Source organism: Alnus glutinosa, chromosome 6 (genome assembly GCF_958979055.1).
Source record: "Alnus glutinosa chromosome 6, dhAlnGlut1.1, whole genome shotgun sequence".
NCBI lineage: Eukaryota > Viridiplantae > Streptophyta > Magnoliopsida > Fagales > Betulaceae > Alnus > Alnus glutinosa.
The window spans coordinates 9,249,985-9,322,073 of NC_084891.1; the positions used below are offsets into that span (position 1 = coordinate 9,249,985).

Consider the following 72,089-nt stretch of genomic DNA (forward strand, 5'->3'; position numbering starts at 1 on the left):
TGTTACATCATGCATGAAATTTACTCTTTATTAATAAGACTAATAAATTTAAACATTAATAAATAAAATTCTCCGTACCTGTGGGCCTAAGAGAAACTTTACCTTTAATGCTAAATTTGTTATCTTATTCAAATTAAGTCATAAAAATAAAAACGTTCCTATGGGGATAAGTAATTAAATTTATGAATTAATTACAATACAATGTTAATTTTTCTATATGAAGTTCAAGTGTATGATCTTTATGCAATTATTATAAAATCAAGATGCCGTGACTCTCCCAAAAATTATAATAATCACAATGCAATTCATGAACATCTAAAATTCTTTATGAAGTTCATGCGTGTAATCCTAATGCAATTGTCATTCTAAAATTGGGAAGTTGTGGCTCTCCCAAAAATATTATGATAATTACGTGTGTGTGTGTAATCTTGATGCAATTATCATTCAAAATTAGGAAGCTGTGGCTCTCCCAAAATTATTATGATAATTGCAACTTTATTAACATCTAACAACTATATAGATGCCCATAAATAGTCACAGGAATAAAACAAACCAATATTAGAGTGGGGTAAACAACATTCTCCAAGGTACAACCAAGTGAATTCTCAGGAAAGTGAAGGGGGTCACTTGGACACACTTAAATCCTAAGACTTTCCTAGCCAAAACTTTTCTAGACATTGCATCTTGGATAGCGCCATAAACCCACACCAACATATATGGTATTGTTAATTATTCTTTAGGTCTAGGTCAAAATTAGGAAGTTGTGGCTCTCCCAAAATTATTATGATAATTGCGACTTTATTAACATCTAACAACTGTATAGATACCATAAATAGTCACAGGAATAAAACAAACCAATATTAGAGTGGGGTAAACAACATTCTCCAAGGTACAACCAAGTGAATTCTCAGGAAAGTGAGGGGGGTCACTTGGACACACTTAAATCCCAAGACTTTCCCAGCCAAAACTTTTCTAGACATTGCATCATGGATAGCGCCATAAATCCACACCAGCATATATGGTATTGTTAATTATTCTTTAGGTCTAGGCATCAAACAATTTATATTTAAACAGTATAAATTAAACCACAAAAATTATATTCCTAAGTTCATATATTAAAGAAACAATAATTTTAATATTGAACAATGTAAATAATAAATGGAATAAAACCTTAATATGAAAACATATAATATGGCATGGCATAATGGACTTAGTAAATAGCCTTAGGCCTTTTATACTTGGAAGACCTAAGTTCTAAGCCCCACAAGAACCCAAGTGTTTTTAATTCTAGATGGGCTGCTTTTAATGGGTTGGGCTTTTGGGTCGGCCCACTTAATGACCTAGTTTTTTTTTTTTTTTAACTGGATCAGGCTTGTGCTGGATTTACCTCATAGGCTGGCCCATTCGGGTCAGCCCATTTATAGAGCCAAAATTTGCATGAGTCGGGCTGGGTCAAGTTTCATTATTGGGCTGGCCCATTTGGGTTAGCCCCTTTAATGACTCAAAACTGCATGGGTTTTAAAAAACCCTACTTGAATTTCCAACCCATTAACCCGGAAAAATATCCCTTTGACTCGATTTTCTTGAGCTCTTGCGCCATCACCTTCTTCTTTAGTTTTCTCCTTTCTTCTTTCACCATGGATGCCAGCCTCCAAGCTTCCACACTGCCACCTTATGTAGCGGTCACGAAGGGCCATTGCTCAGCAGTCACGGCGACCCACGTCGCCGTGTGTCCAGATTGCATTGGGCTGCCATACACGGAACGATGCCAACCACGAAGAGGGCCAACGCCCAATGCATGTAGCGAAAAAAAAAATGCCCTTTGGCCGGGGCTGAGGAGATTGGCCGATGGTGGGTTTCACCCAAAAGCAGCACTACATGTTTCAGGTCACTGCTATTGTTCACAATTGCACTAAAACATGTTTTGCTGTGAAGCTCTCTGAGCAAATGCACTAAATCAGGTTTCACCAACATTGTACAATCTTTCAATTTCATTTTTTACTGCTAAAGCATTTCAATTTTAAGAAAAGATTTTCCTTACTGCCATTTTCAACAGAAATCTTAGGCACAGATGTGAAAACAGTACGTGCAATGAACAATAAACAGAGGCAATCTTTATTTACAGAAAATCTACTCGATTCAACCAACGGAAAATTAACCAAAACTAAATGCTGAGCAAATTGGCATAGAGGCAGGCTTTGATACCACGTGTTAGCATAACTTAAATAAAATGCTATTTTTGCTTAAATATACGAAGAAGCTTTAGCGATAAACATAAATTCTGCAAAAGAAAATTTAAAGAGAAGATCTTTTGATCTATGCCTACCGGTGCCAATAGATGGATACATATGGCTCTTTATATAGGTAGGTCAAGGACCCCTCATATTCATTAGTTAGTTGATTTTCCTCCTTCCATTAAGGAATTAAATCAGAAATACATAAATTTAAAAACCGTTATTATCATGAATCATAATGTGGAATAAATTATATTAAATCCATTTATTAAATAATTACTGTTACTTTAATTATTTAACCGTTACCGTTACAGCAAATTAAATTTGACATAGGGACACTTATGTAATTTCTTACACATTCATCATACCTAACTTGCAAATGAGATTGTGGAATTGTGCTGAACCAAGTTCTTTAGTGAATAAGTTTGCCGATTGTTGACTTGTGGACACATGGAACGTTTGAATCATGCTAAAAGTGAAGCTTTTCGCAAATGAGGTGACAATCAATCTTGATGTGTTTTGTTCATTCATGAAACACAAGATTTGAGGCTATGTGGATGGCTGCCTTATTGTCACAGTATAATCTGACTAGCTATGTATGTGGTATACCAAGATTTGACAAAAGGTGTTTCAACCAAGTTGATTTCGCAACAAGTGGAAACCATGGCTCTATATTCAGCTTCAGCTGAGAATTGTGAGGTTGTGGTTTGCTTCTTTCTCTTTCAAGAAATATGTGATTCTCAAAGTAGAATGCAATATCGTGATTGATCATCGAGTGTCTCTATAGTGTGCCCAATTTGCATCGCAAAATGCATGTAGTTGGGTATTGTTGGCGGCTGACAGAAAGATTCCTAGTCCTAGAGATTGTTTGAGATATCACAATACTTTATGTGTTGCGTCCAAGTGTGACTTCTTTTGGCTTGTCCATGAATTGGCTCAACAATGTACTGCATATGTCAAATATGGTATAGTGATTGTTAAGTAGATGAGCTTACCAGCAAGTCATTAGTTTTAAAAGGGATCTGTAATGAGTTCTTCATCTTGCGTATTAAGTGTCAAGTTTTGTTCCATGGGTAATGTGCTTGGCTTGGCTCTAAGAAACCTTGTTTCTTCAAGTATTTCAAGTGCATATGTACTTTGGGATATGAAAATACATTTTGCCGACTGAGCCACCTTTAATCTCAAGAAGTACTTTAGAACACCAAGATCCTTGATTTTGAAGTGATCTCTTAGATACTTTTTGAGGTTTTGGATTTGGTCCAAATTGTTTCTTGCTAAGATGATGTCGTCTACATACACAAGTATCGCCGTGAAACTTTATGGGATTGGATGAACAATGAATAATCTGCCTTGGATTGAGTATATCATGCATTAATTAGAGTAGAGAGAGTTTTGCATGCCATTGTCTTGGTGCTTGTTTGAGGCTGTTAGGTTACGATTGGCTACATTCTGTTTGGACAAAATCACTTGTATGTAAAGATGCTTTTTAACAGGGATTCTACTATTCAGAGTACTTTCAGAAGACTCTGCACTACTTGCAAGTCAGAAGATTTTCGGTTCCCTGACAGCCGTCCGGACGACGTGTCATCCTGTCCGGACGCTCATCTGTCCACTGTTCCATCCGTTCGGACGACGTACCATACCGTCCGGACGCCCGACAGACCAAGCATCATTCGTCCGAATGACGTGGTATTCCGTCCGGACCCTACACTATGTCGAGAAGCTTCTGTTCCAGCTTGCATCCGTCCGGACGTCTCAGTAGCCCGTCCGGATGCCTCTCAGTATTCGATCAAGCTTCAGATTCTTTCCAAGTTCAAATATGGGAAGATTGCTGCAACCGTTCGGACGATGTGGATTCCCATCCGGACGCGCTCATTTATAAGGCAAGAATCGCAATTCAAATTCAACTGTTCGGACGTCTGTCAGCATGGTTCGGACGTACGTTCAACAGATATGGAAATTGCGTATTCAACTTCAACCGTCCGGACGCCTACCTCTCATGGTCCGGACGCGCGCTTATCAGATATGGAAATTGCGGGTTGAAGATTAATCGTTCGGACGGACATCCCCCATGGTCCGGGCGCACGAAGCCTTATATGGAAATTACTTGCAACGGACGTGCGACCGTTCGGACGAAAGTGTCTCACCGTCCGGACGCGGTTCTTAAACAGGAAAGATTTTCAACGAAAATCTCGAAAATTTTGGTCGCACAGTTGTCTGTCCGGACGGCCCATGTCCACTGTCCGGACGACACCCGTATAATTCACAACAGTCGCCCATTTGAACCTCAGCCTATAAATAGAGGCCTCTAGGCATTGAGAACTGTAAGAATTCGGTACTGAATTCCACTAGAGCTTAGAGGGTATTTTGTGAGATTATTGGAGCTGATCTATTCTCTCTCAAGCCATTGCAAGTGTGCTGTTGCTGCGCTATAACTGAAGTCTATCTTAGGGGTCGGCCCTAAGGTAAAGGATTCCATTGAAGACCCCTTCAGGTAGGAGACATGGTTGGGAGGCGTTCGTGTTGGGTTACACGTTAGAGAGCAAGGTACGACCACTGCATCAGGGGTATGTGAGTGTTACTACTTTGTATCTAGCTTTGTCTTCTGAATAGTGGATATTCTAGGTTTGGCTGCCCCGAAGTGGTTTTTCTCTTAATTGAGTTTCCACTTCGTTAACAAAAATCCTTGTGTTGTTTATTTTCCGCATTGTTATTTTTGTTAACACTTTAAGCACACACTGGTATTTATTTTTAGAAGTCAATTTCATTTTTTCAATTGGTATCAGAGCTTGGTACACTCTGGTTAGATTCATTTCTTGAGTGTTATTTTTGACTTCTATAATGTCTAATTTGAGTATGGATAAAGTTGCTTATATTTCTCATGATATGTCTGTTCATAGAACCATGTTCATTAAGCCTATCATGTCTCATAATCATACTCAATCTATTTGTGGGGATAAATGAGGAAATCAGTCTATACCTACATGTCACCATTGTGGTGTAACTGGTCATATTCGCCCAAATTGTTTCCAGATTAGGTCTCAAAAACCTTGGAACAAAACTCTTGTCCCTAGAAAAGATGAATCAGGCTTTGAAGAACAAGTTAAAATGTTAAGTGATCAAGTTAAGCTCATTAGTAAGAAGTTAGCATACCTCACCCCTAATGAGCAAAGATCTGTCCTGGTTAATAATCATAAGAAAGCTTCCAAACAAGTCTGGGTCAAAAAGGAAGATAATCTGTGTTTAGTTTCTCATACTACACTAAAAATTCTTGATACTTGTTTGTGGTATTTGGATAGTGGCTGTTCTAAACACATGACAGGTGACAAGACCTTACTAAAAGAAGTTTAGATGGGCAAAGGTGGACGGATCACCTATGGAGATGGGAGCCAATCCAAAGTCATTGGAAAAGGAATCATCGACATTCCAGGCTTCGGAACATCTCAGGAAGCTTTGTATGTAGAGGGGCTCAAGGCAAATCTCCTCAGCATCAGCCAATTTTGTGACAATGATTTGGTGGTGCAATTCTCCAAGAAGGAATGTAACATATTTGACAGCAGTGGCAAATGGCTTATGGGGGGGGTGAAAGAACTGCTGACAACTGCTATGGTCTTCCTGGTCTCACTACAGATCCTCAGATCTTCTGCAATAAAGCAACCATAGATGATAGTAAACGGTGGCATCGAAGGTTAGGGTATCTCAATTTCTCCGATATGTTAAAAATTGCAGGCAAAGACATTGTTAAAGATCTGCCCAAAATGGAGAAGACTGGGAAAGGAATCTGTGGTTCTTGCCAGCTGGGGAAACAAACTCGAGCAGCCCATAAGAAGACCTTAGGTATTCAAACTTCTAGAAATTTAGAATTGCTGCACATGGATCTCATGGGTCCCACTAGAACTGCTAGTCTAGGTGGGAAAAGATATATTCTGGTTATTGTGGATGATTTCTCTCGATATACTTGGGTTATTCCTCTTCAGGAAAAATCTTATGCTTTTGATGCAGCTCAGCATTTATTCAAGAAGATTCAGGTTGAGCAAAACTGCCAGATTATGAGAATCTGCAGTGATCATGGAAGAGAATTCAAAAATTCCAAGTTTGAAGAATTCTGTCTCTCATACGGAATCAAGCAAGAATTTTCTTCTCCTATCACTCCTCAGCAAAATGGAGTTGTTGAAAGAAAGAACAGGGTTATTCAGGAGATGGGTCGTGTGATGATCCACTCAAGGAATCTTGCTCAACACTTCTAGGGAGAAGCAGTAAACACTGCATGCCATATTATCAACAAAGTCTACTTGATGCCTGAAACAAACAAGACTCCCTATGAAATTTGGCGAGGTAAAAAACCCACGGTAAAGTACTTCAAGACTATTGGAAGTAAATGCTATATCCTTCGTGACAGGGAGAATCTTGGGAAGTTTGATTCCAAGAGTGACGAAGGTATATTCTTGGGGTACTCCATAAACAGTCGTGCCTACAGGGTCTTCAATAAAAGGACAGAGACTGTGATGGAATCTATAAATGTGGTTATTGATGATGAAGAAGTTGAGAGACCAAGCAGCAGAGAGGAAAATCAGCTCGATTCAGATGATCCAGCTCCAACTGATATTATTAAGTCTTCTCCGAACATGTCTCCAGATGAATCTCCTTCTTCTCCCACAACTTCGGATACCGCTCCCACTACTTCCGAAGATGAGGATACTCCTGCTAATCCTCCTAAGCAATCATGGGTGAAGCACAATCATCCTTCTCAGCAGCTTCTTGGGACCATAGATGAAGGGCGTAGGCTAGGAAGCAGAGTCATTCAGCCTACCAGTGAAGTAGCTAATCAAGTCTCCTACAACTGCTATCTTGCTCAGACAGAACCCAAGAAAGTTGATGAAGCGCTACAGGATGAAGGCTGGGTGAGTGCAATGCATGATGAGCTCCATCAATTCACCAGAAATGATGTCTGGACCTTGGTTCCCTGTCCTGCAGAACAGAATATCATTGGTACCAAGTGGATCTTCAAGAATAAAACTGACAAGCGTGGTACTGTTATTCGGAATAAAGCCCGTCTTGTTGCACAAGGATATACTTAGATAGAGGGTGTAGACTTTGATGAAACCTTTGCCCCGGTTGCCAGGTTAGAATCCATCAGAATTCTTCTCTCTATTGCTTGTCATCTTGGTTTCAAACTATATCAAATGGATGTAAAGAGTGCATTTCTTAACGTTGTTCTTCAAGAAGAAGTTTATGTAGAACAGTCGAAGGGTTTTCAAGATCCTTATCATCCCCATCATGTGTACAAGCTGAAAAAGGCTTTATATGAGCTTAAGCAGGCTCCTCGGGCATGGTATGAGCGCCTTACCACGTATCTCCTAGCTAAGGGATTCACAAGGGGACAAGCTGATCGAACCCTATTCATCAGAAATCAAGGTATTCACAAACTCATTGCTTAGATCTATGTGGATGACATCATTTTTGGAGCTACCTTAGACTCTTTTGCCCATGAGTTTTCTGAAAAAATGAAGCAGGAATTTGAGATGAGCATGATTGGTGAGCTGAACTACTTTCTTGGTCTTCAAGTCAAGCAAACTGTTGAAGGTATCTTCATTTCTCAGTCCAAGTATGCTAAAGATCTGGTCAAACGGTTTGGTTTGGATGGAAAGAGTCGTGCCCGAACTCCCATGAGCACCAGTGTCAAGATTAGTAGTGATCTTGCAGGAAAATCCGTTGATTCATCCCTCTACATGAGTATGATAGGGAGTCTCCTGTATCTTACTGGCAGCCGACTAGACATTGCCTTCAGTGTGGGAGTTTATGCTCGCTTTCAAGCAAATCCAAAGGAATCTCATCTCACTGCAGTCAAGCGTATCATCATGTATGTCAATGATACCCTTCTTTATGGCATTTGGTATTCTAGAGAAACAAATCTTGTTGTTGCAGGATACTCTGATGCAGACTGGGCTGGAAATGTTGATGATAGAAAGAGCACCTCGGGAGGATGTTTCTATTTGGGAAACAATCTTGTAGCTTGGATGAGCAAGAAACAAGCCTCTATATATCTCTCCACTGCTGAGGCTGAATATATTGCTGCGGGCAGTTGTTGCACGTTGTTGTGAGTTTTAAAGAGTACTCGCAAGCGCACGAATCGTTTGCAATATATCGTTATGCAAGTGCGAGGTCGAATCCACAGGAAAATGGTCAAAAGTTAGTGTTTTGCTTAATCAACCTCATTCTAACCTAGTTCCAAGAGTTTGAGGGTTAAACATGCACCACAAATGCTAAGTTAAAGAGGAAGAAATGAAATATGTAAAAAGAGACTAAGGCTAAGGAATTCACCAAACCAAATCCAACAACTCACACTCTTGGTTTCCACTTGAACACCTAAAGAACATTAAGCTTAGGGTGTCATTCAAGTTTCTTAACCATAAACCTTAGAACCATTAAATGAATCCAACTCAAAGATAAATCACAGAGAGTACCCATTTGAAATCAAATCATCCATTGTATCCATTCAAAGAATAAATCAAAATAGATATCATCTTTCAAACCGATAAAACAATGTATCCATCGGGTGAAACACATTAAATGTCTTATTTCTACCACCAACCACATTCATTGCAAAAGATAAAGCATTAAATGAATGGAACTTGAACAACATAATGATATAGCATTAAATGTGCAAGTAGTACTACAAGAGTGTGAATGTCATCAATGGGGAGGTTTCATCCTCATCCTTAGTTGAGAGTTCTAGCCTCCCATGGCTAAAAACACCACAAAAACATGAAGAACAAACATGAAAACAGAAGAAAAGCTTTACAGAGACAAATGTCTAAAGAAAAGAGCTATTGAAATAAACTACAAAATGCACGAAATTAAACCTAGCTACTGCTATGAGAATTGCTCTCCAACAAGGAGGCATGTCTATGGCTTTATAGAATGAAATTAAGGTTAGAAACCATGTAAAATGAATCCTCTACCCTCTATAGGGTTCCTCTCTTGTTAGAGACAACCAAGTTCATGAAACCAGCGTGTTCTCCTGCGAAAATCAGAGGGAGAAATGCTTTTTGTCATGGAAAAACCCCTGATTGGGTGTTCTGGTGTGTGTCTGCAAAAGTCAGTTCTGGGAAATTTTGATCGATCGACTTCGGGCAAAATTTCGATTGATCGACTTTTAAGTTCGATCGATCGACTTTTCAGGACTTCCGAATTTCCAAGCATTTCCACATGAAATTTTGTCATTCCTCTATTGACCTACAAAACACAAAAACTAACAAAAACATCAGAAAATAGTAAGGCTAAAGGTCTAACTAATGTAAATCAAGGGGTCCAAATATACAATATTTGGCACTCATCACACGTAATTATTGTGGATGAAGGCACTACTAGGCGACTACGGATTCTCTCAAGATACTATGATTATCAACTGTGATAATACTAGTGCTATCAACATCTCCAAGAATCCAGTTCAGCACTCTTGGACCAAGCACATCGATATCCGGCATCACTTCTTACGTGATCTTGTGGAATCCAAGGTAGTCTCGCTCTCTTTCATCCCCATTGACAACCAATTGGCTGATATTCTTACCAAACCTCTAGATGGTAGCAGGTTTGAGTCCCTCCAGAAAGCCATTGGTGTTTGTGCCATGTCCTAGACATGTGCTTCCATGCTAGGATTTTTGTTTTATCCTTTGATAGCATAATGTTGTTAAAAATAAAAATAAAAATGGGAGTTTTGTAGCAGGTTGGTTCCTTCTAAGGTATGTCAGCTATCTCATGTATTTTACTTGGGTTTTTTAGTTCATTATGCATTGATGAATTATCCTTACATATGGTTGAGAACATAAGTCTGACATATGCAAAGTTTTCCTACTCACCTGTTATGATTGATAGCTTCTTTCCTCATGCGATGAAAATGTGCACTATCCAAAGACTCCCCTAAAGGTACATCTTTCATTCTCTGACTCTTTGTTTCTAAAGATTCTGGATAAGAGAATAAGTTTTTGATAAGATGTCCGAATTGACCTCATGCTAGTTGAACCTAAAACCTAAAAACTCTGGCATTCTCTCTAGGTTGCAGCACCATACGAATCAAACAGTAAATCATATGAATTATGTGCTTCTAATTGTATATTCACTGCTTATGTGCTGAATTTGTTATATGTCTTACCCCCTACGTGCAAGTAAAAATTTACCTTGTCCTTCATGGTATAAGTAAAACAAATTGTGTGCTGCACCTTAGGGGGAGTGTATCAGATGAGGGTGACTAGGCCCTAGCAAGTTATAAAGTTTGACTTTTGGCTTGTCTTCCACTTATTTTCTCTTCTGTTTAGGAAATCTGGTTGCTATTTGTCAAAATATTGAAAATCATACCTTATGGGTGAAGTCTTCACACACCCACACATTGCATGAGCTGATAACGCTATTCTATTACTCTGTTTGCAGGGGAATCTTTGCCTATCTTCTCCTTGTCTATTGACTATATGTTTGCATAATTTTGACATGCTTTGTGACTATCTTCTCAAGACAGGGGTACATGTGTGTGCTATTATACTTGTGAAGGACCTAACTATGTTGCTCTTCTTTCTACAGTTCAGCTGGATGTTTTCTTATTTCGTCCTTTCTTTTTGTTTGTAAAACTTGTGGACTTATATTACTCTGTTTCCCGGGTCCTTCTGAAACCGTTAGGGGTAGTAATTTTTATTGCAGTTGGTTTTTATTACTCTGTTTTACTCTTTGTCGCAAAAAGAGGGAGTAATTTTTATTTTTGGACCGGGAATGTATTTCCAAACCGGTCAAGTGATTTTTATCCCAGAATGGCCAAATGGGGAGTTTGTTAGGTTATGATTGGCTACATTCTGTTTGGACAAAATCACTTGTATGTAAAGATGTTTTTTAACAAGGATTCCACTATTTAGATTACTTTCAGAAGACTCTGCACTGCTTGCAAGTCAGAAGATTTTCGGTTCCTTGTCAGTCGTCCGGACGACGTGTCATCCCATTCGGACGCTCATCTGTCCACTGTTGAATCCGTCCGGAAAACGTGCCATATCGTCCGAACGCCCGACAGACCAAGCATCATTCGTCCGGACGACGTGGTATTCCGTCCGGACCCTACACTGTGTCGAGAAGCTTCTGTTCCAGCTTGCATCCGTCTGGACGTCTCAGCATCCCGTCCGGACGCCTCTCAGTATTCGATCAAGCTTCAGATTCTTTCCAAGTTCAAATATGGGAAGATTGCTGCAACCGTCCGGACGACGTGGATTCCCGTCCGGACACGCTCATTTATAAGGCAAGAATCACAATTCAAATTCAACCGTCCGGACGTCTATCAGCGTGGTCCGGACACGCGTTCAACAGATATGGAAATTGCGTATTCAACTTCAACCGTCCGGACGCCTGCCTCTCATGGTTCGGATGCACGCTTATCAGATATGGAAATTGCGTGTTGAAGATTAATCATCCGGACGGCCATCCCCCATGGTCCGGACGCTCGAAGCCTTATATGGAAATTACTTGCAGTAGACGTGCGACCGTTCGGACTACAGTGTCTTACCGTTTGGATGCGGTTCTTAAACAGGAAAGATTTTTAGCGAAAATCTCAGAAATTCTGGTCTCACAGTTGTCCGTCCGGACGGCCCATGTCCACCGTCCGGACGACACCCGTATAATTCACAGGAGTTGCCCATTTGAACCTCGGCCCCTAGGCATTGAGAACTGCAAGAATTCTGTATTGAATTCCACTAGAGCTTAGAGAGTATTTTGTGAGATTATTGGAGCTGATCTATTCTCTCTCAAGCCATAACTGGTGTGATGTTGCTGCGCTATAACTGAAGTCTATCTTAGGGGTCAGCCCTAAGGTAAAGGATTCCATTGGAGACCCCTTCAGGTAGGAGACCTGGTTGGGAGGCGTTCGTGTTGGGTTACACGTTAGAGAGCAAGGTACGACCACTGCATCAGGGGTATGTGAGTGTTACTACTTTGTATCTAGCTTTGTCTTCTGAATGGTGGATATCCTGGGTTTGGTTGCCCCGGAGTAGTAACACTCCCAAAATAATCGCTCACAACCCAAATCGTCGCTCCGGTAGAGCTCCAGTGGCCGTCTTCGCTACAAGCATCACCGGTGTGTCCAACAAAACCAGCTAGCGCCATAGCCATGATTTTCAAATAGCCTCAGATACAAAGTTTGCACCGGCCTCGCTCTATACCCCGTTGTCTTTCTCGCAAACACAATTGGGTACAGGTAACTCAAGAAAAAAACAAAAAGGTGTGAATAAGTCGAATGTATGGTCGCACTTTACAAAAGTGAAACCAATTGACAAGGAAAACCTTAAGACAACATGCAATTATTGCAATAGGATCTTAGTGATGATCTTAGGGTATCACTGGAGATATGACACTTTAGCTATGAGGTACACCTTTTCTCTAACTATCCAACCTCCCCACTTAGAAAATCGAATATACCCAAAGGTCAAATTCTGTTGCAATAGTCATTTAAGAAAATGTCAGAGGGCGCTAGTAGTAATACCAACCAACATGGATTTGTGAAGTATGATCCGATTAAAGTAAGGAAGTTGATTGTTTAATATTTCATCAAGGAGGAGTTGCCTTTTAGGCATGTGGAGAGTCATGGGTTTGGAGAATTGATTAATGGAATTGAACCAAAGTTCAATTTACCATATCGCATTACTCTACAAAAGGATTGCATGAAACTATATGAGGAAGAAAAATTTAATTTGAAGGTTTTTTTTAGGGGAAAAATAATTTGCATCACTATTGATATATGGACATTTTTTCAAAATTTGAACTACATGGTTGTTACTGCTAGCTTCATAGATTCTGATTGAAGAATGCATAAGAAAAAAATCAAGTTTAATTTAATTTCAAGTCATAAGGGTGAAAATATTGGAAGAATGTTGGAGAATACATTGATAGAATGAGAGATTGAATTAGTGTTCACTATTACAGCTGATAATACTACAGTCAATGATGTAGCAATTGATTATATGAGAAGGAAGTTTAAGGACAAGAGAGCTACTATTTTGGAAGGTGAATTCCTTCACATGCGGTGTGCCGCTCATATATTAAATCCTGTTGTAAATGAAGGCTTGAAAAGATTGGGTGATTGTGTTTCTAATATTATGAACACAGTGAAATTTGTAAGGTCTTCACCGCAGAGAATGACAAGGTTTAAAGAATGCATAAAGTGTGAAAAAAATTCAATGAACGAAGACGGTGTCTCTAGATGTTCAAACAAGATGGAATTTTACGTACTTAATATTGAGTGGGCTGAGAAGTACCAAAAAGCTTTTACTCGACTTGGAAAGGAAGATGGTAATCTTTTTGTTGTTACTAGCTATGATGAGTGGGAAAATACTAGGGAATTTTTTAAGTTTTTGAAACCTTTTTATGAAGCCACATTGAAGTTTTCTAGCTCAATTCATGTCACCTCCAACTCATATTTTATTCAATTTTGTATTATTATAAAGACATTGTCTAATGGGTGTATGAGTTCTAATCCTTTTCTTAGTGAAGTGAGTTGGGATATGAAAAAGAAGTATGAAAAGTATTGGGGGACTATGGATAAGATTAACCTATTGTTGTATGTCGCTAATGTTCTTGACCCGCGTACCAAGTTTAAGGCATTACAATATTACTTGGTAAAATGCAGTGGCCCTGAGTAGATAAAAGAAATCAAGACAAATGTGAGAGACCTCTTGAACCGTTTGTGGGAGCAATACAATAAGTTATATGGGGGCGTTTGTCTAACTTTGATGTGGGTGTGGAAAGTTCAACTGTTACTTCCATAAATGTTAGTGGTGATGACATTGATGATACACTTACAGAGATAGAATATATGAAGGAGTTCACCCAACATCTTGAGGAAGCGAACAACTTGGAGTGTATGATGGAGGTAATCGTTATTTTTTGGATGGGTGTGAAGCAACAACAAAAGATTTTGATATCTTACTTTAGTGGAAGGTTAATGCACCCAAATATCATATCCTTGCAGAGATAGCCCATGATATATTGGTCATTCCTATTTCCACAGTTGCATTCAAGTCCACATTCAGCAACGGAGGACGTATATTGGATCATTTTAGGAGTTCATTATCTCCAATGACAGTTGAGGCCTTGATTTGCACTCAAGACTGGATAAAGAGCAATCAAGACTTGAAGCATGAGAAGATTATTGAAATATTTGATAAGCATGGTAAATGGTTATAAATTCATTTTATTTTTCATTATTATTAATTCATTTTAGTTATTTATTCATTTAACTCATTTTTTTTTTTCTTCTATTGTAGTTATAGATGATTGAAAGTAGAGTTGCAGAAAGCCAGAAACCGGACCATGCTTGGATATGTTTAATGTTTATGAACTTTTGCTTATGAACTTTTTTAATATGTTTATGTCTTTATGAACTTTTGGGTTTGAACTTTTTTAATTTTTAATATGTTTATGAATTTTTGGTTGCTGGTTTGTTTAAAAATGGTGGTTGAACTTTAGTAGACTTGTTGGTTTGTTTGCTCTTAGTAGACATTTTGTTATCTATGTAATATTTATTTTATTTCTAAGGATTTTTCGATTGTAGGCTCTTAGTAGACATTTTGTTATATGTGTATGTAATATTCATTTTATTTATGAAGAAATATGGACTATAGGTTTGTTTGTTTGCTATTAGTAGACATTTTGTTATCTATGTAAAGTGTAAACTCTAGACATTTTGATTTCATGTGGATTCTTATTATGGGTTTATGTTATTAGGCTTTTATGTGTGGATTTAATAACTGAATATAACTGGATTTCATTACAGTTGGGCTAGAATTTTATAACTGAAAATATAAAGCCCAAAAAAATTTAAATGAAGTCTAAAAAAATAGGCCCAATGCCTAAAATACTAAAAATAGGCCCAAATGTGTGTATATATATATTTTAAAAATAATACTTGGTCTGGATACCCAGTTTTACCCGAGGTAACCGGGTATCCCCTAGGTGATCGGTTTCCCGATTAACCGGGGTACCCGGATCCGAATCAGGTTATTGAAATCCAATAACCGGAGACCCCGGTTTCAATTCCCAGTTTTGACCAATAATCGGGAATTGCCAAAATTGGAAACTGGAACTGAATTTACACCAATAATAGTAAATAAGAACTCACACATGGTTACCTTAATACTCTTATGAAATTCCTTGCTTGGGCTCACCATATTATTTTTGGAGAAAAGTGCAAGTATTTTCTCAAATTATTTGGCAATTTGTAACGTCTTTTTAAACTTTTAATTAAAGTAATGTCTATCAGAAAATTGCAAAGAACTCTCTAGGTATAAAAAATGACAAAAATAAAAGAAATAAAAAAATTTAGAAAAAATACAAAAATAAAATAAAATCATAAAAACATAAAAAAAATTGGTGACCCACGACGACAGCCGTGGGTCTTCCGCAGACCCACCCACGATCATGGCTTTCATTTTATTTTATTACTTTTCCTTCAAATTTGTAAAATTATTTGTCTTTTTAAGAATTTTTAAGAAATATTTTTACTCTTTTTTTTTTTTTTTTTTTTTTTTTTTTTTTTTTTTTTTTTTTAGGATAAAAAGGGCATAAAAGTTTTGGAATATATTCTTTGGGTTTTATTACAGCTAAGGCCCATTTCGACGTTTTACCTATTGACGCTAAAGAGAGAACGAATTTTGCGTTAGATCTAAGAGAGGAAACCCATCACGCAGTCGGATTTCGTTTTTTCTTAAGACAAAAGCAATTGGCACCAAACTGGAACCACCATTATTCACGAAGACGACTGCCGAAAGATCGAACCGAGCCAAATCGAGGTGCGCTTTCTTTTCATTTATTGAATCACACTGTTTTCGTCATTTCGTCAATCAATCTGGTTTCGGTGTTCCGTGAATCAAACTGTTTTCAATTGCTTTTTCTGTTTTGGAGTTTTCGTTTGGTTCGGTGTGTAACTAGAGTCCGAATTTAGGGTTTTGGATGGTAGGAAATTGGAGTCGGACTTTTTTCTAATGTTCTGTTCGGTATGCACGAAACTGGGGTTTTTGAATCTTAGGCTATCGTTAGTATCCACTGCTGATTGAGCCGAATAAGGCAGCTATTTGTTTTACTTAATGGAGGTGAATTTCTCAATTTCTGAAAACAACACGAAACTTGAGTTTTAGATTTTTCTTTTATTTTCTCTGCGACCAAATGAGGACATTATTTCAATTCGATAAGCTTATTTCTTCACTTATTTAGTGATTATTTGTGGTCTTATTTATTTTATTGAATATTCATTATTATTTTTTTTTTTCCTGGGCATGGTAAAGGGGTAGTGTCTCTAATGGTGATTGGGCCTTGTGGGTGGTTGTGATTCGTGTGGAGGGTCAGTGGGGAACAAGGACGGAGTGGATCAGATGGACAAGAACAAGAGCCGTACCGATCTGCTTGCCGCTGGCCGCAAAAAGGTCTTTTTTGGTTTGCTTTGTTTAATTATTCTACATACTTTTGAATTTCCAGAATTGAAACTGTCGATAGTTGTTACTTTCTGTTTGGTTGCGGAGTAATTGTTGGAAAAGAAAAGAGATAGGTTTGAATCCTTTTGTTCTACGATATTGCGTTCCTAATCGAATTGTACTTAACTTTCAGTTGGATAACTGTATGAGGATGACTGAGCTGGTTACTTAGTTTGGGGGACTTGAACAAAAGAAAATTAGGGTTTTACTTTTCATTTTCTATAATTTCTTTTGGTACTTAAGTAAGAAAATAGAGCACTTGGGTTTTTGATGATTTTATGTCTGGTCTGATTAGACGTGGGTTCTTGAGTCATTGTTTGTTTGTTAGGATAATAGAGTTGAGCGTAAGCAAATAAAAGTTTGAATGGTACGCATTTTGTTTATGCTTCTTAGAACTGGGTAAATAAAGTTGCTTGTATTGAACTTTTTGTTCACTCCCTAGGAGTGGGAATTTGTGCTTGTTTCTGTTTCCCTGGCGTCTTAGCAGCCAAACAATAGTGAATATGAGTGATTAGAGATTTTTATTATGAGTTTTAATTTTCTATGATCAGCTTCAACAATTTCGTCAGAAAAAGGACACTAAGGGCAGTGCCAGCCATGGAAAGTCCTCAAAAAGAGCTGGTAAATCTGAGCAGCATGAAGCTGATGTTGATGCATCGTCCACTACTCCTATACCAACAGCATTGTCTCAGGTTACTGAAAGGGAAATTCCACCTCATGATGCTCCAGATCTGGCAGTTATTGATTCATCAGTACCGCTTGGTGAGCCTAATACGTCCTTGATGCATTTGAGGGAATATCAGGTAACAGATGTAGGTTGTGCCCTCCTCTTGATACTTATCACTTAATATAATTTAGGAATTATTTGAGAAATAGTTTGAGCAGGCTAGGAAAGATGGCGTGTGGATCTGATTTATTGTTATATTCTCATTGGTTGCTGGGTAGGGGCAATGCAGGAAGCTGATGGTTTGGACTTGCGGCAAATTAATCGAAGCAGTGGAACAGAGCTTGAAGGAGACGGGCAGCTTCCTTTGTCTGAGCATGGTGAAAGTGTTGAAACTCTTTCAAGGATAGCTTCAGTAGAGACTAGTGTGGAGGAGGCATCCTGTGAAGCGGAGCAAACTGGCAAGTCAGGAGAAGTGTCTGCATCTGATGGTGCAACCTTGTCAGATGGATTTTCAGCTTCTGTTTTGGCTTTACACGGGGTAGATCGAAGCAGTGAAATAGATCTTGAAGGTGACAGGAAGCTTCCTTTTTCTGAGCATGGTGAAATTGCTGAAACTCTTTCAAGAATAGCTTCTCTAGAGACTAGTATGGAGGAGGCATCCCATGAAATGGTGCAAACTGGTGAGTCAGGAGAGGTATCTGCATCTGATGGTGGGACCTTGTCAGCTGGATTTTCAGCTTCTGTTTTGGCTTTGAACGAGGCAGATCGAAGCAGTGAGGTAGAGCTTGAAGGATACAGGCAGCTTCCTTTGTCTGAGCATGATGAAAGTGCTGAAACTCTTTCAAGGATAGCTTCAGTAGAGACTAGTGTGGAGGAGGCATCCTGTGAAGCGGAGCAAACTGGCAAGTCAGGAGAAGTGTCTGCATCTGATGGTGCAACCTTGTCAGATGGATTTTCAGCTTCTGTTTTGGCTTTACACGGGACAGATCAAAGCAGTGAAATAGATCTTGAAGGTGACAGGAAGCTTCCTTTGTCTGAGCATGGTGAAATTGCTGAAACTCTTTCAAGAATAGCTTCTCTAGAGACTAGTATGGAGGAGGCATCCCATGAAATGGTGCAAACTGGTGAGTCAGGAGAGGTATCTGCATCTGATGGTGGGACCTTGTCAGCTGGATTTTCAGCTTCTGTTTTGGCTTTGAACGAGGCAGATCGAAGCAGTGAGGTAGAGCTTGAAGGATACAGGCAGCTTCCTTTGTCTGAGCATGATGAAAGTGCTGAAACTCTTTCAAGGATAGCTTCGGTAGAGATTAGTGTGGAGGCGGCATCTATTGAGGCAGAGCAAATGGGTGAGTCAGGAGAAGTATCTGCATCTGATGGTGTGACCTTGTCAGCTGGACTTTCAGCCTCTGTTTTGGCTTTGAACGAGACAGATCAAAGCAGTGAAATAGAGGTTGAAGGAGACGAGGAGCTTCCTTTTTCTGAGCATGGTGCAAGTGCTCTAACTCTTCCAAAGATTGCTTCAGTAGAGACTAGTATGGAGGAGGCATCTAATGAAGCAGAGCAAATTAGTGAATCAGTAGAAGTACCTGCATCTGGTGGTGCGACCCTGTCAGATGGATTTTCAGCTTCTGTTTTTGCTTTGCACGAGGCAGATGGGATTTCAGCTATTAATTCTGCCATTACAAATCGGCAAAGAGAAGAAATAGTGCCAGGTTCATCTTACAAAGAAAACTCTGACATGCTTTTTCAGTCTGGTGACTATGGAGAAGGCGGGGAAGAAAAGACTCAGGCTGTTGCTGACGGCAGGACAGCTGCAGAAGGATATAATCTACAATATTTGCCAGATGGGTCGATTAAACGTGAGAGTAAAAGCTTTGAAAGACCTTTTGAAACTAAAATGTCAAATTCGGCTGGAGCACAGATGTCTCCTGTTGCAGATGCGAGCTCAATTGGTCTCTCTCAGCTCAAGGAAGTGATAAGCGGGCTTAATGAGGAAGAATTTAGGTTTTTGCTCAAGTCAAGAGAATCAGTTTCTAATGCAGATTTGGGGACCTGTAGCATGATTTTTGCAGAATATGGCTTTATGGATTTACTGCAGAGACTCAAAGAAGAATTATTTCTGACACATTTTACAAAAGATATCTTTCACTTGCAACTTGCTGAACAGTCTGAGCAACAAATGGAGTTAGATCATCAGTGTCATCAGTTGGTTGATGATATATCTCTGCTGAATGCTTCACTCAATGAATTTCGTGAGAAGAATCAATTCCTTGCTGAAGAGCTTGCACAGAGCAGATCTGAACTTCAGGCTGTTACTAGCGGGAGGGTGAAGCTCGAAGACCAATTTCATATAGCAAAGGCAGAGGTTGAGGAATTATCTTCTAGAGCATGTAATTTGCAGAGTAGTTTGGAAAGGTCAGAAAGGGAGTTGTTGAGCCTATCAACAGAGTTGGCTGACTGCAAGAGTTTGGTGGCAGATTTACAGGTGAAAAATAAGAAATTGGATGGGACTGTTGTGTCTGTGACTGAAGAAAGAAAGAAATTTGTGGAGGAAAAAGAGTTTTTATTCCATGAGAATGTGAAGCTCTCAAAAGAGTTGGCTGACATCAAGAATGTTGTAGCAGCTCTACAGTTTGAAAACTCCAACTTACTTGGGAGTCTGTCTTCAGTGATGGTAGAGAGAAAGAAGCTTGAAGAGGAAAAGGAGCATCATTCCCTTGAGAATGAGAAACTATCAATGGAATTGGCCGACTGTAAGGGTTTGGTGGCAGATTTGCAGGTAGAAAACACCAACTTAAATGGGAATCTTGCCTTGGTAACTCAGCAAAAAAGCAAACTCGAAGAGGATAAGGAATATCTGAATCTTGAAAATGAGAGACTTACATCCAAGCTTCTTGCTCTTCAAGAGCGGTCATCTGTAGAACATGGGGAACGAAAGAAGGTTGAAGTTGACCTGAAGGAAGTGACAATGCACCTTGAACAACTCACTGAGGAAAATTTTCATCTTCATAGTAGTCTGGACATTTTCAAAGCTACAATAAGAGAGATAGCTAGCTGGCAAACCCAAATACCCTGTCAAGCTGGGGAAGCTGGTAACGAAATAAGTTTGGAAGTACGAAGTAGAGGCCATGAAAGTGGAGCAGATTATGATTCTTGCCAGATTCTTGGGAAGCAAGATGGTGAAGTTTATTCTCCTGTGTTGGAGAAGCCTGTATCTGACGTCCTTGCAGTAGAACCACCACTCGAGCGGTTTGAACAGGAAGTCTCTGATGATTCTTATAGCTTTGTTGCCTTAAAGAGACATGTGGAGGAGGCAGAGAAAATATTGCACAAACTTGAAAAGGCAGTAGAGGGGGTGCATTCTCATGCAGCCTCCGTTAGCAGGTCAGCTGGTAAAGTTTCCGCACCTGGGATATCGAAACTGATTCAAGCCTTTGAGTCGAAGGTGCATGTTGATGAACATGAGGCAGAGGAAAGAGCTTTGACTGAAAATCAAACACTGGCAGATCCATTCATGGTAACAAAAGAGCAAACTGGAATTTTGAGAGCATTGCTTAAGCAGTTAGTACTGGAAGCTGAGCATGCCACTGTACTGCTTAAGGGGGAGCGCGATCAGAGGAATATTGCTGATGTCATATTCAGGGAGCTTAGGGATGAACATGAAGCTTTGAAGGAACACACAGACAATTTGGAAGAGGCCAATATTGAGCTTGGGGTTGTATATGAAGCTTTAAAGCAACATTTTGGCTGCATTGAAGCAAGGAATGGTGAGCTTGAGGTTCTCTACGAATTCTTAAAGCAACAAGACATTAATCTCAAAGCAGAAAACAGTGAGCTTTGTGAAAAGTTACGAGGGTTCCAATTGAGAATCAGTGAATTGCAGAGTCAATTGTATGATTTACAGCATGGTTCAAATGAGGTGACTTCTGTCATCAGCAATCATTTAGAAAATTTGCAGAAAGAAGTGGCTGAGAGGGGATTGTTACTTGAGCAAGATTGGAATTCTACTGTTGCTCAGATTCTTGAAATTGTTGGGAAGCTTGATGATTCAATTGGGGAATCTTTCTCCTCGACCATCTCAATTGGCACTCATGGTGGCTCGAATATAAGCAGCCGTGTCGCTGCTTCTGTTAATGCTGCCACCAAAGTGATTGAGGCTCTGCAGGGGAAAGTCCAAGCTGCTCAGACAGACCATGAAGCAATCTGTACTTTATACAAAGAAGTGAATGAGAAATGTGATGATTTGCTTGGAAATAAGGAATTGGCAATTGGTATATTGCATAAGATGCACGGTAAACTGATGGAACTTGTTGTCAGTTCATGTGGATCAGTGGAGGAAAGTGAGAGAAACAAACAAATTGAGAAAGTGCTTGATCCTTTAGATTATAGTAATTACAAGACCCTCTTGGAACAGATGGAGAATTTTTTAGATGAGAAGCTGCAACTTGAGTCTGTTAACAATAAACTCACTGCTGAGCTGATTAATAGAGTAGAAGAATTTGAGGAACTGAAGAGAAGATGCCTTGATCCTATTACTGTTCATAAGTTAATTGAAGATGTTGAAAGTGTGCTAAAACTGGAAGAAACTGATATTAACTTGGATAGAACACCTGCTTTGCATTTGGAGTTGTTGGTGTCTCTTCTTGTTCGGAAATTTAAAGCAGCCGATGTGCTGGTTGGCTCGTCCAGAGAAGAGTTGGCATCTAAGGTGATGGAAATGACTGAATTGCAGGATAAGATCCATCAGTTAGAAGCCTTGACCTTTGAGCATGAAAACGAAATCCCTATTCTCAAGGACAGTTTGCGTCTGTTGGAGGAAGCCCTAATTGCTGCACGTTCTGAGTTACGAGACAAAATAAGTGAACTTGAACAGACAGACCAGCGAGTATCTTCTATTAGAGAGAAACTTAGCATAGCTGTTGCCAAGGGGAAAGGCCTGGTTGTGCAGCGAGATGGTCTCAAGCAGTCCCTGGCTGAGACTTCTAGCGAACTGGAGAGATGCTTACAAGAGCTACAGTTGAAAGAATCTAGAATCCAAGAAGTTGAAACGAAGCTTAAGACTTACTCAGAAGCAGGTGAGCGCGTGGAAGCTCTGGAATCTGAGCTTTCATACATTCGCAACTCAGCCACTGCATTAAGAGAATCATTCCTTCTTAAAGATTCTGTCCTTCAGAGAATAGAAGAGATTTTAGAGGACCTAGATCTGCCAGAGCATTTTCATTCAAGAGATATAATTGAAAAGATTGATTGGTTGGCAAGGTCAGCTGCTGGAAACTCTCTGCCTCTGACTGATTGGGATCAGAAGAGTTCTGCAGGAGGCGGTTCATTTTCTGATGCTTGGAAAGACGATGTACAGCCAAGCTCAAATTCAGGGGATGATTTGAGAAGAAAGTTTGAGGAGCTTCAAAATAGGTTATATGGGTTGGCTGAACAAAATGAAATGCTCGAACAATCATTAATGGAAAGGAACAACTTGGTGCAGAGGTTGGAAGAACTTCTGGACAGGATTGATATGCCTTCGCCATTCCGGTCTTTGGAACCAGAGGATAGAATTGAGTGGTTAGGAAAAGCACTTTCGGAAGCTCAACATGATAGAAATTCTCTCCAGCAGAAGATTGATAATTTTGAAAACTATTGTGGATCGTTAAGTGCTGATTTGGAAGACTCACAAAGGAGAGTATCCGACCTTGAGGCAGACCTCGAAGCAGTTACCCAAGAGAGAGAGCACCTGTCTGAAAGATTGGAGATTGTGACTAATGAACATGAAAAACTTTCATCTAAGACAGCCGCGTTTGAACTTGAGAACAAAAAGCTTCAGAATGATGTTGCTGGTTTGAAGGAGAAATTGATTGAGAAGCTTGGTAATGAGGAGCAAATTGCCAGCATAGAAGGCGAAATAAGAAGATTGCAGGATATGGTTAGTGATGCATTGCAAGAATCTGGACCAAAAGATCTGGTTTCTGGTAGTGATATCGATTGCCTGGAGGAATTACTGAGGAAGCTTATAGGGAATTATGCAATTCTTTCTTCAGTGAATCCTGTGCTTGGGGATGTGGCTGACAGACAGCATGCTGAAAATGCCGGTGCTACACTTGCTGAAGGGAGAAGCATAGATTCACTTGATTCCAGGGAACCGGATATAGTTGTTCTGAAGAAAGAACTAGAGGAGGCCATGCATGAGTTGGTGCATGTGAGGGAGGAGAGAGATAGATATATGGACAAGCAGCAATCTTTGGTTTGGGAAGTAGAAGCTCTCGTTAGAAAAAGAGAGGAGTTGCAAGAGCTACTCAGTCAGGAAGAGCTGAAGTCAGCTTCTGTGAGAGAGAAGTTTAGTGTTGCAGTTAGGAAAGGAAAGTCGCTGTTGCAACAGCGGGATGGTCTGAAGCAAACCATCGAAGAAAAGAATACTGAAGTGGAACATTTGAAATCTGAGATTACCCACCGGGAAAATGCTCTTGCCGAGTATGAACAGAAGTTCAGGGATTTATCCACTCTTCCAGGAAGGGTGGAAGACCTAGAATCTGAATGTTTCGAATTGAGGAATCGTTTAACAGAAACGGAGCACTATTTGCAGGAGAAAGGACATGTTTTGAGCATGATTTTAGTTACTTTAAATGGCGTTGATGTTGGTGGTGACGTCAGCAGTGGTGACCCAGTCGAGAGGTTGGAACTACTTGGGAAACTATTCAGTGATTTACGTTCAGCTGTGGCTTGTTCAGACCAGGAGTTGAGGAAATCTAAAAGAGCAGCAGAGCTGCTCCTTGCAGAGCTGAATGAAGTTCAAGAGAGGAATGATGTTCTCCAAGAGGAGCAAGCAAAAGCTGCCAATGAAGTTGCAGAGCTTACTAAGGAAAGAGATTTGGCAGAGGCTGCCAAACTTGAAGCTATTTCACGGCTTGAAAAGTTATCTACTGTTCATTCTGAGGAAAGAAAGAACCAATTATCTGAATTTATGGAAATAAAATCTGGTTTGAATCAACTCAGAAAGGGCTTTCATGATGTTAATTATTTCCTAGCTGATGTTTTCTCCAAGGACTTGGAATATTTGCACAATCTGGAGGTTGGTATTGAGTCATGTCTGAAAGCAAACAATGGTGAGCAGGTTGCTGTGCCACTTTTCAGTGGATCCGATGCCATCATATCCAACTATTCAGATAACAAGGTATTATTCATGCTTATCTATTTGTTTTAGTGTATTTTGCACACATTTAACTACTGGTGATCTTGTCTCTTCTATGTAGAAATAGTGTATTTGGTTTATCTTTCGCAGATTCTAAGGTAAAATATGTTGTAGATACTGCACACGCGGGGAATATATTGTTTCATTTTGGTTCTTGAAAATTTCTGCTAAAACTACAAAGATAAAAACGTCTATTATTTATTTTCTCTTGTATACTTCTTGTGTGCTTGGTTTAAAAAAGAAAAAAGTTGAGAAGCTCAGCCAAATTAGCTTTCCCTTAACTTGAAATCTGCTTATAAGGGGTAAAAGAAAGTCCATTTTTTTTTTCCCATCGAATTGTTTGTTGCTGAATCCTAGAATATTTTTTTATTGTTGATTGTTTCTTGCAAAATATGGAATCTCCTTCATTGAGAGGAAGAGCTCTTTGAAAGTTGAACAAAGATTTGAGGGGTAGTTTTGTTGAGGTTTGGTTTTTTCTTTTTGCTTTTTGGGGGTGTCTTCTTGTGGTTTTTGTGGGTTTTAAGGGTGGGGGTAGGGGTTTTCGTTTTGGCTGGTGCTGTGGGCTTTTGTGGGTTTCTTTGTTCGTTTTGTTTCTTCTTTTAGGTATTCCTTTTGTATATTTCTTGTATCGGCTTCAAAGGAATTTTCTTTGGAACGGTATAGGTGATGAGACTAAATTTCACTTAGTCAATTGGCATCGTATTTGTTCTCCAATCAAGGCTGGTGGACTGAGAGTTCGTAATGTTATTAATTTTAATCAAGCCTTATTGGGGAAGTGGATCTGGAGGTTTTCTCAGGAGCGCGATGCTTTGTGGAGATCAGTGATTGAGGTGAAGTATGGGAGTGTGAGGGGAGGTTGGTGTTCTTTACCGGTGACGGGGCCTTATGGTGTCAGTGTTTGGAAGTTTATTCGAAGGGGGTGGGACAATGTTGCCAAGTTTCTGCGTTTTGAGGTGGGTGATGGGTCCCATATTCGCTTCTGGCATGATTTATGGTGTGGGGACAGGCCTCTCAAGCTCTGTTTTCCAACTTTGTATACTATTGCGCGTTCTCCTGATGCTTGGGTGGTGGATAATTTGTCTATGGTAGGAGGTGTGGCTCATTGGAATGTTCTCTTTACGCGCAATGCTCAGGATTGGGAGTTGGAGATGGTGATGTCCTTCTTCGAACAGTTATACTCTACTCGGGTTCGGCATGGGGAATTTGATAGGGTGGTGTGGATTCTTTCCAAGAGGAGGAATTTTGAAGTGAAGACTTTCTATAAAGCTTTAGTTTGTCACGAGGCGGCTTCTTTTCCTTGGAAGGGTATATGGCGTGTTAAAGCTCTGAAGCAGGTTGTGTTCTTTGTACGGACAGCAGCTTTAGGAAATATTTTAACTCATGACAACCTTCGAAGGCGTGGTATTGTGGTGGTTGAGTGGTGTGTTATGTGTAAAAAGCATGGGGAATTTGTTGATCATCTTCTTCTCCATTGTGACGTGGCTCGGGTTGTTTGGAGTTTCTTCTATAGTTTGTTTGGGGTGGAGTGGGTTATGCCTAGTAGTGTCTTAGATTTATTGAGTGCTTGGGGCACTTTGCTAGGTCGTGGTCCTGTTCACCGTATTTGGAAGCAGGTTCCTCTTTGTGTTTTGTGGGGCTTGTGGCGTGAGAGAAATTCTAGGCTTTTTGAGGATGTGGAGGTTCAGGCTGGGGCTCTTTGTAGAAATGTGTTTAATATGTTATATCTTTGGGTGTCGGCGCATAGCTTGGGTAGTATGCCGTACGCTGATTTTTTACTTTCTTGTTCGTTTCGGTCTTCTAATTAGGGGCTCCTTTGTATACTTCCTGTGTACTAGGGTTGCGCCCCTCTACGCTTTTTAATGAATTTTTACTTATAAAAAAAAAATATTTCTTGTATACTTAGGGGTGTCTTATGCTTTTAATTATATTTGTTGATTAATTATAAAAATAAAAAATAAATTTGAACAAAGATTTATTTAATTTGTGCCACTTCCTATATGTCGATATTTGAGGCCTTATCTAGGCAGTTATGTAAAATGTGTTTGAAACCTACAGATAAAAAAATACTTGAAATTTTGATTATGTATCTCTTTTCTGCAAAAAAGAAACGCTATCCTACTTGTTGCTAATAAGTTTATCTGTTTTAGTGTTTAATGTTTTAAATTTACAGTACTTCTTATATAAAAAAAAATACTTAATATCAGATTTTGTTGTTCTTTTGTACAAAAAAGAAAACACATCCTACTTGTTACATTGATTATCTGTTTTTTTTTTTTTTTTTTTGTTGTTTAAATATATTAAAATACTCCTAATAAGTCTAGATGTTTGAAGAGTTCTTATGTGGAATTGATTTCTTCATGCTCCTTTAACTAAAGAAAGAGAATATCTTAGACTTCGGTCTTAATAGCATTAGATGTGCCACTTACAAGCTCAGTACTTATTAAATATATATACTGATTTACTCTTGTAAGTCTTTGCTTCAAGTCATTTTAGATGATTTTGCATTGACTTTCAGTTTTCTGTACATCTTTCTATAAAACTGGATAAAATAGTGGACACAAGGGAAATTTCTAATAATTTTATTTTTGTTAAGAATTTTATTGAATATAATAGTATGGATCATTCTCCATGGTAGCTTGTTTCCTTATGTATTTAATTGGTCATTGAATGTATTATTCATTTTTTCTATCCACTCTGAATTATCTTGTTCAGGAAATGGATTCTTGGTCAGACTCCGAAAGAGATGGGCATTTTGACGAAAATGTTGTATTTGAAATTTGCTATTTTGTTGCACATCATCTACGTGAATTCCTGACAGAAATTGGCAATCTTAAAGAAAAATTATACAAGCACTCGGTGTCGTTACATGAACAAGATAGCAGTCTATCTAAGTTAGTGGCGATTGTTCATGGAGAGATGACTTCCCAAAAAGAGTCATTTGAAGCTATGAAGAGAGACATTGTTCGTATAGAGTCAATCGAAAGTGAAAAAGACATGGAACTTATTCTGCTGCGTAAAAATATTGCTGTGCTCTACGAAGCATGTGCTAGTTCAGTCATGGAAATTGAAAACAGAAGAGTTGACCTGGTTGGAAATATTATGGCTGTTGCAGATCTGGGGTTGAACTTGAAATCAACGACATTTACCGACGGTCAACTTTCTTTCAGTGGACAGGCTCATTTTTCCTCTGAGGAATCTATCAGGACTGTGGCAGATAGACTTGTGTTGGCAGTGCAGGACTTTGCTAGCTTGAAAGTCGAAACTGTAGTGGGTAACCAAAAGGAAATGAAGATGACGATAGCAAATTTGCAGAAAGAGCTTCAGGAGAAGGACATTCAGAAAGAAAGGATCTGCATGGAGCTGGTAAGTCAAATAAAGGAAGCTGAAGCTGCTGCAACCAGTTGCTCACTAGATCTTCAATCTTCCAAAACACGGGTGCATAATTTGGAGAAACAGGTCGAAGTGATAGAGGGGGAACGGAACTTACTGGAGCAGAGAGTAAAGGAGCTGGAAGATACACAAGCTGCCTCAACAGAGTTACAGGATAGGGTTAGATCACTTACTAATGTTCTTGCTGCCAAAGACCAAGGTTGGTTACATATTGCTTGAATCTAACCTTTTGTATTCATATGTTTCATAATGGTTAATTTGGATAATCAGTACTTAATTACTTTTGATCACAGAAATTGAGGCACTGATGCAAGCACTTGATGAGGAGGAGGTGCAGATGGAAGATCTGACAAACAAGATTGAGGATCTGGAAAAAGTTGTACAACAAAAGAATCTAGATTTGAAGAACCTTGAAGGATCTCGGGGAAAGGCTCTTAAAAAGCTTTCTGTCACTGTGTCTAAGTTTGATGAGCTTCATCATCTTTCCGAGAGTCTTCTTGCTGAGGTTGAAAAGCTTCAAGCACAAGTGCAAGATCGGGATGCAGAGATCTCTTTCTTAAGGCAAGAGGTCACTAGATGCACCAATGATGTTCTTGTTGCATCACAAATGAGTAGCAAGAGGACTCTAGATGAGATCCATGAGTTCTTGACATGGTTTGATTCAATGATTGCTCAGGTTGGGGTGCATGATGTGCATCTTGATGATAAGAACAGCAGTGATGTTCATGAACACAAGGAAATACTTCAGAAGAAGGTTATATCTATTATATCGGAATTGGAAGATCTATTGGCAGTTGCTCATAGTAAGGATGCATTGTTACAAGTTGAAAGGAGCAAAGTAGAAGAGTTAACACGCAAAGAAGAATTTCTTGAGAAGTCTTTACGTGAGAAGGAATCCCGATTAAATTTGCTTGAGGGTGTTGGAGACTCTGAAAGGGAAACTAGCATGACCTCTGAAATTTTGGAGGTTGAACCTAAGGTGAGATTTTTTATATATTTATTTCTTATGATCTTGATATATCGCTTAAATGCATTCGATACTCATAACATTGATGTACTCTTTCATATGCTTGTTACCATTTCAAATAAATTACTGTTTGAATCCCCCACCCCCACCCCCCCCCCCCCCCCAAAAAAAAAAAAAAAAAAACCAAAAAGAAATGCTATAGTCAAATATACAAAATTAAAGGGAAAATGTAGCTTAGTCTTCTTTAGTTCAGATTGGGCTGTGTATTGCATTGTATAGTGGCAGCTACTCACTGCTATGTTTTAGTGACGAATTAAAATGTTCCTTTTAGCTCTGGTTTCCCTTTTAAATTTGTTAAATATGTATTTGCTTTGTGCTTCTCGGTGAACTTATGAGTTGAACTATTTTCGTTCTATTCAAATTATGTGAAAGCCCCTTGTCACATTTGGTTCACTAGTGACTAGTTTAACCATAAGTTCGTTGCTTTAATTGTGATTTTTGATAGTTAAGAACATTTAGATCTTCTATTAAAATTCATCTTTATTAGTTATAATGCTATATAAGGAGCGATTCTATGCTCGTCTTTTTTGTTTTGATTCTATTAGTTTTGACATGAGTAGTCAATTATGGTGGACTTCCTTGCAGATTAACAAATGGACAGTACCTGGGACTTCCATTGCACCTCAAGTCCGCAGTTTACGCAAAGGCAATAATGACCAAGTTGCAATTGCCATAGACATGGATCCTGGTAGTAGTGGTAGGTTAGAAGACGAAGATGATGATAAAGGTAAATCTAGAATAGTACAACTATTGGCCTTTTCTTCTTCTTATATATATACAGATATTCTTCAATTCATGTAGCTTATAATTCAATGAATGCATTTTTTAATTTTTTTTCTTCTCTTTGTTTCACTCTTTTCTTCATTGTAGTTCATGGTTTCAAGTCACTTACTACATCAAGAATTGTGCCAAGATTTACAAGACCTGTGACTGAGATGATTGATGGCCTTTGGTAGGCACACCCAATTCTTTTTTGTCTTTTTTTTTGTTTTGAAGTTATCTACGTTAGTAAGCTGAAACCATCTTTTATACCCAATCTGCCAGGGTTTCTTGTGATCGGGCTCTGATGCGACAACCTGCTTTGCGGCTGGGTATTATAATCTATTGGGCCATATTGCATGCACTTCTTGCCACTCTTGTGGTTTGAAAAGCCAAACTGGTAAGTGATCCTTTCTTCTTTGCATCAGGTGGCTTTGTTGCAAATCTGCTTCATTGAGTGGATGTGTTTTTTTTTATTTTTCTCCCTGTTAGTAATAGCATCGTGCAATATTTTCGCCTTTCCAATTTGTTGAACTGATCATACGATAGGGAATTCCCGTTTGAAGGTGAAATGGCACATGGTGTGAATTCAACCTTATTGCATTTTCCTGATCTGCAGGGCGATATTTGGTCTGAAGGCAAGAGGGTGCAGCAATGATCTTGTTAGTTTTGGTATCTAATTTTTCTCTATAATCATTCATTTTCCCCCTTAATAGATATGATCTGATTGATTATTATTTAGCTCAACCAGGCAACTGTGATTTCCCAGTTTTATTTTTGTTAATCTCAGATTGCTTGGTAGAATCCAATAAGAAAAAAAAAAAAAGTACCTTGTTACCATGATAGATGAAATAGATTGAGAAATTGTTTACTCAAAACCCAGTCAAAAGCTCTACTTCACGACTGTTGAGTATTTACAGCTTTTTCTATAATCCTAAAGAACATCGTTATCTATCCACATTGGGCAAGGCACGCACCTATGGTTAGTAGCTTGTAGAAATCAGGCGGGTCTTTCATATTTGAGCAAGTTTTTCTTATTGATAACTATGTGCTTATATTGATATTCTCGATGTCTTTGTAGATTTTGTAATATTTAGTAGTTAATTTTTTTTTTTTTTTAAAAAAATCATTTACTGTAAAAATTGGTACTTGCAAGCATTTATATTTGTATTATGGCACATAAGAAGATAGTGCATCAGAAAATAATTGGAATTGTTACTTTGGAGTTTTATGAAATGGATACTTAGCATGTGTTAATCTAAAGTGAAATCGTAGCTAGAACCTAAAATGATGAACTGAAGTTTAAGCTCAATGCTGAAGGGATCGAGGGCATGTAGAGAGTGCGGCTCGGCCTATTGGACCCTTGATATTGTCAATTTTAGAGCTATCCGCTTTCAAATGATTTGTGGGAAAATGTCATCTAAGCATACAAATACTCCTCTCAGTATATCTCAAGAGAGATTATCCCTAAGTTGAAACTACCCTATTTTTGAAGGTAAGAAGAAGAAATACCAAAGTGGGTGGCAGGTGGAAAAACCAGTCATTTCATAGCCTGTGTTCCTGTTTAAATAGTGATAGGTAGCCCATATGAATGCGGTATATATATATTTTTTGGATGAATTAAAATCATATTAAAACCAAAACAAACGTCTTACAACTCTCCAGAAACTGGATCACCATTACATCAAGGCAAAAGCCTTACTCGCTGAAAACATCAACACAAAACAACAAGAACTAACAAACCCGCAAAACCTCCAGCAACTTAAACTCAGTTACAGCAAGATAAAAGGTTCCATTTAGCCACAAGAACCTTCTGTTTATTAAGTCTCTTAAAATGCCCTTTAGCCATAATCCTCATTCTGACTTCCCATCGAACTTGAGCCAAAATTGCTTCCTCCGTCCGAGGATTATTACTATGTAAGAGGGCATTACGTTTCTGCCATAGGTGATACACTACAGCAGCAAAACAAAGTCTTCCCAAGCATGACGGCAGACTTTTTCCCTTAACACTTTAGGACCCCAAATTTCAACATCATTCCAACTAGTCGGAACATTAATGAAGGAACAATCACTCATGATTTCTATCCAGATCCTTCTACTGAAACTACAACCAAAGAAGAGGTGGTCTCTATTCTCCTGATGAGCATAGCAAAACATGCAAAGAATCGAACCCAAATAAGCACACATCTTGTGTCTAGTAATAACAGCATTCTGAAACAGCAGCCATAAGAAGAATGAGTGCTTCGGTATAGCCATAGACCACCAGACAACCTTCCACCTAGGAACCTCCTGACTTCTACTCCTCATATTCTCCAAAGCATCTGCACAAGAGTATTTCCCATTCCTGGATTCCCAGATAAGCTGATCTTCTCCCCCCAACCGTATATCTGGAAGATTACATTGAATCTCAACAATATCATCAGACCTTGCAAAAGGCCAGTACCATTCCCCATTCCTGATTATGGTACACAGTTTAGCATTCATGGATAAACCTGAATCATAAACTGCCCTATATCCAAATTTATCCAAAAGACACCCTACTGGATGCCACTTGTCCAGCCAAAGAAAAATCTTTCTCCAATCACCAACTTGGTATCTAATAAACCTCTTAGCAATGTCCCGGATCTTCAACAATTTCTTCCAACTCCAAGAGCAAGAAGAAGGAATAGAAACATTCCAGAAACTTCTACCCCTGAGCCAATTTAAATCAACCCAAGCAACCCAAAGCGAGCCAGCTTTAGTGAAGAGGTTCCAAATATGATTAAGCATTGAAGCTTGGTTCCAAACCTCAATCTTTTTTATCCCAAGACCACCTTCTTTTTTAGGGAAACAAATCTTATCCCAAGCCACCTTCACATGGGCTTTAACATCAGAGCCACCCCAAAGAAACTTATTAAACTTTTGCTCAATTAACTTGATGATTTGTTTAGGAAGAATGAAAACCTTTGCCCAAAAAACCTGTAAACTGACTAGGACAGAGGACAAAAGCTGAAGCCTACCAGCAAAGAAAGCTTCCGGACCAGCCATGAATCAATTCTGGCCGTGATTTTTGCCACCAAGCTCTCATAGTCCACAGAAGTAAGCCTCTTGGAGATAAGAGGCACACCCAAGTACCTTACTGGCAGCACTCCTTCAGGCATATGCAGCATCTCAAGAATATCCTGCTTCAGAACAGGATTCACTCCAGCCAAAAAAATAGAACTTTTAGAGGGGTTTGCCTTTAGACCCGAGAGCTGCTCAAAATCATCAAGAACATCCTTAATGACCTTCACCGATCTAATAGAAGCAGCAGAGAAGATGAGCAAATCATCTGCAAAACATAGATAATTTAACTTCAGCTCTCTGCATCTAGGATGAAAATCAAATTGGAAATTTGAAGATACAGCATCTCCAAGTAAAAGGGACAGCCCTTCCATAGCTATCACAAAGAGGTAAGGGGAAATCGGGTCCCCTTGCCTAAGTCCCTTCTTGCCATGAAAGTATCCAACCAAAGACCCATTAAGGGCAATGGTAAAGCTAGGGTTGGTAATACATTCCCTGATCCAAGAAATAAACCTAGTAGGAGCTCCCAAACACTTTAGACAGTGAAGAATATATTCCTAGTTCAAGGAATCATATGCTTTCATTAAATCCACCTTAAGAGCACATCTAGGAATGCCCTTCTGCTTATGATAATCACAAACCACCTCCTGCGCCAAAAGAATATTCTCAAGGATTCTCCTCAAACCTTCGAATCCTCAAGTGTTTTAGCTCCACCCCATTTGCCTCCCCAGTAAGCACAAGGTCAGCCAGTATCCTCCCCACTACCAGCCCCATCTTGAACCCATGCCCAGAAAACCCACCTTCCATCACAACATCCTTCCCAAACTCCCCGCCCAAGAAATTAATCACAAAATCCTCATCGGGTGTCATCGAATACATGCACAATTCCGTGGCTACAGGTGCCCCAGAATCAACCATCCCTGATAGCCTCTCCTCAACCCATTGTTTCAAAGACCCCAATGCCATTCTTGGCCCCTATGGCCTCTTGTCCTCGTCACATGGATTGCCCCCCATGCACTGCCATCTTTATCAACCCCGGATACTCCAACGACAATGTGTTGTATACATATGGATCCCCGTGGCATGCAAACGTCGGAAAATCCCCTCTGATCACATACTTTTCTTCATTCCCTTCCTTAATTATCGAATAACACACAGCGGTCTCCAAGGGTTGTATAGGCAGTTGAAGCCTAACTACTGTTTTAACCAACTTTCTCGCCCAAGCCCCAATTGTCACCACACATTTGTTACCCCAAAACTTTTCACCATTGCTGGTGTAAACCCATACGCCCCCTTTGATGCCCTCTTTTTTAATATCTTTCACTTCCATGCAGTCCCTTAGAACAACACCCTTTTGAAACGCCAAGGCTTGGAACACGGACATTGCCTTGGTGGGCTTTATCACTCCGCCATACTCGTTAAACACAACAATCCAATTCTTCGGGATATCGAACCATTCGGGAAACTTGTCGGCCAGTTGTTGGCGGTCAAGAACTTAATGCGAGACCGAGTGTTTGCGGCAGGTGTTTATGATGCCACGCATGCTCTTGTCGTGGGAGTCGCCCATGTCGAGATGTCTGGCCTTGAAGTAGACCTTGTAGCCGATTTGGGACTCGGCCTCTTGCCAGAGTTTGTATGACTCGATGACTCTCGGAAAGTAGTACTCCTCCAGATAGGTTGCTCGTATGGTGCGAGACTAGTTGTAAGAGGAGCCCCGCTGGTGCAAGAAATAGAATTGCTGGAGTAGATGAGGGTTTTCTGACCCCTTTTGGCGACTTCGTAGGCGGTGGAGCTGCCCATGATTCCTGCACCCACCACAATCACGTCGAATTCTTCGCCGGGAAGTGCCATCCCTCTCTTTTTCTTTTTCTCTCTTGTGAACAAAGAAAGAATATCTTGGAGGGGGCTTTTCCGCTTGGGTTCACGTGGCTTTTAATGGTTCTTTCTCGTCTATTTATTTATTGTGGCCAAAGGAGCACCACTGGTGGCCAAAAGAGCAGATTCACGTGGATACAAAATTACGAAGGAAACATCATGCTGATTATTATTATTTTTTTTTTTTTAAAAAAAAAAAAAGTTGTAGGGTGAATATAATCTTGAATTTTGACGCGAAGGACGAGGTGTCGACGAAACTGACGTGAATGTTTTATCTGATTGCATGCCATTTGTAGAGGTGAGTTCCTAAAGCTAAAAACTAATCTTAAAGAAGAAAGATTCATATTTTCTTTGTATTATTCTAAAATTACATGACTTTTAAAATAATTATTAATTTTGTAATAAATTACTATTAAATTTTGAATCATTAGTAATTTTTTTAAAAAAATATATCAATTTAAAAGAACAATATATATATATATATATATATATATATATATATATATATATATATATATATTTCGTCTAGCATTATTTGTAAAGCTAATATTTATTAAAGTATTGATTAAATGATTAAATTTACATATTTCTATTAGTTTAAGCTTTTGAGACAAATGGTAATTTAACGTAGTATCAGGTCTTAAGTTCAAACAATATCTTTTTCATTTATCTTATATTTTAATTAAATATTTTACGTGTTCTATATAATTTTTCCTATAATTTTGAGAGAATTGATATTTAACAATATCTTGTCAATAGTTTCCAAACGCGGTTAGAAAAAGGAAGCCATTCGTACTTATCTTCCGATCCTAAAAGTCCTCCTTTCACGTTTTTAATACTAATATTACATTGGAGGTAGCTATATTTCCCGTCCAAAATAAATTAAAAAATGAAAGGAAAGGAATATTCCTTCTAATCTTAGCCATTACGCATCAATTGGCTAAATTATTATATTATTTATTTATTATCTCTTTAAAATAATAATAATTCATTTGGAAAGATTGTAGAACACTTTTAATGACATCAACAAAGTGACTATACCTGCTAGCATTTAGAGATCCCTCATTAAGAGCATTACTAGCAGCTTCTTTACATGGATTCCCTTCCCTACATTTTAGAAAAAATTTTAAAAAAGCCATAAAAACTAAACCACAGCAGTTTCCCTTCCCTTTTCCATTTCCTGGGAAGTGAACAGTTCTTCCCAATGCATTGGGAAGCACTGTTTACCTCCCATTCAATATTATACTCATAAAATTTTTTTCTCTCTCCTCCCACAATCCTCGACCAGGGCTGCTGACTTCCTTCGTCTTCTTCCGTCTTCATCTTCTTCCATGAAAATTGTTCAACCCTGCCACAGATAAACGTAGATTGAAGCTTGTCCACACAGATCTTCACCGTAGGCTGGAGATCTTCCGGCGAAATGCTCTCAATTTATCTTCGTCGAGAAGCTCTCCCTCCGTTGAACATGGCTTGGCCGCCTCCAGCTCTAGCAACCCAGAGCTAGCCTCAGACAGAGGAGGATCCCCACCCGGAGCTGTTCTCACCAAGGCAGGGACATCCGGTCACAGCCAGCACTGCTGACCCTGGAAGGACACCGGAAAAAGCTGAAGAAGAAGCTGAACCAGAAGCCTCCACCGAAACCATCCCAGACCCTGCCGAAATCAAATAAGCCTTGAAAGCCTGACCTGCGGAACTCCCGGAATCAACCGCACCGGCTGTACTGGACAGAGTAGAAAAGCACGCTGGAAAAGGAGTAGACGAGAAGCCCAACGATTTTGGTGCCGAAAAGCCCAACCTGAAAGTACAGAACCAATACCCACAGCAGACGGCTTGGTGGATGGCTCAGTTGCGTGGAATGCAGAGATGCGAGTGGGTTGGTGGTGGTTTCGGTGTGACAGAGTTTGGGTGAGAACGGAGAAGATGAGACAGGGAGAGAGAGAAGAAAATAGATGAATAAAAAAAAAAAGTAAAAAGTAAAAAATAATATTTTAAGGATATAAGGAAAAATTATGGGAAGCTGCTGTGGAGTATTTTTTGATAGGAAGTAAAAAGTAGTTTTGTTCCCTATATCTAGGAAAAATTGATAGGAAGAGAAGGGAAGCTGCTAGGAATGTTCTAAGCTCTTTCCACCATTTGCTGGGAATCTCCTTCAAGATTTACAACAAAAAAAAAGCCCATATCCTTGCATAAAGTTGCAGCTACCATTCCAGCCAAGACTTCAGCGACGATAGCATCAACCACAATAGTATCAGCCATGCTTTCTTGTGTTCTACTACATGCCGCCACAACTTGTCCTCCATAATCTCGAATAATTGCACCAAAGCCCATTCGACTATGCTTGCTATCGACTACTGCATTATTCTACTAAATTTACCTATACTTATCACACAGAGAGAGAGGGAGAGAGAGAGAGTGCATGATTGCAGATAGAAGATAAGAGTTGTAGGATAATAAAGATAAGACGTCAACGGCCACAAATGTGAGCATATAGTTTTTGTTACACACATGCAAACGGGTTTTTATTGAATCGGTGAGGATCAATAGCACAGTAGAGACTTGGATCTTAAAAATCTTTGACATTCCCTTGAGGATTCTCCTCAAATCTTTGAATAGTGAAGTGTTTTAACTCCACCCCTTTTGCTTCCCCAGTAAGCACAAGGTCAGCTAGTATCCTCCCCACCACCGGCCCCATCTTGAACCCATGCCCAGAAAACCCACCTCCCATCACAACATCCTTTCCAAACTCCCCGCCCAAGAAATCAATCACAAAATCTTCATCGGGTGTCATTGAATACATGCAAAATTGCATGGCCACAGGCGCCTCGGAATCAACCATCCCTGACAGCCTCTCCTCAACCAATTGTTTCAAAGACCCCAATGCCATTCCTGGCCCCCATGGCCTCTTGTCCTCGTCACACGGATGCCCCCCATGTACCATCATCTTTATCAACCCCGGATACTCCAACGATGGCGTGCCGAATACATGCGGGTCCCCTTGGCATGAGAAAGTCGGAAAATCCCCTTCGATCGTATATTTTTCTTCATTCCCCTCCTTAATCCTCCAATAACACACCATAGTCTCCAATGGTTGTATAGGTAGTTCAAGCCCAACTACTGTTTTAACCAACTTTCTTGTCCAAGCCCCAACTGTCACCACGCATTTTTTACCCCAAAACTTTTCACCATTGCTGGTGTAAACCCATACGCCCCCTTTGACGCCATCTTTTCTAATATCTTTCACTTCCATGCAGTCCCTTAGAACAGCACCCTTTTGAAATGCCAAGGCCTGGAACATGGACACTGCCTTTGTGGGCTTTATCACTCCACCATACTCGGTAAACACAGCAATCCAATCCTCAGGGATATCGAACCTTCCAGAAAACTTGTTGGCCAGTTGTCGGCGGTCGAGAACTTCATGCGAGACTGAGTGTTTGCGGCAGGTGTTTATGATGCCATGCATGCTTTTGTCATGGGGGTCACCAGTGGCGGAGTCAGGATTTTGAGTGAGGGGGGTCAAATTTTTTTTTTTAATGAATAAAAAAAACCAAAGTTGAACAAAAATTAATTAAAAATTTTAATTAACGCAATAAATAAATAATTGATCAAAATTAAACTAATTTTAAAACATATAAATGTAACTTACAATTTAATTGAGTTGTCCTCGACGAGTCTTCATTCATTGAAATCGCTGCATGATTTTTTCATTGTTGATAGTCTTGAATATATCCTTCTCAATGTACGTGATCAAACAATCATTCATCCACTGATCTCCCATTCTGTTACGTAAACGATTTTTAACAATATTCATTGCTGAAAATGCTCTTTCAACAGTTGCGACAGCAACTGGTAGAATCAATGACAATGTCACCAATGAATAAACCAATGAATAGGTGATATCTTTTTTCATCTCCACCATCTTCTCAGCAAGTTGTCCAATCCCTTTAAGTGTGGCAAATTCTTCACTAGAACGCATGTCAATGATATATGTTTCAAGTTGGTTGTCCAAAGTCATAAGTTGAATTGCTGAAAAATCATTTGGATAAAACTGAGCAAGACGAAGTATATTATCCTTACTAAAGGCAGCAAACAAGTCATCCAGACTCAAGCACGCAACACAAAGTAATAATTCAGAATTCGCCTCAATAAAGCGACTGTTAAGTTCTTGGAGTTGCATGTCTATAACAGTATAATAAAGCTCCACACGATAATGAAGCAAATTTGTCATGCTTTGAGCTTTTCTCTGTGATCAAAATTGGTACATATCATCCATATTGGGCACAACAATATTTTTTTTTGGCACAAAACAGAGAAATTTCTTCAAATAAAGAGTTCCACCCTTCTTCTCTCATAGCCTGTAAACGCTGCTTTGAAACTTCAACCAACTTCATTGCATTTAGAATATTTTGATCTTTTCGTTGTAATGCTTGAGATAACTCATTTGTAATCCCCAAAACACTTTTCATTAAATGTAAATTGAAAGCAAATTCAAAAGTCTGTAGCGACTGAATCAATATATTTGCTTTTGCTCTCTGTTCAGAATATAAACCATCTTCCACAATATCTTCAACTGCCTCGATGATAGAAGAAAACATGATAATAAGATTAATAATTGCACCATAATGAGAACTCCAACGTGTATCTCCAGGTCTCTTTAGATTCATTTCTTGATTCAAGCCACGACCAGTAAAAATTTCATTATTTTGTAGTGCTTCAACAACTTCAGCAATTCTTTTTTCACGAAGTGTGTCACGATGCTTGCATGATGCTCCAACAACATTAAAAACACTATTAACCAAGCTAAAAAAAGTTGCAATTTGGATGTGATTTTTAGCAACAGCAACTAAAGTCAATTGAAGCTGATGTGCAAAGCAATGAACATAATAGGCAGATGAGTTTTCATTCAAAATAAGTGTTTTAAGTCCATTCAACTCACCTCGCATATTGCTAACTCCATCGTATCCTTGTCCTCTCAATCTGCTAATACTTAAATAATGCTTGATAAGTACTGACTCAATTGCCATCTTCAATGCTGCAGCCGTGGTATTGCTAACATGTGTAATGCCTAAAAAACGTTCAATCACATGGCCCTTCTTATCTACATATCGCAAAATAATTGCCAATTGTTCTTTAATAGATATATCACGAGCTTCATCAACTAGGATAGCAAATGACGAGTCTCCAAGATCTTTAAGAATAGCATCTAGAGTTTCACTTGCTGCAGCATTTGTTATTTCTTTTTGAATGTCCGGTGCAGTCATTTGATGATTTTCAGGAGCATTTTCCAATACTACCTTGTCAATTTCTTCATTATGTTTGCTAGAAAATGCAACAATTCACGAAAATTTCCCTGATTACTTGAGGTTTTAGATTCATCATGGCCACGGAATGCTAATCCTTGTTGCTGTAAAAAGCGAATACAATCAACTGATGCATTCAAACGAGTTCTATAGTCCCTTTTCTGTTGATCTGATTGCTTGTCAAAAAATGTTATGATGCTTTGTTTCTGATTTAACAAAGCTTCACATCTTCGTCGAGCTTGATTATGTGCACTATTATGAGTCTCCACATGACTCTGTAACTTTTCTCTCTTTTTCCAATTTTTAAACCCTTCAATAACAAATGAGTCTCCTCCTGCTTGATTTCTAGTGTCCGGTCTGAAGAGATAACAAAACAAGCAATACGCAGCATCTTTTAAAATGCTGTATTCCAACCAGTCAGAATATTCTTCGAACCATGCTGGATTAAAACGACGCCATGTTTTTCCAAATTGTGTTTGTGGAAAATTATGCTCAACTGGTTGACAAGGTTTTTTTTTGTAGATATGCTCTTCGAATTTTGTCTCTATCACTAGGATGGTAATCAGAAATTTTTTTCCTTAAGCTTGGATCGGTTGGTAGATTTGCTAAATCTACCTCAATACGAGCTCGTTTAGAATTTGATTGTAGCTCAATTGAATCATTGATATCCATAATCTCACACAACTACAATTATATATTTTATACAATTAATAAATGAAACCAAAACTATAAGTCTATATATATATTTCTAAACAATTAAATATAAAAACAATTATAAAAAAAAAAAAAGCAATCTAAATATAAAAAAACAATAAATTCAAAAGATATAAAAAGCTTAAATCTTAATCAAGATAAAAGTTAAATACATATTTACATACATGATAGAATGATAGGTAGGTTGAACTTTGAAGGTTTATTTGAATAGATGAACTTTTAACAGTTAACGCCTGAGTAACTTACAAGCCGGATCCTTCTCCTCCTGGACCTCCTCTTCCTCTCTTTGATATCAGACTCTCAGTCGATAACTTGCTTGAATTTTGTTCTTGTGTTAAGTACTTAAGTTTAACCAAACATCCATCTAAAAGCTTCAAATTTTTAAAATTTCTGAATGAGATTTGACACTCACGGCAGTTTATGCAACACTCAATTGCCTCTAGCTGTCAAGTAAGTCGCACTGTTAGACTGAGTTTACTGAGACACGCACGTCATCCCAATTCGCAATTCCCACAGGCTACAGCCGCTACACTAATAATGACTAATTGATATATATTTTTTTTTCCAAACAAAAAGAATTCAATTCATTTGTTTTTTCTACATTAATTTATTTGTTTTGTACACATGATGATTTATTTACATTAAATATATTTGGTTTTCATTAAATTTTTGCACGATTTGGTTTGTTTTTTAACTTTTTTTTTTTTTTGCCTTTTGCATTAAATGTTGGACAACTTTTAGTCTTTTACAGTTTCCCTTCACTTGTTTATTTGCCTTGCATTTAATGTGAATACAGAAGACTCTTCAGTCTTCACACAATCACACCAGCGGCAGGCTCTAAGCCACCAACTCCTCACTCGGTCAGTCGGTCTACTTGATAGCAGTTGCCACTGCCAGTATGAATCATGATTGCATCTACTTCCACAGACTCTATTAGAACGGTGCGTTTTGAACTTTGGGATTAAGAAAAAATAAATAAAAAAATTGTCGTCTTCTACCTTCATCCTTCTGAACAACTAACCTACCTGTTTTTTCAGTCTTCTTACAAAGTAAGTAAACTGTAAACAGAAATGAAAAAGGTGAAAAAAAAAAAAAAAAAAACTCACAACAAAGGTAGGCCATGGGCAAGCTTGCCCCCTTGCTGTGGCCTGTCGGGGGGCATTTCAGGGGTATAGAAAAAAAATATACCCCCTGGAAAAAAAAATTTATAAGAAGTGAGGGGGGGCATTTGCCCCCTCTCGACCCCCCCCCTCCCTCCGCCCCTGGGGTCACCCATGTCGAGTTGTTCGGCCTTGAAGTAGACCTTGTAGCCGATTTGGGACTCGGCCTCCTGCCAGAGTTTGTATGACTCGATGACCATTGGAAAGTAGTATTCCTTCGAATAGGTTGCTCGTATGGTGCGGGACTCGCCATGAGAGGAGCCCCGCTGGTGCAAGAAATCGAATTGCTCGAGTAGGAGGGTTTTCTGACCCCTTTTGGCCACTTCATAGGCAGTGGAGCTTCCCATGATTCCTGCGCCCACCACAATCACGTCGAATTCTTCACCAGCAAGTGCCATCTCTCTCTCACTCTCTCTCTCTCTCTTGCGAACAAGGACAGAATATCTTGGATGAGACTTTTCTGCTTGGGTTCACATGGGTTTTAATGACGGATTCTCGTGAAAAAGCACCAACAAAAGGTGAAAAATTTCGCCCTTGCCATCCATGGTTCTTTAACCACCGTGAATTTCTCTCTTTCACTTCTTCTTATTATTATTTTATTATTTTATCTTCAATATTTTACCATATATCATGTTAAGGAGAACTTTACAATCCCATCAAACTAAGGCATCAAACCAATATGTTATTATTTTAGAAAGAGAATGCAAATTACAACAGAAACTCTTTAAAACTATTTATAAAATTAATTATCTTCAATATTTTATACTATTATTTTATTATTTTATCTTCAATATTTTACCATACATCATGTTAAGGAGAACTTTACAATCCCATCAAACTAAGGCATCAAACCAATATGTTATTATTTTAGAAAGAGAATGCAAATTACAACAGAAACTCTTTAAAACTATTTATAAAATTAATTATCTTCAATATTTTATACTATTATTTTATTATTATTATTTTATTATTTTATCTTCAATATTTTACCATACATCATGTTAAGGAGAACTTTACAATCCCATCAAACTAAGGCATCAAACCAATATGTTATTATTTTAGAAAGAGAATGCAAATTACAACAGAAACTCTTTAAAACTATTTATAAAATTATCTTCAATATTTTATGCTATTATTTTATTATTATTATTTTATTATTTTATCTTCAATATTTTACCATACATCATGTTAAGGAGAACTTTACAATCCCATCAAACAAAGGCATCAAACCAATATGTTATTATTTTAGAAAGAGAATGCAAATTACAACAGAAACTCTTTAAAACTATTTATAAAATTATCTTCAATATTTTATGCTATTATTTTATTATTATTATTTTATTATTTTATCTTCAATATTTTACCATACATCATGTTAAGGAGAACTTTACAATCCCATCAAACTAAGGCATCAAACCAATATGTTATTATTTTAGAAAGAGAATGCAAATTACAACAGAAACTCTTTAAAACTATTTATAAAATTCAACTTCAACTAATAAAGAATCAGTCAAATTAATTTAAAATTTAACGATAAAGTTGAAGTAATATTATACTATAAGAATATTAATTTATTAATCTTACTCTATTGATATGGATCCGGCTTGTGTGCTGTAATAAAAACTACAGCACACATGCTGTAAAACAATCAACGGTTCAGATTTGATCAAACAATTTTTAAACAAAACGTTGTCGTCTCTTTCAAGACAATGTTTAAAGAAAACGTTTATGATGGACGCCGTTTAAGGAAACACCTATGCGCCTCAACTCTCTTCCTTTCTAGATCTTAATTGCCCAAATCACTCTCCAATCTTTCCCCCGAGAAATCAGCCTCCAAGCATTAACATAGCCATAACTTACAAACGTTGTTAGGTGCCGCGATGATGAACCATGTACACATGCCTTTACGAGTTGGTTTATAGCACCTCATGTTCGAAAATTCCAGGGGTTAAAATATCGAAGGTCGAGGTGTTTGCAGAGTATGGAGGCAACATGAAAATAGAGGAGGCTATTGCTCAAAATATAAGGCGGGAGTTTCGATCCAGAATTTTGGCCAAGGGGCAATTCAAAGTTTCAACCGTTAATTTGGTGCTTTGTGATAGATGGAATCTATCGAGGAAAATCTTAATGTAGTTGGTTTTTTTTTTTTTTTTTTTAATTTGTATTTGTGTTGATTAAAGTGGAGGGTTAGTCTCCTATTATGCAGATGGTTGTCTTGTAGGGTTGTTTTGCCCTGTTTGAGTTTTTTTTTTTTGGTGTTCATCTGTTGTTGCAGTCTTTGCAGATGGTGTTCAAGTGGTCTGGAGGGTTGTAAATTTTGTATGCTGTTATAAAAGTTTCTTCATTCATCTAAAAAGAAAAATGGGTTTCTAGCATGAGTTTCACGGAATACGACTTGGTGGTGGCTAAGAATGGGAACACGAGTTGAACTTCAATCTTTTGATCGTTCTTGTTCACGTACAGCCCACGCAAAGCAGCAGTTCATTGTCCCCCCCTACCCCTTAAACTGCGTTAGTCACAAACGTTTGCTTCAGATGTCCTTGAAAAGAAAGAACATTGGGTTTAATTTTTTTTTGATCAAATCTCAACCCTTCGTTGTTTTTACAGCATGTGTGCTGTAGTTTTTACTACAGCACACAAGCCGGAGTCATTAAGGTTTCTGTTTTACGCCCTGGAGTTTAACTACAGCACATAACAACTTACTGAACTCAGATTTTATATCATTTCATTCAAGTTTAAACGACTTCACAAAGGCTGAAGGCAAACGTTTAAGAGAGCCAAAATCACGCCTTTTGTTCAGAATTTTCTTCATGGCACTGCACTGTCTTCTTCTTTTTCATCCAAAATTTCTTCCATTCTGCTTTCTCCAAAGAGAGAATCTTTAACAGGAAAATATTATAGAACCAAAAAAATAAAAAATAAAAAGAAATGCAGAGCTTCAAGGGGAGGAGGAGACAAAGGCCAGAAAAGAAAGAGTTTCAAGGTTGTTGTTCAAAGAAAGATAAGGGAGAGAAAAAGAAATGAGTTATCTAAAATCTACCAAACTTGTCTAATATTGTTAGCTTGTTGTTCACGCATGGCCTCTCATAATTTGGGTCTTCTTTTTACGGTTCCAAATACTAATAAGAGGGCTAACTTGGTTTCTCAATCCCAAGTTAGTCGTCAGTGCTAGATGATAAATATCTCAAATGCAAGTCAGTTATCTACCAGCCATCTCTACTCTAGATATCACGTCCAACAGGAGCCACCTAGTCCCTTGATCAACGTTGATTCACAACCTGAGAGCAGCTCATTCAAGCCCACACTGAAGCTGATTTCATGCCAGACGGCAGCAGCCACTCACTCCATAAATCACGCATAACAGCCTATTGACACCCATGTTTTAAGTAAAGACTAGCAGCTCAAGCCTTTTCCTTTTTCTTTATTTGCAGTTACGTGTAAGCCTGTATGAAAAGCCTTTTGGCTTTGTTGCTTTAGTTCCGTAAGTTCATTGTAAAAGACTTTATGCATTTTGGCTATCAATAAGATCAACTACTCTGCCTTTGGTAAGCAACCAAATCAAAGCTTTCCAAATCTTTGACTCTGTTAGCCCCTGTTTTTTTGCTAGCATGAACAGAGCAAGTGGTAAAAAGTACTGCCGTGCTGTTAAGAGATCTAATGGTAGCCCTTTGTATTTTTTGAGTTGCTTCCCCTTATTATAATTTGGAGACGTAAAAATAAGCAAGATAAATGGGTTTGTCCTCGTCCTGCAAAGCACTTGGCGCTATTCTTCACAAGTTTACATGTTTCTTCATGGGTTCTCCTTCAAATGTCCCAACTCCTTTGGTCTATTGAGAAACAGTTTACGAAGAAGAAAATTTTCCTCACATGGAGATTGAAAAATGCAAAAAGTTAACCAAGCATGCCATGCTAATTGCTCGTTAATTTATATCAATGGAGTAAGATTAATATTACTTCAACTTTATTTACCAGAAAATATAATAATTATACATCATTTATTTTCTGACACTCTAGAGAGGAGTATTATATTAAGTTAGTGGATTGTTATGACATATGACATTATGTGTCATGACATTATATGATAGTTAAGTTTTACATTGATTATTCATTTTAAGCATGCCGTGCTAATTGCTCGTTAATTTATATCAATGGAGTAAGATTAATATTACTTCAACTTTATTTAGCAGAAAATATAATAATTATATAGCATTTATTTTCTGACACTTTAGAGAGTGGGTATTATATTAAGTTAGTAGATTGTCATTACATATGACATTATGTGTCATGAGATTATATGATTGTTAAATTTTACATTGATTATTCATTATAAGCATGCCATTCTAATTGCTCCTTAGTTTATATCAATGGAGTAAGATTAATATTACTTCAACTTTATTTAGAAGAAAATATAATAATAATACAACATTTATTTTGACAATCTAGAAAGTGAGTATTATATTAAGTTAGTGGATTGTCATGACATTATATGATTGTTAAATTTTACATTGATTATTCATTTCAAGCATGCCGTGCTAATGCTCCTTAATTTATATCAATGGAGTAAAATTAATATTACTTCAACTTTATTTAACAAAAAATATAATAATTATATATCATTTATTTTTTGACACTCTAGAGAGTGAGTAATATATTAAGTTAGTGGATTGTCATGACATATGACATTATGTGTCATGACATTATATTAAGTTAGTGGATTGTCATAACATATGACATTATGTGTCATGACATTATATTAAGTTAGTAGATTGTCATGACATATGACATTATGTGTCACGACATTCACTACAAAAAAATCACCAGTTCTGGACGGTTTCAAAGCGTCCATAAATGGTAAAAAACCGTCTGGAATAAAGCCCAGACGGTTTTTTATGGTTTAAAATCATCCAGGATTTTTCTTCCAAAATTCGGATTTTGGACGCTTTGGGCAAAACCGACCAAAATTAATTCAAAACCGTCCAGAATTAATAATAATAATTATTTTTTTGTTATTCTGGATGATCATTTTTTTTTTTTTTTTTTTGTCTTGCGGTCATAGTTTCTGGGTTCATCTTTTCGTCCTTAATTTTTAAACCTCAGTTTTTTTGTCCTACGGTATGCTCCAGGAAGCCCGTATTTCATATTGTCGCCGGCATCATAATATCCCCCAACAAGGTCCACCTGCACCATAAAAAAAAAAAATAATAATAAAAAAATAATTCTAAATTGATGATCATCAGCAAAAAATAAACATAATATATAAAGAAAAAAAAAAAACAGTGTTTGAGCAACATATATGCATTGAGCAACATAAAAGAAAAAAAAAAAAATACAGTACAGATCGATCGTCGGTGAGATAAGAAAAACCAAAAAACCATTTTTTCTTAACCTTCGCAGGTCCTCAACCTTCGCCGGAGCTGTGTGTGTGTGAGAGAGAGTACTGTGAGGGAGAGAGAGCAAAACAGATCTAGAGAGAGCAACCTCTGTTGAAAAACCGAAAAAATGCAATAGGAGCTCGAGCAACCTTTGGTTGTCGGTGGTCCTCGGTGGAAGTTGGTGGCCGGTCCTCAACCTTCGCCGGAGCTGTGAGAGAGAGAGAGAGAGAGAGAGAGAGAGAGAGAGAGAGAAAGTCAGACCACATACCTTCAAACGACGGTGATGGCTTCATGCGGCAGCCGGCAGTTCCTTAGTCGCTGAACTGAGAGAGCGAAAGAGAGAGAGAGAGAGAGAGATCGAAAACAGCAACAGCCATGGATGCAGAGATCAGAACGCAGAGGAAGAGAGAATGCGGAGGGAGAGAGAAACATTTTTCAATTTCAAATTTAATGCGAAAGAGTAATGCTACACATCATCCCCTTGTCCTCCTTTTGTCCTCCCAAATTTGATGTGGCTCTTAAAATCACCATTGAATTTATGATAGATCATTATTGAATTTTGATCCAATGATGATTTTAAGAGCCACATCAATTTTGGGAGGATAAAAGGTGGACAGGAGGATGATGTGTAGCATTACTCAATGCGAAATAAGTACCGTAAATTCACATTTAATGCAAAATGAAATGAAGTGAATTTCAGACGGTTTGACCAAACCGTCTGAAAATGTAAAGATATATTTACAGACGGATTGATAAAAGCCGTCTATAAAATTTTAGACGGTTTTAATTAAAATTGTCTGAAAATAACATTTACAGACGGTTTAAATAAAAATAGCCTATAAATTTATAGACGGTTTTTATAAAACTGTCTAGAAATGAAAATTTTCAGACGGTTTAGTTAAAATCGTTTCAAAAAAACCATCTGCAAATTTTGTTTTCTAGATGGTTTTAGAAACCGTCTAGAAAAAAACCGCCCATAAATGCCTTTTTATATGATTGTTAAATTTTACATTGATTATTCATTATAAGCATGCCGTGCTAATTGCTCCTTAATTTATATCAATGGAGTAAGATTAATATTACTTCAACTTTATTTAGTAGAAAATATAATAAATATTACTTTAACTTTATTTAGCAAAAATATAATAATTATATAGTATTTATTTTCTGACACTCTAGAGAGTAAGTATTATATTAAGTTAGTGGATTGTCATGACATATGACATTATGTGTCAGGACATTATATGATTGTTAAATTTTACATTGATTATTCATTATAAGCATGCCATGCTAATTGCTCCTTAATTTATATCAATGGAGTAAGATTAATATTACTTCAACTATATTTAGCAGAAAATATAATAATAAAATTACTTTAACTTTATTTAGCAGAAAATATAATAATTATATAGCATTTATTTTCTGACACTCTAGAGAGCGAGTATTATATTAAGTTAGTGGATTGTCATGATATATGACATTATTTAGTAGAAAATATCAATGGAGTAAGTTTAATATTACTTCAAATTTATTTAGCAGAAAATATAATAATTATATAGCATTTAATTATATGATTGTTAAATTTTACATTGATTATTCATTTCAAGCATGCCTTGTTAATTCTTAATTTATATCAATGGAGTAAGATTAATATTACTTTAACTTTATTTAGCAGAAAATATAATAATTCTATAGCATTTATTTTCTGACACTCTAGAGAGTGAGTGTTATATTAAGTTAGTGGATTGTCATGACATATGACATTATATGATTGTTAAATTTTACATTGATTATTCATTATAAGCTTGCCGTGCTAATTGCTCCTTAATTTATATCAATGGAGTAAGATTAATATTACTTCAACTTTATTTAGCAGAAAATATAATAATTATATAGCATTTATTTTCTGACACTCTAGAGAGTGAGTATTATATTAAGTTAGTGGATTGTCATGACATATGACATTATATGGTTGTTAAATTTTACATTGATTATTCATTATAAGCTTGCCGTGCTAATTGCTCCTTAATTTACATCAATGGAGTAAGATTAATATTACTTCAACTTTATTTAGCAGAAAATATAATAATTATATAGCATTTATTTTCTAACACTCTAGGGAGTGAGTGTTATATTAAGTTAGTGGACTGTCAAGAAATATGACATTATGTGTCATGACATTATATGATTGTTAAATTTTACATTGATTATTCATTGACTAATTTTTTATTAGCTGAGATTGAATTTTACAAATGATTTTAAAGAGTTTCTATTGTAATTTGCATTCTCTTTCTAAAATAATAATATATTGGTCTGATGCCTTAGTTTGATGGGATAGTAAAAGTTCTCCTTAACATGTCCCATGCATGGAAGGACCCACTTGCATAAATTCCACCAATGTATCTTGGTTGTGTAAAAATTGTGCATTTTTAGTTATGCAAAAATCTTTTTTCTATCCTAAAATATTGAAAATAAAATAATAAAAAGTGAAAGAGAGAAATTTATGGTGGTTTGACCATAAAAAATAAATAAAGAGATGAGAAAGAACCATGGATGGTAAGGGTGAAATTTTTCACCTTTTGTTGGTGCTTTTTTAGAAGACTCCCTCATTAAAACCCATGTGAACCCAAGCCGAAAAGTCCCCTCCAAGATATTCTGTCATTGTTCGCAAGAGCGAGAGAAAAAGAAATAGAGAGAGAGAGAGAGAGAGAGAGAGAGAGAGAGAGAGAGAGAGAGATGGCACTTGCCGACGAAGAATTCGACGTGATTGTGGTGGGCGCAGGAATCATGGGAAGCTCCACCGCCTACGAAGTGGCCAAAAGGGGTCAGAAAACCCTCCTACTCGAGCAATTCGATTTCCTGCATCAGCGGGGCTCCTCTCACGGCGAGTCCCGCATCATACGAGCAACCTATCCGGAGGATTACTACTTTCCGATGGTCATCGAGTCATACAAACTTTGGCAGGAGGCTGAGTCCCAAATTGGCTACAAAGTCTACTTCAAGGCTGGACATCTCGACATGGGCGACTCCCACAACAAGAGCATGCGTGGCATCATAAACACCTGCCGCAAACACTCGGTCTCGCATGAAGTTCTCGATCGTCGGCAACTTGCCGACAAGTTTTCCGGAAGATTCAATATCCCGGAGGATTGGATTGCTGTGTTTACCGAGTATGGCGGAGTGATAAAGGCAACAAAGGCAGTGTCCATGTTCCAGGCCTTGGCGTTTCAAAAGGGTGTTGTTCTAAGGGATTGCATGGAAGTGAAAGATATTAGAAAAGAGGGCGTCAAAGGGGGCGTATGGATTTACACCAGCAATGGTGAAAAGTATTGGGGTAAAAAATGTGTGGTGACAGTTGGGGCTTGGATGAGAAAGTTGGTTAAAAAGGTAGTTGGGCTTCAACTACCTATACAACCCTTGGAGGCTGCGGTGTGTTATTGGAGGATTAAGGATGGGAATGAAGAAAAGTATGCGATCGGAGGGGATTTTCCGACGTTCGCATGCCACGGGGACACGTATGTATACGGCACGCCGTCGTTGGAGTATCCGGGGTTGATAAAGGTGGCGGTGCATGGGGGGTATCCGTGTGACGAGGACAAGAGGCCATGGGGGCCAGGAATGGCATTGGGGTTTTTGAAACAATCGGTTGAGGAGAGGCTGTCAGGGATGGTTGATTCCGGGTCTCCTGTGGCCACGCAATTGTGCATGTATTCGATGACACCCGATGAGGATTTTGTAATTGATTTCTTGGGCGGGGAGTTTGGGAAGGATGTTGTAATGGGAGGTGGGTTTTCCGGGCATGGGTTCAAGATGGGGCCGGTAGTGGGAAGGATACTAGCTGACCTTGTGCTTACTGGTGAGGCAAAAGGGGTGGAGCTAAATCACTTCAGGATTGGAAGGTTTGAGGAGAATCCTCAAGGGAATGTCAAAGATTTTTAAGAAAGATCCAAGAGCTACTGCTTGTACTGTTCATCCTCACCGATATATTCAATAAAAACCCGTTTCCATGTGTAAGAAAAACTATGGTCTCATTTTGTGGCCGTCTTATCTTTATTATGCTGCAACTCTTATCTTCTCTCTGCAATCTCTCTCTCTCACATGCACACACGCATGCAAGAGAACAGACGTGAATGTGCTCCTTTGGCCTACTAATACCACCATGGCCGGTGCTCCTTTTACCAAAATGCCACTAATTTTCCTAAAAAAATGCATAATTAATTAGTTGTGCGGTGCTGCACTCAAAGATTGCAAGATTCTTCCGGTGCTACTCCATTAAAACTTTCTTAATTTACTAACAATTTGAGAAAAAATTGCTAGAAATCTCAACCTGTTAAAAGTCTATCTCTCTTTTTTTTTTTTTTTCTTTTTTTTTTTCTTTTTTTTTCTTTTTCTTTATTATTATTACTATAGCTAGTCTGTTAAAAGTTTTTCAAAGCAAACAAAAGCTGGCTATACATATGTTAATAGTTGATTGGGTCTTAAGGTGCGTTTGAGATTGCGATTTTATAAATTAAAAGTACAATATTAAACTAAATTTTAAAAAATAAACCGTTTGGGTGTTGAATTTTTAGAATTAGAATTGAATTCTTATTCTATTCGCGAATTTCTAGGCAAAGAAATGTTTTTGGATGATGAATAGAATTTAGATTTTTTTTTGAATTTGTGTTTGGGTGTTGAATTTTCGAAATTAGAAATTATTATTTTTTAATGGGAAGAAATGATTGGAAGTTTGAAAAGTTGTGTATAATGATTGATACTGTGAAAAGTAGTGTGGTATAATGATTTAAATAATAATGATTTATTATTAAAAAAAATTTTGTTTGATTTAAATATTGATTATTTAATTATTTAAAGTGTGGGACCCACACGTTTTTGGTTCTTTTGGAGAACCTTTTTCTCACGCGTGGGTCCCGGTTAGTTATCAGCCGTTTTTGTCCTTGAATAGTTGAATTGAGAGTGAATTCTTGGCGTGAAACGGGCTAGGATTTGGGTTGAAACCGGGTGGGTGGGTTTTTTCCAAAACCCGCCTAGAATAGGATTCCGTTTCTGCTCCCAAACACGCAAATAATTTGCCTTTCCAAATCTCAAACAATATGGTTTTTTTTTTTTTTGAAAACACATAATTAAAAAGTTAAATTGTAATTATAAAGGCCTAATTACAATTTTACAAAACATTTAATTATATTTTTAAAAATTACATTTAAAAATTATTATTTTTAAATTGCATTGTCAAACCAACTCTTGACCGTGTCAAAGTCTTCATAGATACGTTAAAAAGAAAAACGGCTAGAGATAAGAGGATATGTTAGTTGCCTTTACTGACCAAATGGCAAGTCACATCAAGCATATCATGTTAATTGTTTCTTAATTTATATAAATGAAGTAAGATTAATAAATTAATATTCTTATAGTATAATATTACTTCAACTTTATTTAGCAGAAAATATAATAATTATATAGCATTTATTTTCTACACTCTAGAGAGTGAGTATTATATTAAGTTAGTGGATTGTCATGACATTATGTGTCATGACAGTATATGATTGTTAAATTTTACATTGATTATTCATCGAACTCATTTTTTATTAGGTGAGATTAAATTTTATAAATAATTTTAAAGAGTTCGAGCGGTAAATTGCATTCACTTTCTAAACTAATAATAAATTGGTATGATGCCTTAGTTTGATGGGAAGATGGTGTATTTGGTAACAAAATTATAAAAAATGAATATGATTCTGAATTTTCTTTTTTCAAAAACAAATAATATTTTATTTAACTTTTTCAAAAACAAATCATATTTTATTGAACTTTTTTTTTTTTTTTTTCCTTCTTCTAAAAAGTCAAACATCGAAATTTGCGCACTAAATAAGAATTGAATTCTAATTTCAAAAATTCAACACTCAAACGCACCAAGTTCTCCTTAACATAATGTACGGTAAAGGGATGTGTTAATTGCACAACCAAAAGTGCACAATTTTTACACAATTAAGACACATTGGTAGGACCCATGCATGGTGGGATCCACAAGCATGGATCCTAGTAAGAGTACTAGTAATAGATTCCCAACCATTTTCGTTATATTTAGGGAACAAAATTACTTTTTGCTTCCTTATAAAAAAATACTTCATAATAGATTCCTTTATCTTTGCCTATATCAATTAAATATTATTTTTTTTTTACTCTTATATTAGTGTTTTTCTCTTTTTCCTACTTTTTCTCTGTTCCCTACATCAATTAAATATACTTTTTTTTTATATTAAAATAATACATTGGGAATGTACAATGCCCATGTATATTTAGGGAATTACTGTACATTCTCAAGGCCCTTATGTATATTTAGGGCATCTACTATGGGAAGTTTTTTGGTGTTTTTCATGAAATTTTTCTTAAGAGAAATGATCCCTACACTCATTTCTCACAACAGCCCCACAACAAGCTGACGTGGCTGGTAATATTTTATTATTTTTTTTACAAAAAGAAAAGAAAACAAAAAAAATAATAAAATATTACCAGCCACGTCAGCTTGTTGTGGGGCTGTTGTGAGAAATGAGTGTAGGGATCATTTCTCTTTTCTTAAATATAGGGAAGAGAACCAATATAGGGAAGGGATTTGATTCATACACAACACCATCACAACAACCACACAACAACCTTTCACATGAGGGTGGGCCCCGGGAATCTATTGCTAGCACTCTAATGTATCTTAATTGTGTAAAAGTTGTGCATTTTTGGTTGTGCAAAATCATTTTCCTATAGTAAAGTATTGAAAAATAAAATAAAATAATAAAATACTAAAAAGTGAAAGAGAGAAATTTACGGTAGTTTGACCATAAAAAATAAATAAAGAGATGAGAAAGAACCATAAATGGCAAGGGCAAAATTTTAAACCTTTTGTTGGTACTTTTGCAGGAGATTCCCTCATTAAAACTCATGTGAACCCAAGCGGAAAAGTCGCCTCCAAGATATTCTGTCCTTGTTTGCAAGAGAGAAAAAGGAGAGAGAGAGAGAGAGAGAGAGATGGCACTTGCCGGCGAAGAAATCGACGTAATTGTGGTGGGTGCAGGAATCATAGGCAGCTCCACCGCCTACGAAATGTCCAAAAGGGGTCAGAAAACCCTTCTACTCGAGCAATTCGATTTCTTGCACCAGCGGGGCTCCTTTCACGGCGAGTCTCGCACCATACATGCAACCTATCCGGAGGATTACTACTTTCCGATGGTCATCGAATCATACAAACTCTGGTAGGAGGCCGAGTCCCAAATCGGCTACAAGGTCTACTTCAAGGCCGGACATCTCAACATGGGCGACTCCCACGACAAGAGCATGCGTGGCATCATAAACACCTGCCGCAAACACTCTGGTTTTTTTTTTTTTAAAAAATATTAATTCCTATGGTTTTTTTTTTAATATTAATTCTGGGGAGGGCTGGGGAGGTACAGGGAGGGCAGTGGTTCTAGAACCGGCGAGGAACGGCAAAATAGGGCCTGGATCTCCTCTCTTTGTGCCGACACCGAGGTAGCCGGCGAGATTTGGCGAGGAACGTCAAAACAGGGCTTGGATCTCCTCTCTCTGCGCCGACGCCAAGGTAGCTGGCGAGATCCGACCTGGATCTCCTCTCCCTGCAATGACACTGAGGTCGTCGGTGAGATCCGGCCTGGATCTCCTCTCTATCCACGTTGAGGTCGCCGACGCCATCTCCTCTCTAACGACGCTAAAAAAAAAAGAATCACAAAGATTCAACCAAAAAAATAAGAATTACAAAGAAATGATGCAGAGACCAAAAAAAAAAAAAAAAATGATAAAATGTTCGGAAAAAAAAAAAGAAAGAAAGAAAGAAAGAAAAAGAAATAGAGACAAAAAGAGTGATTTGTTTAATTATAAGTGCTTTGTTTTAACGAGGATGGATAAAAGAGAGAGATAAAGGAGGGAAATTAGAAACGCCCCGGAGGGAAAATTCCCTCCAACGCCTTTCAGGTATGCAAATAATTTCAAATTGGCAACGTGCCAAATCTGCACATCGCCAATTAGTGACATGCCACCTTTGACACGTCGTTAAATAACAACGTGGCAAATATACCATGTCACTAAATGTTTTTAATTTTGAAAAAGTTTAAATAACAATTAGCGACTTGCCATATTTGCACGTCACCAATTATTGACATGGCATCTTTGATGCGTGGCAAAATAGTGACGTGGCAACTTTGATGGGTCACTAGTTAGCTACGTGTCAAATTGACAGGTCACAAAATTTTCAAATCCTAGAGAGAGAGAGAGAGAGAGAGAGAGAGAGGATTTAAAAAATTAAAGTAGTGACGTGGTTTATTTGCCACGTCACTAATTGGCGACGTGTCAATAATTCATGTCACTAATTGGTGACATGTCAATAATCCATGTCACTAATTAGTGATGTGGACATTTCGCGACATGCCACTTTTGAACACGTCATTAATTAGCGACGTGGTATATTACCCACGTGGTGAAATTGTGACGTAGCTACAGTTTCGGTTACTGTAGCCATGTGGCAAAATGTAAGTTTTTTCGTAGTTGAGCAACCTATCTGGAGGTGTACTACTTTCCGATGGTCATCGAGTCATACAAACTCTGGCAGGAGGCCGAGTCCCAAATCGGCTACAAGGTCTACTTCAAGGCTGAACATCTTGACATGGGCAACTCCAACGACAAGAGCATGCGTGGCATCATATACACCTGCTGAAACAGTCAATCTCGCATGAAGTTTTTGACCGCCGCCAACTGGTCGACAAGTTTTCGAGAAGGTTCGATATCCTGGAGAATTGGATTGTTGTGTTTAGCGGAGTGATAAAGCCAACCAAGGCAATGTCCATGTTCCAGGCCTTGGCATTTCAAAAGGGTGTTGTTCTAAAGGACTGCATGGAAGTGAAAGATATTAGAAAAGAGGACATTAAAGGGGGCGTATGGGTTTACACCAGCAATGGTGAAAAGTTTTGGGGTAAAAAATGCGTGGTGACAATTGGGGCTTTGACGAGAAAGTTAGTTAAAATGGTAGTTGAGCTTGAACTGCCTATACAACCCTTGGAGACTGTGGTGTGTTATTGGAGGATTAAGGAGGGCAATGAAGAAAAGTATGCAATAGGAGGGGATTTTTCAACGCTCGCCTGCTACGGGGGCCCGTATGTATACAGCATGCCGTCGTTGGAGTATCCGGGGTTGATAAAGATGGCGGTGCATAGGGGCATCCGTGTGACTAGGACAATAGGCCATGGGGGCCAAGAATATTGGTGTTGGGGTCTTTGAAACAATCAGTTGAGGAGAGGTGGTCAGGTATGGTTGATTCCGGGGCCTCTATGGCCATGCAATTGTGTATGTATTCGATGACACTCGATGAGGATTTTGTGATTGATTTCTTTGGTGGGGAGTTTGGGAAGGATGTTGTGATGGGAGGTGGGTTTTCTGGGCATGGGTTCAAGATGGGGCCGATGGTGGGGAGGATACTAGCTGACCTTGTGCTTACTGGGGAAGCAAAAGGGGTGGAGTTAAAACACTTCAGGATTCCAAGTCTCTACTGTGCTATTGATCATGAATAAAAAACCATTTGCATGTGTGTAACAAAAACTATATGGTCACATTTGTGGCCCACTACAAAAAATTAGGGTTTTTGCCATGTGACTATAGTAACCAATACTATAGCCACGTGGCCATGTGTGTTCATAGACCAGGTTGCTAACTTATTCAGTGCCATTGTACCACGTGGCCATGTTGCGACGTGCTTATGTGGCCACATCGCCACATGGCCACGTGTCATAGTGTCACGTCGCTACATGGCTACGTGTCCTAGAGCCACATCGCCACATGGTCATGTGTTCTAATCCCAAGTTGCCACATTGCCACGTGTCATAGAGACACGTGTCATATATCCACGTAGCTAAATGGTGAAGTGGCCACACCAGTATGTCGCTAAATGTTGTAATTTTTTAATAAAACAAAAATGTAATTTTTTAGTGACATAAGAGAAAATGCCATGTGGCAAACCAACGACATGCCATAATCAACACGTGGCGTTTTTGGCGACTGGCGCCTGTTGCTTGTGGCACGTCGCTAATATATTAAATATATAATATATTTATTTGTTGATGCATAATTATTTAAATAATATATTTGACATACTAAAAATATAAAAAATGGTATACTTCCCAATGTCTATTTTTTTTTTTACTAGAAGTTAGTTACCAAATGATGTGTACTTTACATATAAAATAAATACTTTAAAAAATAAATACAACTTTTAATTAATACTACGTACATATTTTGGTATATTCTATGGTTTGAACCCTAACCCTAGTTTAGTATTTATATAGCATATATACGTATGGTTAGGATATACATTTGTGTACTATATATATATATATATATATAGTATATATACATTAAAAAATATATTTGTTTTAATTAATACTATGTACATAATTAATAGTATATATACATAATGTATATATACTATTAATTATTAAAGCATTAACCCTAATTTAGTGTTATATATAGTATATATACGTAGGGTTAGGGTTTAGGGTTGTGTACTACACATATAAAATATATACTTAAAAAAATAAAACAATTTCCAATATATTAATACTATATACATAAACAGCAGTTGTACTTGTCTGGTACGCATAAGAAAGTGAATGCACAAGTTCCTGAGGATCATCTGCAGAAAAGCCAACCTCGTCAAATAAAACATGGTAATGTGTTGGGCTTGTGGTCCCTGTTAGTATTATTGGCCTCATTCTGTTTGGACAAAATCACTTGTATGTAAAAGATGCTATTTTACAAGGGATTCCGCTATTCAGAAGAGTTTCAAAAGATTCAGCCTGCAAGTCAGAAAATCTTCGGTTCCCTGTCAACCGTCCGGATGATCGTGCCATCCCGTCCGGACGCCCATCTGTCCACTGTTCCATTCGTTCGGATGATGTGCCATACCGTCCGAACGCCCGACAGACCAAGCATCATCCGTCCGGACCTTCACTGTTTCGAGAAACTACTGTTCCAGCTTGCATCCGTCCGGACGTCTCAGCAGCCCGTCCGGATGCCTCTCAGTGATCGATCAGCTTCAGATTCTTTCCAAGTTCAATTTAAGGGAAGATTGCTTCAACCGTCCGGACGACGTGGATTCCTATCCGGACGCTCATACATAAGGCAAGAATCTCAATTCAAATGTCACCGTCCGGACGACAGTCAGCCTAGGTCCGGACGCGCGTTCAACAGTTAAGGAAATTGCCAATTCGACTTCAACCATCCGGACGACTGCCTATCATGGTCCAGACACGTGCACAGCAGATATGGAAATTGCGTGTTGAAGTTCAGCCGTCCGGACGCTCATCCGCCATGGTCTGGACGCGCGAAGCCTTATGTGGAAATTACTTGCAGCGGACGTGCGATCGTCCAGACGACAGTGTCTAACCGTCCGGACGCGACTCTTAAACATGAAAGATTTCTCAGCGAAATTTTCAGAAAATCTGTCGCACAATTTTCTGTTCGGACGGGCCTTGTCCACCATTCGGACGACACCCGCATATATCACTACAGTCGCCCATTCTGTTCCTCAGCCTATAAATAGAGGCCCCTGGGCATTGAGAACTGACAGAATTCAGTATTGCATTCCACAAGTGCTCAGAGACGATATTTTCCTCTGAAGCCATTGCAAGTGTGTTGTTGCTGCGCTACATCTGAAGTCTATCTTAGGGGTCGGCCTTAAGATAAAGGATTCCATTGAAGACCCCTTTAGGTAGGAGACCTGGTTGGGAAGCGTTCGTGTTGGGTTACATGTTAGAGAGCAAGGTACGACCACTGCATCGGGTATATGTGAGTGTTACTATCTTGTATCTAGCTTTGTCTTCTGAATAGTGGATATCCTGGGTTTGGCTGCCCCGGAGTGGTTTTTCTATTAATTGAGTTTCTACTTCGTCAACAAAAATCTCTGTGTCATTTAATTTCTGCATTATTATTTTTGTTGACACTTTGTGCACACACTTGCTGTTTATTTTAGAAGTCAATTTCAATTTTCAATTGATATCAGAGCTTGGTACACTCTGGTTAGATTCATTTCTTGAGTGTTATTTTTGACTTCTATCATGTCTAATTTGAGTATGGATAAACTTGATTCTATTTCTCATGATATGTCTGTTCATAAAACCATGTTCATTAAGCCTATCATGTCTCATAATCATACTCATTCTATTTGTGGGGATAAAGGGGCAAATCAGTCTATACCTACATGTCACCACTATGGAGTTACTGGTCATATTTGCCAAAATTGTTTCCAGATTAGGTCTCGAAAACCTTGGAACAAAACTCTTGTCCCTAGAAAAGGTGAATCAGGTTTTGAAGAGCAAGTCAATATGTTGAGTGATCAAGTTAAGCTCATTAGTGAGAAGTTAGCATACCTCACCCTTGATGAGCAAAGATTTGTCCTGGTCAATAATCATAAGAAAGCTTCCAAACAAATCTGGGTCAAAAAGGAAGATAATCTGTGTTTAGTTTCTCATACTACACTAAAAATTCTTGATACTTGTTTGTGGTATTTGGATAGTGGCTGTTCTAAACACATGACAGGTGACAAGACCTTACTAAAGGAAGTTCAGATGGGCAAAGGTGGACGGATCACCTATGGAGATGGGAGCCAATCCAAAGTCATTGAAAAAGGAATCATCGACATTCCAGGCCTCGGAACATCTCAGGAAGCTCTGTATGTAGAGGGGCTCAAGGCAAATCTCCTCAGCATCAGCCAATTTTGTGACAATGATTTGGTGGTGTGATTCTCCAAGAAGGAAAGTAACATATTTGACAGCAGTGGCAAATGGCTTATAGGGGGTAAAAGAACTGCCGACAACTGCTATGGTCTTCCTGGTCTCACTACAGATCCTCAGATCTTCTGCAATAAAGCAACCATAGATGACAGTGAGCTGTGGCATCGGAGGTTAGGGCATCTAAATTTCTCTGACATGTTAAAAATTGCAGGCAAAGAAATTGTTAAAGATCTGCCCAAAATGGAGAAGACTGGGAAAGAAATCTGTGGTTCTTGCCAACTACGGAAACAAACTCGAGCAGCCCATAAGAAGACCTCAGGTATTCAAACTTCCAGAAATTTAGAATTGCTGCACATGGATCTCATGGGTCCCACTAGAACTGCTAGTCTAGGTGGGAAAAGATATATTCTGGTTATTGTGGATGATTTCTCTTGATATTCTTGGGTTATTCCTCTTCGGGAAAAATCAGATGCTTTTGATGCAGCTCAGCATTTGTTCAAGAAGATTCAGGTTGAGCAAAACCGCCAGATTATGAGAATCCGCAGTGATCATGGAAGAGAGTTTGAAAATTCCAAATTCGAAAAATTCTGTCTCTCATATGGAATCAAGCAGGAATTTTCTTCTCCTATCACTCCTCAGCAAAATGGAGTTGTTGAAAGAAAGAACAGGGTTATTCAGGAGATGGCTCATGTGATGATCCACTCAAGGAATCTTGCTCAACATTTCTGGGGAGAAGCAGTAAACACTGCATGCCACATTATAAACAGAGTCTATCTGAGGCCTGAAACAAACAAGACTCCCTATGAAATTTGGCGAGGTAAGAAACCCACGGTAAAGTACTTCAAAACTTTTGGAAGTAAATGCTATATCCTTCGTGACAGGGAGACTCTTGGGAAGTTTGATTCCAAGAGTGACGAAGGTATATTCCTGGGATACTCCACAAATAGTTGTGCCTACAGGGTCTTCAATAAAAGGATAGAGACTGTGATGGAATCCATAAACGTGGTTATTGATGATGAAGAAGTTGAGAGACCAAGCAGCAGTGAAGACAATCAGCTCGATTCAGTTGATCCAGCTCCAACTGATATTATTAAGTCTTCTCCGAACATGTCTCTAGATGAATCTCCTTCGGCTTCGGATACCACTCCCACTACTTCCGAAGATGAGGATACTTCTGCTAATCAGCCTAAGCGATCATGGGTGAAGTACAATCATCCTCCTCAGCAGCTTCTTGGAACCATAGATGAAGGGCGTAGGCTAAGAAGCAGAGTCATTCAGCCTACCTATGAAGTAGCTAATCAAGTCTCCTACAACTGCTATCTTGCTCAGACAGAATCCAAGAAAGTTGATGAAGCGCTACTGGATGAAGGCTGGGTGATTGCAATGCATGATGAGCTCCATCAATTCACCAAAAATGATGTCTGGACCTTGGTTCCCCGTCCTGCCGAACAGAATATCATTGGTACCAAATGGATCTTCAAGAATAAAACTGATGAGCATGGTACTGTTATTCGGAATAAAGCTCGTCTTGTTGCACAAGGATATACTCAGATAGAGGGTGTAGACTTTGATGAAACCTTTGCCCCGGTTGCCAGGTTAGAATCCATCAGAATTCTTCTCTCTATTACTTGTCATCTTGGTTTCAAACTATATCAGATGGATGTATAGAGTGCATTTCTAAATGATGTTCTTCAAGAATACGTCTACGTAGAACAGCTGAAGGGTTTTCAAGATCCTCATTATCCCCATCATGTGTACAAACTGAAGAAGGCATTATATGGGCTTAAGCAGGCTCCTCGAGCATGGTATGAGCGTCTCACCACTTACCTCCTGGCTAAGGGGTTTACAAGGGGACAAGCTGATCGAACCTTGTTCATCAGGCAACAAGGTACTCACAAACTCATTGCTCAAATTTATGTTGATGACATCATTTTTGGAGCTACATTAGACTCTCTTGCCCATGAGTTCTCTGAAGAGATGAAGCAGGAATTTGAGATGAGCATGATTGGTGAGCTGAACTACTTCCTTGGCCTTCAAGTCAAGCAAACTACTGAAGGCATCTTCATCTCTCAGTCCAAGTATGCTAAGGATCTGGTCAAACGATTTGGTTTGGATGGAAAGAGTCGTGGCCGCACTCCCATGAGCACCAGTGTCAAGATTAGCAGTGATCTTCCAGGAAAATCTGTTGATCCATCCCTTTACAGAAGTATGTTAGGAAGTCTCCTGTATCTTACAGCCAACCAACCAGACATTGCTTTCAGTGTTGAAGTTTGTGCACGCTTTCAAGCAAATCCGAAGGAGTCCCATCTCACTGCAGTCAAGCGTATCATCAGGTATGTCAATGATACCCTTCTCTATGGAATTTGGTATTCTAGAGAAACAAATCTTGTTGTTGCAGGATACTCTGTTGCAGACTGGGCTGGAAATGCTGATGATAGAAAGAGCACTTCAGGAGGATGTTTCTATGTGGGGAACAATCTTGTAGCATGGATGAGCAAGAAACAAGCCTCTATGTCTCTCTCCACTGCTGAGGCTGAGTATATTGCTGCGGGTAGCTGTTGCACCCAGTTATTGTGGATGAAGACACTGCTAGGCGACTACGGATTCTCTCAGGATACTATGATTATCAACTATGATAATACTAGTGCTATCAATATTTCCAAGAATCCTGTTCAGCACTCTCGGACCAAGCACTTCGACATCAGACATCACTTCTTACGTGATCTTGTGGAATCCAAGGTAGTTTCTCTCTCGTTCATCCCCACTGAAAACCAATTGGCTGACATTCTTACCAAACCTCTAGATGGTAGCAGGTTTGAGTCCCTTCGGAAAGCCATTGGTGTTTGTGTCATGTCATAGACATGATGTTCCATGCTAGGATGAAATTTTTGTCCTCTGATAGCATGATGTTGTAAAAAAAATAAAAAAATAAAAAAAATTGGGAGTTTGTAGCAGGTTGGTCCCTTCTAAGGTATGTCAGCTCTCTCATGTATTTTACTTGGATTATTAGTTCACTATGCATTGATGAATTATTCTTACATATGGTTCAGAACATAAGTCTGACATATGCAAAGGTTTCCTGCTCACTTGTAATGATTGATAGCTTTTTTCCTTATGAGATGAAAATGTGCACTATCCAAATACTCCCCTAAAGGTACATCTTTCCGTCTTTGACTTTGTGTTTCTAATGGTGCGTTTGGGTATCGAATATTTCGAATATGAATAATATTCAGAATCTGATCACGGATTTCAAAGCAATGAAAATGTGTTTGGATGTTGAATATAATTTAGATTCTTTTGAATATGTGTTTGGGTGTTGAATTTGGAAGATTGAAAAAAAGTGTTTTATAATAGTATAAAGTGATTGGAAATGATTGGATTGTATGAAAAGTTGTGTATAATGATTGGTATGATAAAAAATAATAATAAAAAATATATGATGGGTTTTAAAAAAGTGTTTTATAATAGTATAAAATGATTGGAAATGATTGGATTGTATGAAAAGTTGTGTATAATGATTGGTATGATAAAAAATAATTAAAAAATATATATAATGGGTTTATTCAAACTATTCAAGTGACCCATGGGTTTTATTCAACTTGGATCCGGGTATGGGTTTTTGAATAAAAACCCGGTTCGAATATTAAATATCACTACGAACCAAACGCACCATAAGAATTTTTGGATAAGAGATGATGTTTTTGTTAAGATGGCCAAATTGACCACATGCTAGTTAAACCTAGAACCTAAAAACTCTGGCATTCCCTCTAGATTGCAGCACCATAAGATTCAAGCAGTAAATCATATGAATTATGCACTTTAAATTGTATATTCACTGCTTATGTGCTGAATTTGCTATATGTCTTGCCCTCTACGTGCAAGTAAAAATTTTACCTTGTCCTTCATGGTACAAGTAAAACTGTTTGGTGCTGCATCTCAGGGGGAGTGTATCAAATGAGGGTGACTAGGCCCTAGTAAGTTATAAGGTTTGACTTTTGGCTTATCTTCCACCTATTTTCTCTCTTGTCTAGGAAATCTGGTTGCTATTTGTCAAAATATTGAAAGTCATACTTATGGGCAAAGTCTTCACACACTCACACATTGCATGAGCAAATAACGCTATTCTCGTTACTCTGTTTGTAAGGGAATCTTTGCCTATCTTACCCTTGTCTATCGACTATATGTTTGCATAATTTTGACATGCTTTGTGACTAATTTCTCAAGACAGGGATACATGCTTGTGCTTTTATACTTGTGAGGGACCTAACCATGTTGCTCCTCTTTCTACCGTTCAGCTTGATGTTTTCTTTTTCGTCATTTCCTTTTTGTTTGTAAAACTGTTGGACTAATATTACTCTGTTTCCCGAGTCCTTCTAAGACCGTTAGAGGGAGTAATTTTTATTTTAGTTGGTGTTTATTTACTCTGTTTTACCCTTTGTCCCTTTGTGATAAAAATGGGGAGTAATTTTTGACTTGGACCAGGAATGTATTTCCAAACCGGTCAAGTGATTTTTGTCCCAGAATGACCAAAGGGGGAGTTTGTTAGTATTATTGGCCTCATTCTGTTTGGACAAAATCACTTGTATGTAAAAGATACTATTTTACAAGGGATTCCGCTATTCAGAAGAGTTTTAGAAGATTCTGCCTGCAAGTCAGAAAATCTTCGGTTCCCTGTTAGCCGTCCGGACGATCGTGCCATCCCGTCCGGACGCCCATCTATCCACTGTTCCATCCGTCCAGACGATCGTGCCATCCCGTCCGGACGCCCATCTGTCCACTGTTCCATCCGTCTGGACGACGTGCCATACCGTCCGGACACCCGACAGACCAAGCATCATCCGTCCGGACGATGTACATTTCCGTCTGGACCTTCATTGTTTCGAGAAGCTACTGTTCTAGCTTGCATCCGTCCGGACGTCTCAGCAGCCCGTCGGGACGCCTCTCAGTGATCGATCAGCTTCAGATTCTTTCCAAGTTCAATTTAAGGGAAGATTGCTTCAACCGACCGGACGACGTGGATTCCCGTCCGGACGCACTCATACATAAGGCAAGAATCGCAATTCAAATGTCACCGTCCGGACAATAGTCAACCTAGGTTCGGACGCACGTTCAACAGTTAAGGAAATTGCCGATTCGACTTCAACCGTCCAGACGACTGCCTATCATGGTCCAAACGCGCGCACAGTAGATATGGAAATTGCGTGTTGAAGTTTAGCCGTCCGGACGTTCATCCCCCATGGTCCGGACACATGAAGCCTTATATGGAAATTATTTGCAGCGGACATGCGACCGTCTGGATGACAGTGTCTCACCGTCCGGACGCGGCTCTTAAACATGAAAGATTTCTCATCGAAATTTTTGGAAATTCTATCGCATAGTTGTCTGTCCGGACGGCCCTTGTCCACAGTCCGGATGGCACCCGCATATATCACTGCAGTCGCCGATTCTGTTCCTTAGCCTATAAATAGAGGCCCTTGGGCATTGAGAACTGCAAGAATTCAGTATTGAATTCCACAAGTGCTCAGAGATGTTATTTTTCCTCTGAAGCCATTGCAAGTGTGCTGTTACTACACTACATCTGAAGTCTATCTTAGGGGTCGACCCTAAGATAAGGGATTCCATTGAAGATCCATTCAGGTAGGAGACCTGGTTGGGAAGCGTTCGTGTTGGGTTACATGTTAGAGAGCAAGGTACGACCACTGCATCGGGTATATGTGAGTGTTACTATCTTGTATCTAGCTTTGTCTTCTGAATAGTGGATATACTGGGTTTGGCTACCCCGGAGTGGTTTTTCTCTTCATTGAGTTTCCACTTCGTCAACAAAATTCTCTGTGTCATTTAATTTCTGCATTATTATTTTTGTTGACACTTTGTGCACACACTTGCTGTTTATTTTAGAAGTCAATTTCAATTTTCAGTCCCTATCATTCCAGCGTGAGCACAAAGATAGAAATTTCATGCCTTTATCATTTGATCGAGTTCAATGTTCAAAACTTGGTTGAATTGTGACTCGCTGACTCCATCCTTGAATATAATGATTCGAACAAGGCTGGTGTTTCCTATTCCGGCCTAAACTCTTATAGAAGTTAATCAAAAGCTCCCTAATTAATAAGGGCCTTCATCTCCAGTTTCAGACACACGTTTAAATAACGATTCTATCTTTTCAACCCTTGGAGACTGTGTTCGAACAGATGCACTATACTTATATTTCAATGGCCACTACCTTGACCTGACCACTGCAGAAATTGATGGTGTAGAATGACTGTCTCGGAGAGTCATGTGACCCATCCATCCCAAGTATGAATGTGGGAGCCTTAGAAACTATAGGAGTAGAGGGAGAGTGTTCAACTGCCGGTAACGAATTCAAACAATAGGTGATTTTCGCATTTATCTTCAAACACACCAAATGGAGGCTCAAAAAGAATTCCCTTCAACTATCCACTTTTAGTCAAATCTCGTATAAGTCCTTGTATAGTAATGACTATAGGGCTATGGTATAATTTATTTAACGAACCCTAACATGAGTTTAAGGAATTGGTTAAGGCCAAACAAGAACAGCCAAGTAGTTCCAACACTGTGTTTGTTGCTAATATCCCTGAGTCTTCTGAGAATTCATCTGAGACAGAATCCACTTCAGAATTTGATTCTGATGAAAACATCAGAAAAGTTAAAAAAACCCCTTTCAGCCTTAGAAATGAATAGGATACACAATCCTGAGTTTCCTCCAACAAGTCTCACCAAGAATTGGTATCCTAGGCCAAACCCTCTGGATATCCAATTTGAGGAAAGAAGTTTCCAAAGTCAATTTGCAGTTTCTGCAAATAAACTGTACGAGTGGAATATTGATGGTTTAGCAGAACAACAAATTCTTGATAAGTTAACCCATATGACCATGGTTTCTAATAGCTATGCTATGAACCATGACCTAAGTCAACCAGAGATTGTTGATCTTCTGGTTTCAGGTTTCACTGGAACCCTCCAAACCTAGCCTTCCATTCTCTTTTCATTATGAAGTTTATTTCCCAAAAAGAATGGGGAATGCCTCCCTATGCCTTTAAATGTTTAAGTAACAGAAAAGTCCAATATAGTTATCATGACTATATCGAAGCCTGGTACAAAGTCCTTCTGTACCAAAATGAGTCCTTTACCCACTCCTGGTTCATCAATTTTGATAAAAAAATTTAAAGGATTCATTCCTTTATGGTTCCTCAGGTGGTGGCAAGTTCATGGTCCAGTAAATGAGATCCTTCTTGAAGAAGTTCAAGAAGCCATGCAGTATTTCTCTACCAAAAAAAAGTTGTCACAACAAGAAGCCCAGCTACCCATAACAATCCACTTCTTCGTCCGCTATAAGATTTCATGGATTTTGAAATGGCAGTATGTTATGAGCCAGAACAATCAAAACTGCATAGCAAGACAGTTCTCTGTTAAGTGGTGGTATAAGTTTGACTTCTCCAGAGTCCTATCTCGCCTATACCATGAGTTCCATCTTAAGTCAAAAGCTCAACCTCTAGTGGCTCAAACGAAGTCACCAGAACCTATTACTGAGCCTTTTTCTCAAGATCCTAAGTCGGATTCGCCTACATCCTCTAAAGGAAAAAAGCCTGCTAAAAAAGATTTTAAGGCTTTTGCTCTTGCCCTTACAGAGCAATTCTATGAGCAAGAAGAAGAAGAAGCAGATGAAGAACCTACTGCAGAATCTTTAGTTCCCAGAAGTCAGTTTGACCTTTTTCAAGATGCTCAAGAGTTATTCTTGAGCATCTCACAGGTGATTTTGAATTTGATACCAAAAGCATCTCACAGGTGATTCCAAAGCCAGCATAAGAAGTGCTGTTAAGACTAACGAAGAAGGAATCCCCATATTCAATGAGAAAGTTGGATTAGGAGATTCTGATGCCGTTAACACTTTGTTTTATACGATTATAGAACATTTTGTTGATACCCCAAGTCACCTTACGTCTAGGGTCCATGACCAGTTGAGCAACCTTAGATGTCCAACCCTAAGCGACTTTAGATGGTACAAAGATGTATTCCTCTCTAGAGTCATGCTAAGAGATGATAGCAACCAACTGTTTTGGAAAGAAAAATTCATAAACGGTTTGCCTCACCTCTTTGCCCTTAAGATTAAGCAAGTCTTAGTAAATAAGAACAATGTGATAGAATATGATAATTTCATTTACGGGAATATCATAAGTGCTATCCAGAATGAAGGTCTTATGATGTGTATTGATATGAAAATATCAAACCAAGTCAATAAGGATAAGAAAGCTAAGTATGAAATGGGTAATTACTGTGAGCAGTATGGTCTACCTTCGGTAGCAACATCAAAGAAGCTTAAGAAGTCTTGTAAGCATGAAGAATCAAAAGGGGGCGGAAGCAGAGTGTACTTAGAAATAAGAAGTAGTAATGGTGGAATGGACAGAGAAATGGTGAGCATATGTGAACATAGTAATAAGCATGCAAATTTCAAATTCAAAATCAGAGTATAAAATAACAGAATACTCAAAGATCATGAATAAACTTCAAAGTAATGTTTAGATTCAAAATAAACTTTGAATGAAAACTTACAAATGAACTTAGGCTAGAGGAACTCTGACAATTACAAGCTTAGACATAGAAACACTGGAATGAAACATTACAAGTGTTTGGCTTATGAGAGGCAAGGTATGGTTTACAAGAGTAGTGGGTTTCTAGCTCCGAGTAACCAGCTCTCTAACCAGCTCTCCCTTGAACTTCAGACTTCTGCTTCTTAAATAGGCTTGAGAGGATGACTTGATTGCTGGAATCACGGGATGCCAGCATGCTTAGTGCTGTCCGGCCTGCACCGAAAGTAGTTGAAAGCAGATTCCTTCTGCTTTTACCTTAGGTGAAACGCACCGAAAGTAGGTGAAACTTTTAATGAATAGTGAAAAAGTCACTATTCATCAATAGTACTTTGTAGAGTGGCCGACGAAACACTGTTCACTTTTGTCTTCTTGTGCCGACGAGAGAAGGCACTGGATCAATAGTCCAAACTTAAGTCATATGCATCAAAGGGATCTTGAGCATCTTGAAAAAGGTTGAACTGACTTCTGGGAACTGAAGGTTCTGCATTAGATTCTTCATCTGCTTCTTCTTCGTCTTGCTCATAGAATTGCTCTGCAAGGGCAAGAGCAAAAGCCTTAAAATCTTTCTTAGTAGGCCTTTTTCCTTTAGAGGATGTAGGCGAATCTGACTTAGGATCTTGAGAAAGAGGCTCAGTAATAGGTTTTGGTGACTGCGTTTGAGCCACTAGAGGTTGAGCTTCTGACTTAAGAGGGAACTCATGGTATAGGTGATGAGTGCCAAATATTGTGTATTTGGACCCCTTGATTTGCACTAGTTAGACCTTTAGCCTTGTTATTTTCTGATATTTTGGTTAGTTTTTGTGTTTTTCTGTTTCTGTAGGTCAATAAGAGAGGAATGGCAAATTTCATAAGGAAATGACTGGAAATTCGGAGGTCTTGAAAAGTCGATCGATCGAACTTAAAAATCGATCAATCGAAACTTTGCCCGAAGTCGATCGATCGAAATTTCCAAGAACCTGCTTTTGCAGAGCGCGCCAGAACGCCCAATCAGAAGCTCCTCCATGACAAAAAGCAGCTCTCCCTCTGATTTTCGCAGCAGAACACGCTGGTTTCGTGTTCTTGGTTGTCTCTAGCAGGAGAGGAACCCTAGAAGAGGGTAGAGGAGTCATTCTAGATGGGTTTCTAGCCCTAGTTTTCTTCTATAAAAGCCATAGCCATGCCTCCTTGTAGGAAGAGGGAGAGAATAGTAGATAGGTTTAATTTCGTGCATTTTGTAGTGTATTTCAGTAGCTTTTGTTCTCAGACACTTCCTCTTTGTAAAGCTTTTCTTTTATTTCCATGGTTGTTCTTCATTTTCTTATGGTGTTCTTAGTCATGGAAGGCTAGTAACCTCAACTAAGGTTGAGGATGAAACCTTTCCACTGATGACACTCACACTCTTGTTGTACCACTTGCATATTTAATGATATATCATATTTGTTGTTCAAGTTCCATTCATTTAATGCTTTATCTTTTGCAATGAATGTGGTTAGTGGTGGAAATAGGACATTTGATGTGTTTCAACCGATGGATACATTGTTTTATCGGTTTGAATGATGATATCCATTGTGACTGAATGATACATTGGATGATTTGATTTCAAATTGGTACTCTTTGTGATTTGTCTTTGTGTTGGATTCATTTAATGGTTCTAGGGTTTATGGTTGAGAAACTTGAATGACACCCTAAGCTTAATGTTCTTTGGGTGTTCAAGTGGAAACCAAGAGTGTGAGTTGTTGGATTTGGTTGGGTGGATTCCTTAGCCTTAGTTCCTTTTAATTTGCAAATTTCATTCCATCTCTTTTATTTAGTCTTTTGTTCTTGAATCAATCCTCAAACCTTTGGAACTAGGTTAAAATGAAGTTGATTAAACAAGACACTAATGTTTGACCATTTTCCTGTGGGATCGACCTCGCACTTGCATAACACTATATTGCAAAACGATTCGTGCACTTGCGAGTAACATATTAAAATTTGCACATCAATAGGCGAGATAGGACTCTGGAGAAGTCAAACTTATCCCACCACTTAACAGAGAACTGTCGTGCTATGCAGTTTTGATTGTTCTGGCTCATGACATACTGCCATTTCAAAATCCATGAAATCTTATAGCGGGCAAAGAAGTGGATTGTTATGGGTAGCTGGGCTTCTTGTTGTGACAAATTTTTTACGGTAGAGAAATACCACATGGCTTCTTGAACTTCTTCAGGAAGGATCTCATTTACTCGACCATGAACTTGCCACCACCCGAGGAACCATAAAGTAATGAATCCTTTAAAGTTTTTATCAAAATTGATGAACCAGTAGTGGGTAAAGGACTTATTTTGTTTCAGAAGGACTTTGTACTAGGCTTCGATATAGTCATGATAACTATATTGGACTTTTCTGTTAGTTAAACTTTTAAAGGCATAGAGAGGCATTCCCCATTCTTTTTGGGAAATAAACTTCATAATGAAAAGAGAATGGAAGGCTACTCTTCCTAGAACCTTTTGGCAAGGAATAGGGTTGATTTGTACAGACTTAGTCTCAAGGAGGACATCTCTATAAAACTCAATGGGCTTATCGGGGTGAATTGCCAGAAAATGGCAACGATGAGGAAAGTAAGCTTTGGCAAAGGCTTTAGGAGATTTTAGGTGACTAAAATCTGACTCAATAAAAAATAAGTTATGACTTGGGAGCTTAGCAAAATATGGTGAAGTTTTTGGGAAACTTCTAGTGGTTCTTTGTGGCTTAATTTTCTCAAAAGGATCATAGTGACTTTGGCTTACTAAGGCAGACTGGAAGGTCAGCTTTGGACTTATGGTACTACCTAAAGTAGTAGTGAAGCGATTCACCATTTGGACAGGTGAATTTCTTAGGACAAGGTCTTTGGAACTTAGTTGGCTTGGGGTGACAAGCTCAAAAGGCTTAGCATTTGGACTTAGTTTGGGCTTATTGACTGAGGCTTTATCCTTCTTCTTATCAGCCATTTTTCCCCTACAAAAATTCACGAGTTAAGAAATCAGGGATTGAATTCTGACTTCCCTTGATATATTCAATTTCAAAATCAAATATGCTTAGGATTGCTTGCCATCTTGCAAAAATCTGTTTAGATGCAATGTCTTGAACATCTTTTTCTAAAACATGTTTTGCACTCATGCAATCTACTCTTATTAAAAACTTTTGATTTAAAAGATCATCTTGAAACTTTGAAATACATAGTACTTATAGATAAAATTTCTTTCTTAATAGTACTATAATTCTTTTGTGCTGAATTCCAAACACCTAAATGAAAACGAACAATTTGTTCAGGTTGGTTGGAATGAACTTGCTGTTTAAGAATACCACCGTACCTAATGTCGGAGGCATCGGTCTCAACAGCTTTAAAAGACTCAATAGTGGGGATGCCAAGACAAGGTAATGTCTGGACATGGAGCTTAACTTCTTTGACAATAGAGGTATGTACTTCAGTCCATGGAGGAGGGTTTTTCTGAAGTCTATCAAATAGAGGTTTGCATTTTTTGCGAAGATTTTGAT

The 72,089-nt window shown here is 38.4% G+C and overlaps 3 protein-coding genes, 1 long non-coding RNA gene and 2 pseudogenes across 7 annotated transcripts; 4 read left to right on the forward strand and 2 right to left on the reverse strand.

Moving 5' to 3' along the window:
• Window positions 1–14,025: 14,025 nt before the first annotated feature.
• On the forward strand, window positions 14,026–14,721 carry LOC133870469 (uncharacterized). The gene is made up of 3 exons (XR_009900741.1): window positions 14,026–14,130; window positions 14,230–14,430; window positions 14,525–14,721. It is a non-coding gene; the product is annotated as an uncharacterized LOC133870469 (long non-coding RNA).
• A 1,171-nt stretch (window positions 14,722–15,892) lies between these two features.
• LOC133870497 (sporulation-specific protein 15) lies at window positions 15,893–30,863 on the forward strand. Of its 4 annotated transcripts, none has more exons than XM_062307647.1 (10): window positions 15,893–16,048; window positions 16,541–16,678; window positions 17,278–17,542; window positions 17,672–24,555; window positions 27,286–28,162; window positions 28,257–28,942; window positions 29,576–29,717; window positions 29,861–29,942; window positions 30,035–30,149; window positions 30,369–30,863. In XM_062307647.1, the coding sequence occupies exons 2-9, from the start codon at window positions 16,628–16,630 to the stop codon at window positions 30,135–30,137; spliced, it is 9,090 nt and encodes a 3,029-aa protein (XP_062163631.1). In that variant the 5' UTR covers window positions 15,893–16,048; window positions 16,541–16,627; the 3' UTR covers window positions 30,138–30,149; window positions 30,369–30,863. The 4 variants fall into 4 exon arrangements, with proteins under 4 accessions (XP_062163631.1, XP_062163632.1, XP_062163633.1 ...); XM_062307648.1 differs by having other exon boundaries at window positions 17,278–17,538; window positions 17,683–24,555; XM_062307649.1 differs by having other exon boundaries at window positions 17,278–17,529; window positions 17,683–24,555.
• Window positions 30,864–33,457: 2,594 nt separating this feature from the next.
• Window positions 33,458–34,642, reverse strand: LOC133870498 (probable sarcosine oxidase; annotated as a pseudogene).
• A 2,481-nt stretch (window positions 34,643–37,123) lies between these two features.
• LOC133871271 (probable sarcosine oxidase) lies at window positions 37,124–42,291 on the reverse strand. The gene is made up of 2 exons (XM_062308678.1): window positions 41,947–42,291; window positions 37,124–38,149 (listed from the first exon to the last, which is right to left on the reverse strand). Exons 1-2 carry the CDS (start codon window positions 42,233–42,235, stop codon window positions 37,230–37,232), a joined length of 1,209 nt encoding a protein of 402 aa, XP_062164662.1. The 5' UTR covers window positions 42,236–42,291; the 3' UTR covers window positions 37,124–37,229.
• Window positions 42,292–49,844: 7,553 nt separating this feature from the next.
• On the forward strand, window positions 49,845–51,229 carry LOC133871826 (probable sarcosine oxidase). The gene has a single exon (XM_062309260.1). The coding sequence runs from the start codon at window positions 49,946–49,948 to the stop codon at window positions 51,146–51,148; it is 1,203 nt and encodes a 400-aa protein (XP_062165244.1). The 5' UTR covers window positions 49,845–49,945; the 3' UTR covers window positions 51,149–51,229.
• Window positions 51,230–54,226: 2,997 nt separating this feature from the next.
• Window positions 54,227–56,772, forward strand: LOC133871499 (probable sarcosine oxidase; annotated as a pseudogene).
• The last annotated feature ends 15,317 nt before the right edge of the window (window positions 56,773–72,089 follow it).

Bases quoted from the DNA above. Each gene is read 5' to 3' on its own strand.
- LOC133870497 (XM_062307647.1), top strand. From the start codon at position 16,628: ATGGACAAGAACAAGAGCCGTACCGATCTGCTTGCCGCTGGCCGCAAA. The intron at 28,943-29,575 runs GTGAGATTTTTT...ACTTCCTTGCAG, and splicing joins TTTTGGAGGTTGAACCTAAG to ATTAACAAATGGACAGTACC. The intron at 29,718-29,860 runs GTAAATCTAGAA...TCTTCATTGTAG, and splicing joins AGACGAAGATGATGATAAAG to TTCATGGTTTCAAGTCACTT.
- LOC133871271 (XM_062308678.1), bottom strand. From the start codon at position 42,235: ATGGCACTTGCTGGTGAAGAATTCGACGTGATTGTGGTGGGCGCAGGA. The intron at 38,150-41,946 runs ACCCCAGGGGCG...CTGACTCCGCCA, and splicing joins CGAACAACTCGACATGGGTG to CTGGTGACCCCCATGACAAA.
- LOC133871826 (XM_062309260.1), top strand. From the start codon at position 49,946: ATGGCACTTGCCGACGAAGAATTCGACGTGATTGTGGTGGGCGCAGGA.